The sequence below is a fragment of the Engraulis encrasicolus genome, chromosome 3 (genome assembly GCF_034702125.1).
Source record: "Engraulis encrasicolus isolate BLACKSEA-1 chromosome 3, IST_EnEncr_1.0, whole genome shotgun sequence".
Lineage (NCBI taxonomy): Eukaryota > Metazoa > Chordata > Actinopteri > Clupeiformes > Engraulidae > Engraulis > Engraulis encrasicolus.
Window position 1 is genome coordinate 21,299,667 of NC_085859.1, and position 58,014 is coordinate 21,357,680.

The following is a 58,014-nucleotide window of genomic DNA, read 5'->3' on the forward strand; positions in this document are numbered from 1 at the left end:
GAGATGGTGGCCCTCACGAGACACCTCAGCAAATTTATGAGACCAAAGGCGATTCTCCTCACGCTGCATGCACACCAACGGCGCGGACATCCACAGTACGTCCACAGAACGTGTCCGTTATCAGTACGAAACAGTTAGCATGCATGAAAACAAATCATGCCTTGCCAGGGGCGGTTCTACCATTGGGCAAGGTCGGGCAACTGCCCGGGGCCCCGAGCTTTCAGGGGCCCCTCCGTCCCATACATCAGTTCCACATGTAATGAGCATTCGGGCTCTCGGGGCCTCACATTATAGCGCGGGGCCCCTCCGGTCGATGTAGCGGTTCCTTCGCGAGTAGAAGTCTCTGTGCAGTTAGAAGACTCTCTCAAAGTTATTAGGTAATGTTGAAACACAATATCGGCATGTTGTATATATAGCCAGTGCCACACTTCAGCACGACGGTGGGACTTAAATTTGAACTCAACATTATGCCACAAGAAAATTAATAGTAGGCTAGGCCTACTTTTAGCAACTGTAGGTCACATGGGTGGTAGAATTATACAAATAAATGTTTCAAATATAAATGAAGACCATAAAAGAACGATATTTATGTGAATTTTCTTTGATTTATTTATGTACATTGCGGCCTTGCATTGTGGGATACATTATAGCCTACCGGTAGTAGCTGTCTGGCTGTTTGGAGAGAGCGCCAGTTGCATCGGCAATGTTCTACCGTTATTTCTAATGTCAGCCTGCCCTAGAGAGCTGATTCGGGGAGCTTGTCCTTTCATGATAATAAGCCACATTAAGTCATGGTTGTCAGTGAAAACTCAGTCGTTGCCTATGTTGTAGCATGCCTATGTTGTAGCATGCCTTCTTGACCTTGTTTATGGATGTAGGCAGAACATGATTTGTGCATCTTGATAAAAAGTCCGTGTTACAAATTGCCCTGCGTTACTTTGTGCTCCGCGCTCCTTTACTTCAGAGACAGAATTGTAAAATGACCAAGTCCCTTCAATCGCCAGTGCTAGCATGAACATAATGGATATTCAGAAGATATGTTGTACAGAAGCTACAAAGAAGGCACGGTAGGGGTTTATTCCTTTCAATCATTATGTCCGCCGCAGCACAATTTTGATACCGTATCATGACATACTTCACGCATTGTTGTCATTCGGTGTAACTATAGTCAAAAGTTGATAGCTCTAATGTCGGTTCGCTGCATTTATTTCTGGTTAGCATGACGGAAGTCTAGCTGTTATATCACGTCACGAAGCAAGCTGGGTCACTTCAGAGTTGTGAGCGATATAGTTATTAGTTAGAACTAGAGAGGGGACTTGTTAACTATTCAACAGATGTGTGCACGCGCAGTTGGCGCAAGGTGCCTGTTGTTTCTCGTTTGTTGCCTAATTTCGGTTTCTGAAACACAATAGTGTCTACTTCAGTCACCGTTTCCTCTGTATTGGGTGTTCACTGGCTCAAGAGTGCAGTGTGCGTTATGGTGCACCGTGGTGTGTCGACTCGTGACTGTGTTTTCATCGGTGTGTTGTGCTATGGACTATGTTTTAGTTGAAGGGGCGCATCACCATTTTTTTTTAAATTTTTATTTTGTAATCAACCCTCTACCGCGAATTGTCTCATTCTATCTTCTTTTCCCATTTATGGAACGAGTGTGGGTCTATCCTGGCTATTTCTCACGTGTTGCAGGCTGAATGCTCACATCAACAGCATAACTAGCCTAAATCATTTGTCACCTTAAGGAGAAATTAATCTCTGCTTTTATTACATGCAGAGTTGGCTATTGTAAAAGTCACTCAGGCAGGTGCAACTTATCCACATGTTGCTGCTAGAATTCTAAATAGCAAAAGAGATCACAACACTCCAGTATTTGGTCATTTCACTGGCTACCAGTGAGGGTTTTTTGTTTTGTTTTGAGAATTTAGTTTAAAGTAGTCCTGATAGTCTTAAAGTCACTAAATGCCTTGGACCCTAAATATAGGCTATTGTGGATGTGCTTGAGCAATATCATCCTTAGATGCCTTAGGTCTTCTCTGGTAGTGTCTAGGGTCAAATCAAGTGAAATGGCATAGTCATGCTGCCTGCTGGGGCCAGCTAGATGTCCAAATAAGACCTGCCCCAACAGTATGATTTCAAAAGAAATTAAAAACAGCTTTGTTTTCATCTGCCTTTGGTGATAGTTATCTACTATCTATAGCAATATATTTTTCTCTCTTCTCTTTCTCACACTGAATGACAGTTGCGTATGATAATGTGCTATATAAATAAATAATAAATCACCGACTGCTGAGGGCCAGAGACAAAGCCTTCAGAGCAGGAGACGTAGCTGGCCTAAAGACAGCAAGGGCTAACCTGTCCCAGGGCATCAGGAAAGCAAAAAAGGAATACTCAGACAAAATAACAACACACTTCAAAGACAGCAGAGATGCACAGAGCCTGTGGCAGGGCATACAGGCCATCACGGACTATAAGCCTGCACCACGAAGCTGTGACAACAACACCTCTCTGCTAAACGACCTGAACAGTTTCTTTGCCCGCTTTGAAGCACAAAATGACACTCACCCACAGAAAACTCCCCCTCCCCCCCATGATCAACCCCTTTACCTGTCCTCTGCCAGTGTTAAGAGGACACTGGCCACCATCAACCCACGCAAAGCAGCTGGCCCAGACAACATACCAGGCCGAGTGTTGAAGGATTGTGCAGAAGAGCTGAAGGATGTCTTCACAGACATCTTTAACATCTCTCTGGAGCAAGCAGTCATCCCATCACTTTTCAAAGCTGCTACCATCATACCTGTGCCGAAGAAATCATCACCATCATGCTTCAATGACTACCGTCCTGTAGCACTGACGCCCATAATCATGAAGTGCTTCGAACGGCTAGTCCTGTCACACATCAAAGCCACCCTACCCCCCACCCTAGACCCCTACCAGTTCGCATACCGAGCCAAGCGATCCACGGAGGATGCAATTTGCTCTGCCCTCCATCCAGCCCTCACCCACTTGGACAATAAAGACTCATATGTGAGAATGCTGTTCATTGACTTCAGTTCAGCATTCAATACCATAATACCACAACAACTCATCAGAAAACTGGACAAACTAGGTTTCAGCACCTCCCTCTGCAACTGGCTGCTGGACTTCCTGATGCAAAGACCACAAGCAGTACGGGTAGGGAACAACACCTCGAGCACCCTGACCCTGAGCACGGGGGCTCCGCAAGGTTGTGTTCTCAGCCCCCTGCTGTTCACGCTGCTGACACACGACTGCACAACGACCCACAGCACTAACCATCTAGTGAAGTTTGCGGATGATACAACACTGGTGGGCCTCATCACCAAGGGCGATGAGACTCACTACAGAGAAGAAGTAGACCTGCTGGCCAGATGGTGCAAAGACAACAACCTCCTGCTGAATGTCAACAAGACCAAGGAGATTGTTGTCAACTTCCAAAGGGTCCAAAAACAACTGCCACCACTGACCATCGACGGCGATGCTGTGGAGAGAGTGAGCAGCACCAAGTTCCTTGGAGTGCACATCAGCGACGACCTCTCTTGGACCACCAACACTACATCACTGGCGAAGAAGGCCCATCAGCGTCTCTACTTCCTGCGCAAACTAAAGAAGGCAAGTGCTACACCCTCCATCATGACAACATTCTACAGAGGAACCATAGAGAGCGTCGTGTCCAACTGCATCACAGTGTGGGGAGGAAGCTGCACGGAGAAAAACAGAAAGACACTCCAGCGTGTTGTGAACACAGCGAAGAAGATCATTGGAGTACCACTCCCCTCCCTGCAGGACATTTACACCACACGCCTCACCCGGAAAGCACTGATGATCATCAAAGACACAAGCCACCCTGCACACAAACTGTTCAGCCTCCTGCCCTCTGGAAAGAGGTACAGGCGCCTCCGTTCCCGTACCACCCGGCTGGCGAGCAGCACAATGCACCAAGCGATCAAGATGCTGAACACTCAACCCACTCTCCCTCCACTGTCAGCCTCTAGCCAGCAAGGCCACTGACAACCCCCCCCCTCCACTGTCAGCCTCTAGCCAGCAAGGCCCCTGACAACCCCCCCCCCCCATCCCCCACCACCATATCTGCGACTGAACATTCCACCTGCACTACTATACTTGTGACTGAACTTTCAACCTGCACTAACTCAAAACATGCACACACACACACACACACACACACACACACACACACACACACAAGCACACTGCACTTTCTGCACTAAACCCAAACATACACACACACACACACACACACACACACACACACACACACACACACACACGAACACACACACAAGACGCACACCGCACCTTCTACCTGCACTAAACACATACACACACACACACACACACACACACACACACACACACACACACACACACACACTGCTGCTGGTGTACTTGACAGACCTTTTTATATTTATTTTCTTCAAAATGCTACTATTACCATGTCAGAACGCTATAAAGGACTTTTTTTAGGAAAAGCACAAAAACACAACAAATACCTCTTAATGTATGTCCTCTACAAGTCTTCTGTTGTCCAGTCTTGCACTTTAAATGTCTGTATGAGCACTGTCTATGTCCATACTGTCTTAAGTCCATGTATAAGTACTGTCTATGTCTATACTGTCTATGTCCTTACCTTAATTAGTCTATGTCTGTATGGGAAAGCAAGAAATGTAATTTCAAATTCTTTGTATGACCAGTGCATGTAAAGAAATTGACAATAAAACCTACTTGACTTGACTTGACTTGAATATTGATTGAATGTGGGGCCCACCTAGATAATCTTGCTTATGGGTTCCGTTGTTACGCCACTGCCTGCATACATCATCGATGATTAACTAATCATTTAAAGGGGGCCTCAAAATTGTTTCTTGCCCAGGGCCTCAGATTTCCTAAAACCGCCCCTGTGCCTTGTACACAGGAATGCGCTGTAAGCGCGGCGCATGTCCGTCCTGACTGGACATGTCCGTGTTGCTCCTTGAAAATAGAACTCGAGTCTATTTTCCTGCGCGGACGTCCGCGTTCAATGCGCGGCTCCCATTGAAAATGAATGGCTGCTGCCCGCGGATAGAACGTGGACGTTGACTGTGCAGTGTGAAAGGCAGCCCGCGAAGCTCTTGGACTCCCACTGCTCATGAAGACATTAAGGAAACGTGCCGTCCCTGTGTGCATGTACCGTCAGTCTTCAGAACATCATCAAGCTGGATATACGCACCAGGGATTCACAGCTGCCCAAACAGAAGCTCTCAGTTGGACAGTTCTCCTTCAATGCCATGAACAAAGCCTGGGTGCAAAGGAAGGTATGGGTGGAGAAATGACATTCAAAATAATATGGACTGTGCCTTGTTAGTAACATGTAGTCAATCAAGGCATGCGGTGATGTCTGGGCTGGGCGTGATTTCGCAATATCCGACATGGAAGTTGAAACCAACTTCACCGTGACAGAACTTGGCTGCATCACTCACGGTCTGCCTACATCTGCAAAACCAAATAAATGCCAAATGCCAAATATTTCGCTACACTTTGCTTCTACCACGAACAAAGCTACACTCTAGACCTACAAGAAATAAACATTTTTGTCTGAAGGACGGCATTTTCAAACGGCTTTGATCTAATAATGTTTCACTGTTCAGATTTGTAGCTCACTTGTCAAAATACTTGCTCACGTTTGCACGTTGTGCACGGAGACACATAGTTCTACACACACAGCGGATGAGGAGGGCTTCGGTTGCTCTATTTATTTCGTATGAAATCTTCACACATCGTATGGTTCCGTCTTATTTCTTAATTAATAAGTGAGCTCCGTTGTTGTCAGGACGCCTTAGCTTCACACTTATCGAAGAGTGGTAAATAAATGCACAATTTACCAAGCTGAGCCCAGACTGGTGAACACTTAAAAGCACAAACATATTTCTAGCACTATAGAAGACGTACCTAAGCAGTAGTTCAGGTACTCAAAATCCGATCAAAAGGTCAAAACGTAAAAATGACAGCGGAGACCGGAGACAGTGACCAGTGGTTCATTTCGCTTGTTTGGAGTGGGACATCTCGCGCATCAATTCTATATCGCGCGCGACTACGTTATAACTTTGTAACAAGTTATGGAACCATTGCCGTGTTTCTGATACAGTGGCCACGAGAGGCAGAGGTAGACTTGCCAACAAAAGATCAATAGAATGTCGCTCAAAATTATAATGACAATGTCTGTATGGTCTCTGCCTACACCCCCCCCCCCCCCCCCCAAAAAAAAAAAAAAAACTCATCGGATCTACACGATTCACGTAAGTGTTTTGGGATCAAAACGGCGAATTTCGCCAAAAGGTGACAAGTTTGCAGGTATGCATACCTCACCCTCATAGGTCCCCTGCAATCCGAAGTCGATGCTATCTTTCTCTATCTCTATTCTATCTCTGCACTTGGATATCAGTGGTTGCAACACCCTGTAAGAATTGTGTTATTTCTAAACAAACGGTGCACTATCAAACTTCTCTGTGCCTGGATTTACATGTCAACAATCCCGCGACTCAACGGAATGAACATTTAAGTAATTTTGAGGCCCGCAAATGGGTGAAAAGTACAGGTCTATATAATAAGGATGCAGGGCTCCAGACTAACGTTTTGCACTGGTTGCACTGGTGCACCAGCACAAAATTTAGGTGCACCCAAATGTCTTCACCACCCCATACACACGCACCTCAGCTTTAAAGGAGAATTCCGGCCAGTTTGGATTAATATCCCATCTTGGGTGGACCGAGGGAAAGGGATGAAATAGTCCGGCAGCCAAAAGCCAAATATCAGCCGAACCCAGTTTCGTCTGATAAAGTTTTTTTCTTTGCAGTTTGTGGTTGCTTAAGGTGTACCTATTAAGATTCCAGACGATGCCCGGTGATATCCCTTGAGCATTTTCAGATATTGAGCCTTTTATGCTTGATGTGCTGCAGCCATAGATTACAACAGTGTTTGGCTCCCAATTCATGTTATGCTGACCAAATACCCTATACCATACTTATTTTGTGTTTGTTTACATGGTAGGATGTGTATAAGAACAGGTGGTGAGGTATGGACATCAGTGGGGGTGGGGTCATGCATGTTTGGGGGCGGGGCATTCACCCAAAAAGCCTGATTTTCCAAGTCGGAGACACAAAGGCCAACATTTCGCCAAACGTGGCTTTATATCTCATAGTGGGTTGTTTGGTTTTGCTGTTTGTAGTTGTCCAACACTTACCCATCAGGATAAGAGTGGGTGATGTGCCAATTTCAGATATTAACCCTTTCATGTTGATTTCGCTGCAGCCATAGCCCGCAAGCTTTTGACAGCTTCATAACTGCACTATGATTAACCATAGAGCATTCTGGGTGGTAGGCCTGCCACATCAAAGTGGAGAAAGTGTCCTCGTACCAAATACATTTTAGACAATTACATAACTAGCTGTTTGTCAAGCAGAAATATGTAACATTTAGGCGAATATTGGTGGTGTCAGCTCAGACATACCCAGAAAGGATTACTAATTCAACACAGAATTTCACCATTTCATACATTGCTATTTACTCTTCCTGTGCTGTTGTAACACAAAATAAAAATTGTAAGTAATAATTACATAATTTTTGGCTGATTATTTGTTTGCCTACAAAGTACATAATTTCAGTGGTGGTCGTATTAACATGGAAAGAGATAAAATTAAAAATGTAAATCCACAAAATGACATTGTAATTGACCTTTTACCAGCCCATGCCATATCAGGGTGTGACACTGCGGCATCCTATTTTGGTATTGGTAAAGGCTTTGTTATCAAGACCCTAAAAGCTGGATATCACTTGACATCAATTGGTAATGTGCTGGCACCATTCCAACAACTTTCCAGTAGGGCTGGTAAAATAATATTCGAAATTCGAATATTATTCGAATATGGAAAAAATATGTATATTCGAACGCAAAAATGAATATTCGAATAATTTACGAAATATATTGCGCAGGGCAGCGCGCGCATTGATTCTCCTAAGTGTCCATGGTGCGTCCCTTACTGGCCTGTGTGTAGCTGCTGCAGTCACATGTCACAACAAGGAAGCAAGGCGAGTTGCTTTGATAGAGAGTAGCTTCGTGCAGATTGTTTTGACATTTGAGTTCTTATTGCTGTTCGAACCACATTGTAAGAAGTTGTCGTCTCTCGTGAATGACTTACAACGTGGAGCTCTACACCCCCACTCCAAACTATGCACGGAATAAAAGTGAGCCGAGTGATAAAGTGGTATGGAAGCTGGCGAGGTGTGCGTTAGCACCATGAAGTCGCAATATAGCTTTTTTGTAGCTACAGATAAGCGACTGTTCTTTACATTTTTTTTGCACCGTCATACACAAATGCTGGCTTAAGATAAAGCGACAAGAGGCAGTCACGAATTGCTTGAATTGGGCACGAGATGCACGAGACCAAAGCAGGGGGCATCAAGGAATTTGTCAAAGCAGCAATGGAATCAAGCGAGGTACAGCCCAAATTTTAGTTGGAGAGGTTGGGTGACGCTAGTGTGTGTGGGTGTGGGTGTGGGTGAGTGAGAGAGAGGGAGCGTGCATCCGCGAAGGTGCCGTTGTGAAAGACTATCTGGGTCCCCCGTACCAACTCCAGGTGATAGAAACACAGCGTTTGGTCAAAACGAAAGTCTATCAATCCTGGTCTGAATGAATACGCCCTAAATTAAGAGTGACATTTAGGCTACTTACGACCAAACAACATTGCTTGTTGCTTCTAACATCTACAGTCGCCAGTTACGGACCAAGATAGTCTTTCACACCGTGTTTGCCTGATTCTCATTAACGTTCAAAGTGTTGCGCCACTAGGAGGGCGGGCACAGCCTGGCTAGTGCAGTGTGTCTACTTTCCCACTTCGAGTTTGTAACACTAATTGTATCTATTCGATCTCCAGCATAAAATAAACGGGTAGAACGATATGCAATAGCCTTTTCCCCATTGTTTAAAGTGTCTATTCCGTGCACAGTGCTCGTTTTTTGCGTGATTTTCTCCGCGGGAAAAAAAATCATTAATAATAATATTCGAATATATTCGATATTCGGACCATATTTTAAGACACATATTCGAATTTAATTTCTGGGGAATGTTACCAGCCCTACTTTCCAGTGAGGCCACTAACTTTGTGTCGGCATGTTATAGCATTCCAGACAGTATCAGCATGTCACATACAAGGTTGGTGGTATGGGGAAAAAGAATGGGAAAGGTCATTTATCTTCACCTAACCTGGCTGCTCTTCCACCAACAACAGAGGCATTTCTTGAGAATGTGAAAAGGGCTCATTTTCAAGCAATATTGTGGAGGACATTGGTTCACACTCCACCTGAACTATCTCCTGAAGCATTTGGATGGAAGAAAGACCCATGCAACAAAGCACTGATACCAATAAGTGTTCCAGAAAATGTCAAAGTGGCACCAGACTACATTTTACAGATGATCAGATGTGGTTGCAAGAGTAAAAGCCCCTGCAATTCTAAGAAATGTAGCTGTGCTGTAAACAGTGTGCCTTGCACCATTTTCTGTGCATGTTTTCGGCTGGGATGCTGCTAGGGTGGCCATCGGTCCGTTTTTACGACCTGTTTACGACGTTTGTGTGTCCCTCTCTTTGTCTTTCCTCTCCTCCTCGCCTTGTGCTTATGGCCTCGATATACGAGGCAACGTCATTGACACAAACTAGATTGACAGACGGTCGTGTTTCCGATATCTGCGTCCGCCATGTTACTCCAGATTGTACTACAGACCCCGCACAACAAATTAACTGTATTGCTGTACTGGCAACGCATAGTGCAAGCAAGTTTGTCCGCTGAATGCATTTACAACGAGGGCTCTCATAACTTTTCAACCAGGGCAAAGAAAGCGTCTTTCTGCACGGGCGCTCTCTGTATTTTGAGCTCGTGCTGTTGCTATGGTTATCCAAGCGTCTGCAGGAAAAAAAATGCTGACAGAAGCGGCTGCCTCTCGTTTTAAAACACAGCTGATCAACACACTCCTGACATTTACTTTCAGTAAAGTACTTCAAATAAATTGTAGGCTATGCACATCATGCATGCATGAAAAAGATGAAATAAATACAGACTACATCAACGGAGGGATTGTCTATCGTATAGCCTACTCTACTGTCTCTGATACAACGTTAAATTAGTTGTTCTGATGAGTCCTTTATCGGAGTGGGGATGTAGGTGTAATGAAATGCGAAAATCCTTCCCAAAACATCTTGTTTTAGAACTAAAACTGTTTTTGGTAGCCGAGTTAGTCGAGGTAAGATGGCAGCGCAGCTTCCTCATTCCAGCCTGCTGTTTAGAATGACACGAAGTCTGGGAGTGACACGAAGGCGGGGAGTCAGCCAGTTGAAGCCACGGGTACTGCGCAAGGACGCTAGTGTAGCATAGTGGCTTTTAGTTGAATTAATTAAGTTGGAAATACTAATTTTAGTTGTTAATCCCGACTACGCCACCAGGGGGACACCCTGGAAAATGAGTTAAGCTCAATGATACTATTAAGGCAACACAGGTTCGGTCACTCTACAGGACAAAGACGTGAGATACAAAAATACAATTTATTTTCTGTACACAGTTATTCAACATTTAAAACTGTACATTACATATTCATGGTCCATGAGCCTTGGACAGATCACCTTGCCAGGAGTAGCTAGGTGCAATGGGCATACAATTCGTGCACTTTCCAAATGGGAACAAAAACAAAATATTAAAACAGCATGCACATTAAGCACGTCCAAAATGACCACACAATTTGATATAACACGGATCTTAACATTAAATAAAAGCAAGTCATGCAAATGTAAGGGTTCTTCACACACAGCATGCAATCAAATGAAACAAACAAAGGAGATGCAGTTCATGTACACGACCCGCACACTGGCCTAAAAGAGGGAAGGTGTAGCGCACCGGCTTATTGACCGTCCATACAATTAGCACTACAAGATGTCTCGCGCAGTAGGCTGACTGCGCGTCGTTGGGGAAAACCAGCGACCGTCACCGTCGCTGGCTTGGATGCACGGAGAATGACGCGCACCGGAACAACACAGGTGGACAAGACAGCAACCTGGCAGGGGCGCAGCCTATCCAAACAGCCACCTCACCTGTGAAGGTGAGCAAATACCTATTAGGATCTTAACACGGAAACACAGCGACACACAACGTACAGGGACAGAAAACTCTACTATGCACCTACCAGGCGAATGGAATAGAATAGGGCAAAGAGGAGAGTTGCAATCACAATCAACCACGGTCGTCCTTTGGTTACCCAGACCGCTCACACACGCCGTTGCAGGACGGCAGTCAACGATGAGCACGCAACTACAAGAGAACGTAGATTAGCACCAGTATGCCTACACACTGAGCCAACAATCAGGTTACACAATAGAAGCGTTAACTCACCAGTCCAAACATTCATACTTTCATAACGCACTTCAACTCCTCGCGCATCGCGCCACCAAACCAAACAGGCACCCCGGAAGACAGCAATTACGCACCCATGGGACTGGTGACGTTAAATAGGAAGTGGCACAGCCAGATCCACCAATACGAGACGACTCAGGGGAATAATTTGACGAGACCATGAGGGTACACCTGCTACATTATACCCCAGCCTTTTGCGTCGTCGCCCCGACGACGAGCTTGTCTTTCCAACCACCGGGTATCCTATGCCAACACACACCCGCGCACACACACGCACACAGGCGCGCGCAATCACACATTCATTCCGATCAAATGGGCCAACACAAACACACACACGCACACGCACGCGCACACACAATGCAAAATGACACAGTCGGGTCTCAAGCCTGACTGAGGTGCACCCCATGCACCGGACCCACGCGCAGAGGACGGCCCCGTGCCCCTTGTTCGAGCTACCGGAGAAGGTTGGGTAGTTGGTACCCGCCGGCCGTCACACTCCCGAGCAAAGTGACCGGGTTCCCGGCACCTCCAACATACCAAGTCGCTCCTTGGCCTTGGTAGGGGCGACTGCAGCGTGTCAACAAGCTGTGACAGCCGGTCAATCTGCGCCTGTCGCTGCTTTAACATATCCAACAGCTCGCCCCACTCCCCGCGTTCTTCCTCCATTACGCGGCTTGACAACAAAATAAAACGTGGTCAAGCGAACCTACATGCGCTGTCTCAAAAACAAAACAAACAAAACAAAAAGCAAAACGGGGTTTGTTTAGTCAGGCTGCTGTCTTGTCCACACCACAACCACAGTACAGAAACACAGGTCACCATTAACTCACGTCTTTTCCATGAAAGAATGTACTCCTGCCGTCTACGTCAATTGTAGCATAGTGGCTTTTAGTTGAATTAATTAAGTTGGAAATACTAATTTTAGTTGTTAATCCCGACTACGCCACCAGGGGGACACCCTGGAAAATGAGTTAAGCTCAATGATACTATTAAGGCAACACAGGTTCGGTCACTCTACAGGACAAAGACGTGAGATACAAAAATACAATTTATTTTCTGTACACAGTTATTCAACATTTAAAACTGTACATTACATATTCATGGTCCATGAGCCTTGGACAGATCACCTTGCCAGGAGTAGCTAGGTGCAATGGGCATACAATTCGTGCACTTTCCAAATGGGAACAAAAACAAAATATTAAAACAGCATGCACATTAAGCACGTCCAAAATGACCACACAATTTGATATAACACGGATCTTAACATTAAATAAAAGCAAGTCATGCAAATGTAAGGGTTCTTCACACACAGCATGCAATCAAATGAAACAAACAAAGGAGATGCAGTTCATGTACACGACCCGCACACTGGCCTAAAAGAGGGAAGGTGTAGCGCACCGGCTTATTGACCGTCCATACAATTAGCACTACAAGATGTCTCGCGCAGTAGGCTGACTGCGCGTCGTTGGGGAAAACCAGCGACCGTCACCGTCGCTGGCTTGGATGCACGGAGAATGACGCGCACCGGAACAACACAGGTGGACAAGACAGCAACCTGGCAGGGGCGCAGCCTATCCAAACAGCCACCTCACCTGTGAAGGTGAGCAAATACCTATTAGGATCTTAACACGGAAACACAGCGACACACAACGTACAGGGACAGAAAACTCTACTATGCACCTACCAGGCGAATGGAATAGAATAGGGCAAAGAGGAGAGTTGCAATCACAATCAACCACGGTCGTCCTTTGGTTACCCAGACCGCTCACACACGCCGTTGCAGGACGGCAGTCAACGATGAGCACGCAACTACAAGAGAACGTAGATTAGCACCAGTATGCCTACACACTGAGCCAACAATCAGGTTACACAATAGAAGCGTTAACTCACCAGTCCAAACATTCATACTTTCATAACGCACTTCAACTCCTCGCGCATCGCGCCACCAAACCAAACAGGCACCCCGGAAGACAGCAATTACGCACCCATGGGACTGGTGACGTTAAATAGGAAGTGGCACAGCCAGATCCACCAATACGAGACGGCTCAGGGGAATAATTTGACGAGACCATTAGGGTACACCTGCTACATAGGTTAGATAGTTAAGGGGCGGGGTTGTCCGGCCGAAGTCCGGACAGGTGGTCACCCTAGATGCTGCCGAACCAATGTTGTGTGAGCTTTACTGTGTGTGTGTGTGTGTGTGTGTGTGTGTGTGTGTGTGTGTGTGTGTGTGTGTGTGTGTGTGTGTGTGTGCGTGCGTGTGCGTGTGCGTGTGCGTGTAGTGTATATAATGTAGGCATAGGTGTTTTAGGTGTTAAGGACTCTGTATGTTGTATAGGTGTAGACAGGTCTTTCTGTTCGAATTTAAATGCATGTACATGTCTTATTTGATGGCTTTATGGACTTTTAAGTGATCATTTAATACCAGTCAGGATACACTGGATTGACTTAATTTTTTGACTCAACAGTATATATAATGTATAGCTGTTTTCCTATGTTTAGATCTCTCTCTCTCTCTCTCTCTCTCTCTCTCTCTCTCTCTCTCTCTCTCTCTCTCTCTCTGAGCGTGCTGTACTGTATGTTGCAGTGTATATAGGTCTTTCTGTGTAAATTTAAATGCATGTACAGATCTTATTTGATGGCTTTATGGATTTAAGTGATCATTCAATACCAGTCTGGATACACTGGATGTATGTCATTTCTTTACTCATCTTTTGGAACAGCCAACGACTGCTCACCAGTTACCCCCACACTCTGTTGTTCTTTTTTTTTGGGGGGGTGTTCTTTTATGTTGGCTATTTGTGGTAGGCTACCTACCGGCGATGTTGTCATGTATGTTGTCATGATGTGATGTTATGCAGGATCTCATAATGCACAATCCGTTCCATACTTTACAGTCTTATTCTAAGCAATGTTGTGAATGTTTTTACTGAGGCATTTGTTGATATGTCATTCATGACCTGATTTATATGACTATATGCATAAAAATAGGCCGAAATCGCATTTCTTAAGGTTATTAGCAGTATTTTCTCTGTACCTGGATAATAAAAGGAGATAGCCACAATTAACCACAGTAAATATTCTTGTATGTACGATATTAACAAAATAAAAAAGGACTTTTGAAGCTGGCATTTTCAGGTGGTCAGATTCATTGCATCAAAATATATGCAAATTAGTGCATATTTAATTAGATAATAGCCTAATTAGCATATTTAAACATAAAATATAGAAAACTTGTAATACATTTTTTTCTCCAATTCATACGAGTAATCATCTGATAAAGTTTCATATTGATATCTGCAAGTTAAAAAAAATACCCTATTCACCTACAGTGTCTCGCCTTATTTGTGGGATTGCTGTTGTGAAAGGGTTAATTATTACCCCATATTGGGTTTGTTTCAATAAGGGCAGTGTTAAGGCAGTCCAATGTGAATGTTTTTCAGGTAATATAAGCAATTTGGTACATTTTGTAACATTATTCACAGTAATATTAGGTGTCTTTAGTTTTTTGTCATAATTTGCATTTATGGGACAATAAAGGCTCAAAATCTGGAAATGCTCAAGGGATATCACCGGGCATCGTCTGAAATCTTGAAGACTTGCCTAAAATCTATCTGATAAAGCAAAAAAAAAAACTTTATCAAAGAAATCTGGGTTCAACCCCACGGCTCCCGGACTAAAAGGCAAAACCGCGAGAAATGTTCATGCCTGCTGCGCAAAGTTGTTCAATTGCGCTGTTTTCGGTTAAAACCTGACCCTTCGGGCACGTATTTGACCTGTTTTAAAGCTCCTAGTGTGCATTAAAACCCTTTTGAACGCTTTGGCCGTGGTGTGTGGGTCCATACAAGTCGATCTAGTGGTTCACATTTCCATTTGGTAGCATAGGTACGATACAACAGGAGTTTTCAAAAGTGGCGCACCTACCTCTTTCAGCTTCCGCCTTCCAACTACGTCCGCAAAATGGTTTGCCAAAGTGATACTTCATAGTAATCCATTTTATTTTTGTCCACCAAAGACGAGCCACAAGAAACATATTCACATGTTTTCATGTCCTGAGTTGTTATTGTCGCGCAGATTCACTTCTCTGTCACTGAACGCAGTTTAGTGACGTCACGGTGTCACATGACTCCTGGAAGGAATAATTATTTATCTGTAACAAATATTCTGGTTCGAAAAAGATAACCATGGCCACCAAACTCTTCAATTGAACTACCCCAACGGAGGATCCATCTCAAAATATCAAAACAGTATATTACGACAGCGCCTCTCTTTCTCGCTTATGTATAATAACTGGATGAGCGAATGGCGTTCCTTCCTTGCCGACTGATAGGCAGTATGTAGCCTGCCCTAGTCGCTATCAAAAAACTCTCACAGAAGTCCCGACAGACTAGCGCGTCACCTGTTTGGCCAGCTCTGCAAGCGGCTGAAACGGGCTATTATCCGCGCACCCGTCTGCGTTTTTGTGTGGCTATGTTTAATATCCGCTCAAGCCATTTCGTTTTCCCCCGTGATTGTGACTCGCTCATGTTTAAAATATCCTCAAGTCATTTCGCTGTTTTTACCGTGATTGTATCTCTCTCATCCGTTGCAAAACTGGTTGAGAACACAAAACTCGCTGGCACATGTGAACTCGGATAGTTGAGCGAAGTCGAACATTCTATTCTGAAACGTCGGGCTGCCTGTGAACAAGGAAGGGGGACACAGCTACCGCTAGTTCAGCGGAGTTGAAGGAATGACAGCATCGACATGTTTTATTGCGTGATGATGGGCCACTACTGTAGAATGACTATTCATTTTATGTCCATTAAAACGGTTGTTTGGTAATTGATTTTGTTCTACTGATGGCTGGTCGCACCGGTGCGCCTAAAAATATTTTTTAGGCGCACCATTGAAAAAAATGGGCGCATATGCGACCAAATTGGTCGCACTCTGGAGCCCTGGGCTGGATTCGATGCCCGGATTAACCACGGCAAACATCCTATGTTAGCATCGGCTAACTAGCACTTGACTTCGGATTGCAGGGGACCTATGAGGGTGAGGTATGTGGCAAAAGTTATCGTTCAGCATCACTAGTTAACACTACGTAACCCATTTCACACCGGATTACCCCTTTAAGTTGAGGGATGCCAGTGCAGGTGTCAGGTACCCAACCCTGTCTAAGCTTGTCAGGGCTCTTCTGTCAATTTTTACAGGACACTTGTTGAAAGGGTCCTTCAATTTAATGAATGACTGTAGCAGGCCTACTTTGACAATTTGGGCTGAAGCCCACACCCGACTACGCCAGCCCTGAGGGCTATTCCCCCCAGAGCAAAAGTTAAGTTAACTTGGAGAATAGTGAAGATACACTTTAAGTAAGGCACACTGGTTCACAGATACTCAGAGGCAAGAGAAGTATGCTTCCCCGACAAAATGGATATTTATTTCACACAAAGGTCCACAGTACATCACAACCCCACAACACAGTTGACCCCTTTTCCCCCCCACACACACACATGCATACACACCCACACACACTCCCAGTACACGGGCAACACTGCCCCAATGCTCACAGGCCCTAGGGCCTGATCCACGACCGTGGAGAGAGATAACGAGAACTAAGCGGTAGGGGGGAGTAGCGGAGCAGGCCCCGCCCCAAACGGTACACGTTGGCGAAAGAAAAGACAGAAACTCAAAACACACTCAAAAAGAAGAAAATAAGTCACACCATAGAAATAAATCAAAGAAGAAATTAAAAAAATTTAATCACACAATTAATACGCTACGATCGAAAAATCCAACTCAAATCACCCATGTGCTCACAGCAAAGGAAAGTGCAGAATTCCACCACCTGGGACGCCAACAGCACACGCTGGGATGAGGGGTCGGTCTCCTGTCCCAAAAGAGAGAGAGAGAAGAGCGAGAGAGAAGAGGAGAGAGAGAGAGGACAGTGGTACAATTATTCACAGGGAGTAATGCACACAAACTCCTGCCACTAGTATTGTGGCAATGCTTAAATGTTAATACTGTCCGATAGAAAAAGGAGAGAGAAGAACAGAGAGAGAAAGGACAGTGATTAGGGATGGTACAAACCGCACCGAAAACCGAAACCGTACAATTCACACACCATACCGAACCGTGAAATGCAGGCTGTGGCAAACCGCAATTCATGTGCCCAGAAAAATATGTAAAACTAGGAGTATCTTATCCACTCTCTCTGATTAACACATTAGCATACAAGACCAATCAGAGGGTGACACAATTAAAATAACACCATGTTCACAGTATAAGCCTATACAAACCATATGTAGGATATTTAGTGATAAGTCTGATTCTATTAGCCAATTGAAAGAGGTCATTTGGAACGCTCAGACAGCGCACATCAGCTGACGACAGCTGATTCAACTTGCGCATCATCACTTTATAATTGCAGTTATATAAACATGGTTTAATATTCCCATGCACCATCTATCATGAACCAAAAAAAAAGAGAACCGTATAGAACCGAAAACCGTGACCTTGATACCGTGATATGAACCGAACCGTGAACTTTGTGAACCGTTCCACCCCTAACAGTGATACACTCATTCACCATAAGTAATGCACACAAACTCCTGCCACTAGTATTGTGGCAATGCTTAAATGTTAATACTGCCCGATAGGAAGAGAAAGAGAGAGGGGTGAGAGAGAGAAGAAGAGACAGTGATACAATTATTCACAGTAAGTAATGCGCACAAACTCCTGCCACTAGTATTGTGGCAATGCTTAAAGGTAAATACTAAATGTGAGGGGACAATGCAGACTGGACCCCACCAAGTACCATGCGATAGCCCAACCCACAAAGGGGAACAAATAGTACACTCCAAATCACGCTCCCTTATGTTATAATAAGATTGGCAGAAGGCACGTCCTGGGAGACGGACTTATCAGTGTTTTCGAGTATTTGATATACACATGGACCACAGAAATAAACAACATGGACAAGAGGCACTCAGACACGCAGTCACAGGTGTGCGTTCCCTTATCAAAGGTAGCGAGAGCCCGCCGGGTTGACGAATCCCGAGCGTGAGCCGGATCGAAACAAAACAGCAGCCACCGAAGCCGTGGGAGGTCGAGGGACAGAATCTCCAAGTAGCCGCAGATCTGTTAAGTTAATAACAAAACCACACTAAGTTATCAGGTTCACTAATGCCCCATGCTAGCAGCAAGGCGAGGAAGGGATACATACCGTTAGGCTGGAGATGGTTCTACAAGGCCACTATCCATTGTGAGCTCCGAACACAAACGCGCCACATTCCGCTGCTGTTCCAAAACCAAAGGAGAGGAATTAGACAAGGGCTACACCATGCAATCTAAGCAACCCACCGAGTCCTACGGTAACTTACCTAGCATCCAGAGACAATGCCACAAAGCTAGCCACCCCACGAGTCAGCTGGCAGCTTCCCACAGGGCAACGCAACCCCTCTGGCAACCGAGGCACCAACGCACCGTTTGGATACACTGCAGAGCAAGCGAATTACGCAGTCAGAAAAAGGTCATCAAAGCAGCCAAAACTACCAGACAGGCACAACGCACTCACCACGCGATAGCCTTCGGCCTTCCACGCCAAATCCCACGACGAAACCAGGACTGTTCTCCCCGAATGAAACCAGGCATGTGCCAACCTCCAGGCCAAGCCCCTTAAATACCGCCCATAATAATCAGTGTGCACCTATTTCCCAGCTCTGGTATCCATGCAATTGCGCATCCCGTCACATGACATTCGGGAGTCTGACAGGTGCTCAATGAATGTGGAGACGTATGAGGGCCTGGCAGTGATCAAGTCAACACTGAAGGCAAGGGAATGGACTCCTTCCACCATGAGCATCGACCAGTCGTTGAGGCGACCTTGCCTATCTTCCTTTCAGAGCTATCAGCAACATTTGAAGAAGAAAAAAGATGCTTCACATGCCCTACAGCAGCAAAGGCTGAGTGTGGCAGCAAGGGTGCTGTCCTCAAAGGAGGCAAGCAAACTTGCTCAACTCGGAAAAAGAGAAGACCAACACAACTGACATCTGCGCCGGCTCTCACCACACAAGCCACCACCTCTCGTAAAGCGTGCTCTTCTGTTCCCCAGGCCCTGAAAAGGAAAAGAGCTCAACCAGCTCACATCGCACAAGCCACCACCCAAGCATCTTCTCCTCAAAACACCCCCTCTATTCAAGCCATCACCTCTCAAGCCACCACCTCTAACCCCACACAAGCCACGCCACCTGCCATCACCCTCTCAGGTTAAGCATCCTCTCCTCAAAACACGCTTTCTGCTCAAGCCACCACCTCTAACCCTACACAAGCAACGCCACCTGCACCAAGATTTTTCTCTCTGTTTTATCAGACAAAGCCATCTTCAAACACCTTGAAAAAGAAAAGAAAAGTTCCAAGGACAAGGAATCTTCAAAGAAGAAATAGTAGCCAAATGGGAGAAATGGTAATTTGTTTAAGGTGCACCGTGCAATATTTTTTTTGTAGTTTCCAGCATTCATGCTGCCCATTCACAAATGTTACCCTTTTCATTTAATACTTACCACCACCACCAAATTCTAAGTATTCATTATGACTGGAAAAATTGCAATTTTCATGCATGAAAGGGGTCCGCTTCTCCGTGGTCCGCCATTTTGAATGTTCAGAAATAGACTTTCTTAGCTGCAAAACTTATTGAACTTTGGTCATACTAGTAAAAATTGGTTTATTATTTATTATAAAGTCATACAAAGATCCAATTGCGCAATAGGCAGCACAGTCTCAATGAGCAGCGTGGTTGCAGTACCCATTCTGGCCACATCCTACACAGTGCATCTTTAACCACTACTTTATTTTTCTTGTCCTACTGTTGAAACCATATTGTGTAATATTTGTTACACAATAGTTACAACAATAGTATTTTGGAGTAGTATTGCCCCCTACTGACCTGTCTTGGTCATGGCTGCTGCATATGCAGCTTTGAGTTCATTCAAGTTAGTAAAGCATGCACCAGGTTTTCAGGAATACATTCTGGTGTTGAATTGGGTTCAATTCCCACCTCAATTTCTAACTATACTGCAACAGCACAAGACTAGAATGTATTTCTACATACAGTGAGTCCAATATGTATTTGATCCCTTGCTGATTTTGCCGGTTTGCCCACTAATAAAGACATGATCAGTCTATAAATTTATGATAATATGTATTCAAACATGGAGAGACAGAATATCAAAAAGAAATTCCAGAACATAACTTAAATGAATATATTTTAATTTATTTGCATTTAATTTAGGCAAATAAGTATTTGACCCCTCTAGCTAAAGAAGATAAAGTGCTTTGTGGCAAAGCCCTAGTTGTCTAGCACTGAGGTCAGATGCTTCTTTTAGTTGATGACAATGTTTGTCCATATAGTAGAAAATATTTTTGCCCATTTTTCTTTGCACATTATCTCTAAAACATTAATAGTTTGTGGCTGTAGCTTGGCAAATGGGAGGTTCAGTTCTCTCCATAGAATTACTATAGGGTTAATATTTGGAGACTGTCTTGGCCACTTCACGACTTTAATATGCTTCTTATTGAGCCACTCCTTCGTTACTTTGACTGTATGTTGTGTATTATTGTCATGTTGGGAGATCCAAAAAATGGCCCACCCTTCAGTGTAGTGGTGGAGGGAAGGACGTTTGCACTCAGGCTTGCACATTACATGTCTCCCTTCATCCATTCGTTGACGATGTGAAGTTGTCCTGTGCCTTGGCCAGACAAACACCCTCAAACCATAATGATACCACTTTCATGCATGATGGTGAGGAGGGTGTTTTTGGGATTATAGACAGCAGTACTCTTTCTCGAAACACATTGAATTGTGGTAATGCCAAACAGCTTGATTTTGGTTTCATCTGACTACAGCACCTCCTTATCATATCCTAAACCAGTCTGATGTCCGTTGGCAAACCTCAAGTGGGACTGCACAGGTTCCTTCTGATGTGGAGGTACCATGTGTGCACTACAGGATTTTAAACCTCTGTGGCATTAAGTGCTACCAGTAGTTTTCTCAGTGAATTTGGTCCCAGTAGCTTTGGTATCATTGCCTAGTTCATCCCATACAGGTCTAGGGTGATTTCTTTCAGTTCTCATGATTATCAAATCCCTCCAAAAGGTCAAATCTTGTATAGAACCCCAGACAGGCTGATGGATAGTCATTTTGTATTCCTCACATTTCGGAAGAAATGCATCAACAGCTGGGTCATTAATACACAGTCTCTTTCTTGTGGCTTTGCAGCCCATTTAATCTTTGTTCAGGTCTAAAATCATGTCCCTGGTATCATTTGACCACTCTTTGGTCTTTCCCATGCTGGTGAGGTTGGAGTGTGACTGATTCACTCATACTATGGACTGATTCTGCTGATTCAATGTGTTTTTTATGCATGTTAGTATGTACAGGTGTCTTTAATTCAGATGACAAGTTGATCGGAAGTGCCCATCTGGTCTGTGGGCCCGGAACTGTGATCAGTTGGCAGGGGATCAAATACTTATTTTGCTCGATGAAATGGAAATAAATTAATATATATTCTCTTCAGTTAATTTCTGGATTTTCTTTTTGATATTCTGTCCCTCCATATTAGAATACATATTATCATAACATTTATTGACTGATCACGTCTTTGTTAGTAGGCAAACCAACAAAATCAGCAAGGGATCAAATACATATTGGACTCACTGTAGAACCGAACGTGGAGAGTTTGTTTCAGTCGATCTTAAGTGCTGTACGAAGATGGAAATGATCTGTGTTTTCATGAATAACACTATAGACATTAGGCAAAAATGAAAATAAAGTTCAGGCTCAGGATTTTTTTTCACTATCACACCCTGAAGAGCGCAAAAGCCCCAGGGACAGTGGTGGGCTACAATACATATTTTTTAAGGATTAAAAACTGTTGGCCTGCAACAAAAACATGTCGAAAACATCACACTTGATCAAATAAATGTTTTTTTTTTAATTATTATTTTTTTTTTTACAAATGTTAACTTATAACACAACATTTTTAATTGACGTTGTGAGCGGACTGGAGTGGAGGGAAATCCTCGCTCCAGCCTTTGAATTCATAAACGCTCGTTGCTCTAACCATATTTCTCCCGCTATGCTCCCCCGCTCGTTCTTCATTCCGCTCACATGCTCTGATTTGGAGTCTTCTTTTTCATTTCTTCGGCGAGAACTAGTCTCACAGCCTCAAGGCTTTCTGCATTCTCCCGCTCAGGATTTTCAAGTAAGAAGTTAACCTCACATCCAGGCCTCCTCAACCCTCTTGGAACTGGGCTGGCTATTGGGCTTCCTTTGCCAGAGCCCTATCGCACAAGATGCGTCGTGTGTCCACAAAATTAAAATAATCTATAACGGTAGTGGTGCCATCAAGATAAAGCCCCGTTTATCGTGGTTGGGCCACACTTCCGCGGTCAATGCATTTGAATGGGCTGTCCGACTCGTGGTTGATTTACGATTGATGGACCTGTCAAGCTTCCAGGAAAATGTGAGGAAGAAGTGGAGTGTAGAGAAGCAAACATTGCATTGGAAATGGGGCATGCTAAAATGTATCCCTTCACTAATAATCTTTCCCTAATCAGACAGTTTTATGTCGGAATTGGGCCATCAATCGTAGATCTACCACGCGTTAGACTGCCCATTCAAATGCATTGGCCGTGGAAGTGTGGCCCAATCACGAAAAATGGGGCTTTATCGTGACGGCACGATGACAGTTATAGATTATTGATCGGCGATTTGTGGCCATTTGACGATATAGCGTGTGATACAGTTGTTTGCCACTGATATTGGCCACTTCAGCACATCCTGCCTTGTGTAGTTTCGTCCGAAAATTGCCCATTCTGAAGTACAGGCTGTTTTTCCAGCCAGAGCAGCCATCAGTACATCCTGGTTCAGTCAGGCAGGGATGTTTCGCTATCAGGGCCTGGGCAACTGAGCGAAGGCGGTCGGATATGTGTCAAATTTGTAGATTTCTTCAGCCAGGACTTGGAGAATGTTGCGTTTCATGTCCCAAGGACTAGTGGTGTGCATTGGCACTGCCCTCACGATTAGATTCGATTCAATTCTCCGATGCATTGTAATGCATTATTTCTACTGAAAGCAAAGCAAATGTTTCATCAGTCATGATGAGGCAATACAAGTAGCAGAGATACTGAGCAACATGTTTTCTGTATCAGTCTTGCAGTTTTCAATGCATTGAAGTGCTTTTATTTAATTTAACATTCCTTTGCTCCTGAAATATCCACGGAAGTAATTGAAACTTAAAAAAAATGCCGCATCGATTCTGGAACTTGCCGCATTGAATTGAATTGTCCATGCCCCGCATTGCATTGCATTGCCGAATCGATTATTGTTGACAGCACTACCAAGGACACCTGAATGTTTTCTCGTCCTTCAGATCAGGGCTTTGAACCGGTTCAAGGAACGAAAACGAAAACCAGAAACTTTTTGTATTTTACAGGGAACAGAAACGAAACCGGAACCGTTATTATTTTTTATGTTCTGGAACGGAAACACTTATTTAAAAATAATGGTAACCGGTTAATACCGGTTAATACCGTTCCTCAAACAAAAAAAAAGTAATTATTTTCCTGTGACATTCTCTGACTGAATGGAGAGAGAGCTGTGGATTACAAAGTCTCCACACCACATCTTAAATAAGAGAAACCACTGTCATACAAAAGGGCAGAGTTTCCATTGTATCAATGTAAGATATTGCAGAGAAGCGTGTGTAAAGCGCACCGAGAATGTTCAACATTATTGGGCATCCATGGCTGCTTCAAGTATGCACAAACTCACAATGTCCATCATAGCGCTCCCCGTATGGGCGTAATTTTAGGTGTGGATGGTTTTCCAAGCCAAACCTACACCTTTTACACGCATTTTCATCATTGAGGTTTATTCTCCGCTTAGGTCGTCCCTGAACGACAAAATTCTGGAGGATATTCTTTTCATCCGCTTGAATAAACAGTTTGGAAGTAGGCTGACTCATTTGCACTTCCGTCTTTCTTGGTTAATTACCGTCAGTTAGGCCTATGGGGAGTAATCAGGTGACAGGAACGAAATTAACCGTTCCGGGAACAATATTTTTTTGTTCTAACCGGTTCGGGAACGTCAATTTATTGGTGGAACTCATAACCGGAAACGTTATAATTCCGTTTCTGTTCGGAACGGAACGTTTGGAAAAAAAGAACGGTTCAAAGCCCTGCTTCAGATAAGCCAGGTTAGGGGTCTTACACACCAGGGCGGTAAAAGCGTCGCGGAACGGCAGCATTTTTTACCGGCATCGGTGAAAATACATTGAAACATCTGTCCTTACACACCAACCGGCGGTAGTCGAGCGTCAGCGGCGTGGGAGCCGGCTCTGCACCGCGCTGCATTTGGAAAATAGAACTCGAGCGTATTTCTGTCAGAACCATTTCAGTCAAGAAACACAAGAGAAGAATATAAATGAAATTTCTTTTATTGAAATTATGAATTACATTTGGCGGTATAGCTCTGTTCGGAGGAACCCCCCTATTTCCATGAGCAGCATGGAAAAGCATTTAGTCAGGGGGCAGCAGCAGTTTAGGGAATTCTCACCCCAGCAGGACAGGGCGAGAGATAACCCCCCATGAACAGAGCCAAGCGACGTGACAAGAGAACATGTCACATCATACACGACAAGGTGGAGCAGGGGAGGTGGTGGGTAGCAAAAACCGAGCAGCATACAGTTGAGAGGAAGTGGATAGAATTTAAAAGGCGTGCCGAAGCCGTGTGGCCAATCGCTAGGGAAGAAAGATTATCAGCTGAGGGAATGCACCTGGATCAATTAGGAATTAATTAGATGAAGGGGAGGGCGGCAAGCTTCTTGACTACCATGGCCTGGCCAGAACTGACGTTAGTAGGCCTACTTTAATTTTTCACGCAGGCGACCGGCGGTGTCTCATTCAAATGAATGGCAAAGTAGCATGCTAGCTTTTGCTGTGGGGAGGGTTTTGAACAGGACTAGCCGCGCACGCCGACGCTGTCAGTATGCAAGGCAGAGAAAAGCACGCCGGCCAAAACTAAGCAGAAGACCTCGTTCGTCCAGCGACCGTTCCGTTCCGCCTTGGTATGTTTTGGCCCTTAGCCTGTCTCCGCCTAAACTCCACATCAACTGAAAAAACTGGAATACTGAAAAACTCCGGCCAGTCCTGTGCTCTGGATGATGATGATGATGATGATGATGATGATGATGGTGGTGGTGATATAATCACTGTGTCAGCAGAACTGATGGAAGCATCTGATGGGCAGCGGGTAGGGTGACCAGCTGTCCGGACTTCGGCCGGACAACCCCGCCCCTTAACTTTCTAACCTAGCGTCCTCGCGCGCACCCATTGCTTCGACTTGCCGAATCCCCGCCTCCGTGGAGAAAATTGTGAAGTTGGCATTCTAAACTGTAGGCAGAAATCAGGGAACAGCGCTGCCATCTTACCTCAGACAACTCAGCTGCCAACAACAGTTTTACTTGTAAAACAATATTTTTTGGGGGAAGGATTTTCGCATTGCATTACCTCACTCCGATAAAGGAGTCATCACCACTAACTTAATATTGTATCAGACGGCAGGTTACGATAGACAAATCCTTCCGTTGTTGTCTGCAGGCTATTTCATATTATTATTATTTTTTAAATGTATTTTGGGTAGTCGTGCATTCGTAGCCTAGGCCTAATAGCCAACCATTAATTTGATTTACTTTCTTCAAAGTTGGTCAGAAGTATTATCAGCGGTGTTTTAAGGGAGGCAAACCGCTTTTGTCAACCTTTTTTTCATGCAGACGCTGGATAACCAACAACACGAGCTCAAAATACAGACAGCGCCCGTGCAGAAAGACGTTTCTTTGCCCTGTTTGTAAAGTTGTGAGAACCCTCGTATCGTTGTAAAGGCATTTAGCGGACAAACTTAATTGCACTAGGCCAATGCGTTGCCAACAGTGCAGGAAAAAATAGGAAACAGACAGTAGGCAATAATATAGTTGCCTTATTTAAGGTATTTAAGGTGACCTAGTCAAGGTCGTAAACGACCTTTTGTTAGCTGCGGATTCAGGCCATTTCAGTATCCTCCTGCTACTTGATTTAACAGCTGCTTTTGACACAGTCTGCCACAACGTCCTTCTCACAAGGCTGGAAACCCTATTGGGCATCACTGGTACTGCACTCTCCTGGTTCAGGTCCTATCTAACTGGAAGAGAGCAGTTTGTCTCTATTGGTGATTTCCGGTCTCCAAATTCAGTCCTCACACATGGTGTTCCTCAAGGCTCAGTTCTAGGCCCCCTACTCTTCATCATTTATATTCTTCCCCTTGGTAACATACTCCGAAAACATGGTCTAAATTTTCATTGTTATGCAGATGACACCCAAATTTACATTCACACCAAACCCTCCCATCCACTCCCCCTCGCTAACTTAACAACCTGCCTAAATGAAATTAGTAATTGGATGACCCAAAATTTTCTTAAACTTAATCAAAACAAAACCGAAGCCATCATCATCGCCACTCCATCATTACTTAAAAAGATAAACCTTTCTCAGTTCTCTATCCCTGACTATTTCACCTCCACTTCCTCTGAAGTAAGAAATCTGGGCGTCATCATCGACTCTTCGCTCTCCTTTGAATCCCATATCAAACACCTCACCAAAACTGCATTTTTCCACCTTAAAACCATCTCCAGACTCCGCCCTTCTCTTACCCCTACCTCTGCTGAGACCCTCATCCACGCTTTCGTAACCTCCAGATTAGATTATTGCAATGCCCTACTCACTGGTCTCCCTACTAAATTGATAAACCGTCTACAATACATTCAGAACTCAGCAGCTAGATTACTCACACACACCAGACCCTGGCATCACATTACCCCTATCCTCTATCAATTACACTGGCTTCCTATCCATTCACGTATCCATTTCAAAATTCTCCTCCTTGTATACAAGGCCCAGCACAACCTTGCACCCTCCTACATCACAAGTCTCCTCACCCCATACAATCCCACCCGCACACTACGCTCCACTGACTCACTCCTCCTTACAGTTCCCTCCACACACCTGCGCACCATGGGCGACAGGGCATTTAGTGTTGTTGGCCCCAAACTTTGGAACTCACTCCCACTGTCTCTTCGTCAGTGTTCCACACTATCTACTTTTAAATCTAAGCTGAAGACACACCTTTTCATTTCTGCTTTTCCACTTCAGTGACAGGCACTTCCACTTTATTTTAATCATCAGTTTATTTTTAATTTTACATACTATTTTTTTTTATTTTTTTTCCCTCATTTTATTTTATTTTCAAATGCATTCTACTTCTTTTTCTTACTTGAAAACATTTATCTTTATTGTACTTTTATTTCTATTTTATTTTTGCATTTTAATTACTCTCCTATTGTTAATTCACTGAAGCTTTGTTTTACTTTCCCTACTGTTATGTATTTGTTTTGATTGTAAAGTGTCCTTGGGTATCTTGAAAGGCGCTCAAAAATAAAATTTATTATTATATTATATTATTTAACTTTCATACAGTCAGTTAATGAACTTCATATATGGCTATTGCATGGAGATTTCCCCGACACAAGGTGACAGCAATACAGTTAATTCGCTGGGCGAGAGGTTATATCTGGAGTAACATGGCGGCCGCAGATATCGGAAACGCGACCGACTATCAAGGTCTAGTTTGCGTCGATGACGTTGCCTCGCAGCTCGAGGCCATAAGCAAAAGGCTAGGAGGAAAGGAAAGACAAAGAGAGGGACACACGGATGTCGTGAACAGGTCGTAAAAACGGACCGATGGCTACCCTAGCAGCGAGTAAGCTCTGTAGCCCATGAAGTATGCATCTGAATCACTTTAACATGTCTTTAGCAGGTCATCCATATTGTTAAAGGGGCATTCCACCGGTGGAGACATGAATATGTTACTGAAAGTGGGTCATATTTATAGTAGAATAGTAGCATACATTTCTAATTTGGTGCCTTCTTGGCCAAGAAAAGGCAGAAAATGACTTTTTAGTGCTTGTGGATTTGTGACACCAATCCCCATGATGCACTGCAATGCTCAAGTTCCACAGGCCACACCCAGTTATTTGGGACTCTATGCTGCCCTACAATCTTAGAACGCAGTAACTCTGAAAACGGCAAACTGAGAAAAAAGGCTTCAAAGTTTTCCATATGGCGCGACAACTGTTATGTCGGTAAATTGGTGGTGACACTTCCTGGTAACGCTTGTTTAGGATAGAAATTTAATGCACACAACCCCCCCCCCCCCCCCCCCCCCCCCCCCCCCCCCCCCCCCCCCCCCCCCCCCCCCGCGCGGCCCTCCCCCCCCCCCCCCCCCCCCTCCATCCCCCCCCCCCCCCCCCCCCCCACCCCCCCCCCCAAAAACAACAACATTTATGTGTCTTTTTGCCACAAAAAACAGAGTTACTGCGTTCTTGGCTGGTATTACTGCCACAAAATGGAGTTACTGCAGGAGTTACTGCGTTCTTAGCTTGTATTACTGTCTACTCCCAAACCAGTCCCATTGGAACGTGCAGCAGTAACTCGCCGACTTACTGCGTTTTTGTTTAACCTTTTTTGGGTCATTTTTGCACTTTTATTAGTTTTCTCCAAAACGGGACGGTGTTGGACCACCATTTTTGGACACAAGACAAATGAGGTAGTTTAGAACCGATTTCGGATATAATTTTTTTTCTCGACCATTTTGAGTTACTGCGTTCTAGTATTGCACGGCAGTATGCATTATACCCCTAGCCTGGCGAGAAGCCAGACTTTAATCCGAAACGTCTGACTCGTCAGGCTATCATACCCTCCCTCAGCTTGCAGGCAGTGTTGCCAGAATGGGCTGTTTCCCGCCCAATTGGGCTGCTTAAGGTGCCGGTATGCTTGCTGCAAGATACGCGAGCGCGTGCACGATTCGTTCATGAACGCGTTAACATGCGTATTTAATGTCGATTTCGCGCGCGTTGGACACGGCAGCCAAAAGCGTGCGCCAGGTGCAATATCTTCAAACTCGCTGGGGCGATCTAAGATAGACCGCGCAGTTCCACGCGTGTGCTTGATATGAAAACGACAATGGCAGCAACTTTTAAGAGCGTCTCGAGTTTGTCCGCAATTTCAAACATTTGTGATCATACTTGCAAGCAAGCATGTGCTGTCGGTTGCTCGCGGTGACGCGCGTAATTTACAACTCGCAGCAAGCATACCGGTACCTTTAGGATGGTCGTGTGTGGCTAAACATGGCATTTAGCAGAAAAACCCGCCCAATTTTAGCCATGGAAATCAATAGAATTGGGCGGGATTTTGAGCTTCTAGGCTGGTTTTGAGCATTTTTTGGGCTGGAAATCATCAGCCTCATCTGGCAACCCTGCTTGCAGGTGCATCACAGTGGGACAGACATCACTGGAAAGGAGAAGCTGGAGCACACAGCAGCTTAGTTTTCAAGACTTTATTTTGTGCACACACGCGACCAACGTTTCTGTTGACGCGCTTGACGCATGTTCCATGACGCGCTTACCGACGTTGGCACATGCTTGTAAAATCCGAGACTCTCTCCGGCACTTGTAGAGACATCGTATGGTCTTGAGGTAGAGACACAGGTTACCACTCGGTGAAACAAGATTCGATTCTTGGTCAAATTTGTGATGATTTGGCTTCAGTTCCATGTAATAATTCAGTTAATTAGTACTCACTTTAGGCTTTTCATTTTGTGTTTTCGGACCAAAGTCGTCATTCAGATAGGACAGTTTTAAAATGACATAACAGAGCAAACCCATCCTGCGAGGATTGAATCCCAGGTGTTCAATGTTTAGCTTTACCATGGCGCGCCAACCACAAAGGCCACTCTGTTTCGTGCACTTTCATACATAAAAGATAAAATAAGTCACTTGCAACAGGTCTGTTTCCACATTAACCATCAGCAACTAAAGACTTCCTGTGATTCAATGCAGTTTCGAACCGGGGACATCACGAATGGAAGTCAGGCGCGCAACCACTACTCTAACCATCAAGCAGGCAGAACACGGAATAGTACTGCTTTTGCAATCAACGGCATACACTACTAACGTGCGAAGATGGAGCATCTGACAACATTGTGGTTTGTTTCTCTTTTTTTTACTGTTGTAAGAGGGTTGTGCGACCATACATATGGATGATATCACTCTGAGTATGCTGCATTTGAGCATGAAATGCATTTCAGCATGTAGAAAATGAAGCACGTTCTACTACACACACATGAATCACATGAGCTATGAACACCAATCACGGCATTTTCCTCACATCATGGAGGAGGTCTTCTGCCCAGCAGTTGGTTTTTGGTACTGCGTGGCTGCTTGACAAAACTTTTGTTCCCGCGATGGTTCAACGCCATGTGTCACGACTGCCAAGCAGAGGTCACTCCCTTCAACTGCGTCGTGAACGGCAATTCTAACCAGGATGCTTCACGCGGACACAGTGAGCATGCTCGCTGCCTAGCAAATTTTCAACCTGGTCGAAAAAACGCCATCATGAACGCGCTTAATGAGATGAGACCAATTTAGCCAAACCAAGTGGGATCACCTGTGAATGTCAAGTCTTGAAATGTGTGTCTCACTCTTGCTATCATTTGACTCTGAAGAAGGTGTAGCAACACCGAAGCGTTGGTCGGGTCGGGTGTGTGCACAAAATAAAGTCTTGAAAACTAAGCTGCAGTGCTCCAGCTTCTACTTTCCAGCTAGGCCAGTGACGTACTGGCAGTGTTGCCAGATGAGGCTGATGATTTCCAGCCCAAAAAATGCTCAAAACCCGCCTGGAAGCACTAAATCCCGCCCAATTCTATTGATGTCGATGGGAAAGATTGGGCGAGTTTTCCTGTAAAATGCCATTTTTACCCGCAGACGGCCATCCCAAGCAGCCCAATTGGGTGGGAAACAGCCCAATCTGGCAACACTGCTTACTGGAGACTCAATGGGTCTTTCTCAAATGCAAGGCCAGTGTCCTTCCAAGTGTATCAGCCTAATTAGTCACGCCCAGTGATTGGATACTTTTTGGTGAACTCTACAGAATATCCAATCACTGGGTATGACTAATATAGGGTATCCAATCACTGGGCATGACTAATTAGGCTGATACACTTGGAAGGACACTGGCCTAGGTTTTGAGAAAGACCCAATGCCAGTGATTTCAAAAGCACTGGGACACTGATCTGTGATAGGTCTGTTAGAGCATTAGGTCCAACCCCCTATGGGCGGGGTTGAAAAGGTGGGAAAAAGGCTTGTAGTCTCAACAGAAATCCACCTCTCTTACACTTCCTCCGTCAATGATGCAAAATGACGATTTTTACATCATTGACGGAGGAAGTGTTAAGAGATGAATGCGGATTTCTCCTATCTCAGGGGGAATTGAGAGATTTTTGCAAGACCATTCAAAAGTATGACTGGGTGTCTAGCAATGGAAAGCCTAATGCAAAATGGGTGGAGTGTCCCTTAAATCATGTGAAAATGTCTATCTACACACTATACAAGGACAATAGTTGAAGTGTGTTGCTAACTATGTTCAAAAAAAGATATTATTTGATTTTTAACCATTTAATTGATTTTATCGACTCATACACTGTAAAACCTTATAAGTTGAGTTTACTTACAAAAACCCAGAAAAGTGGTTGCCCTAGAAAAACTAAGTAATTATTAATGATTAAACTTACAATCTTTTGTGACCTCAACTGTTGTGTATACTCATTATATGTAAAAGTTTAAGTTAAATGTACTTAAGTCCAAATTGATTAAACCTACCATCTTCCACAGTAGTAACTGTTATCTATAGTTATTGTATGCAAAATTCCCAGTTTAATGTACTAAATTCCCAGTCGATCAAACTTACCATCATTCGTAAGATTAACTGTTATGAATAATTATTTTATTTAAAATTTGCAGTTAAATGTACTAAATTTTAAGTTGATCAAACTGAAAGTCTTCTGTAATATCAAATGTTTCGTATAGTTATTTCACATGAAATATGAAGTTACATTCACAAAATTGTAACCAATTAGCTAGATAAGTAGAAGAACAACAGAATATTCAAATATCAAAACATTTTTTATTGTAATATTTTGAGCAAAATAAAAGACAAGCTTGGCAATCTGGTTTTTCAGTGAATTTTGGTTAAGGGAAAAAAAACACAAAACAAATACAACAACAAAAAAAGAATCCACTTTTGTTCATTGGAGTGGACACTGCTCATTTCACTGAAATATGTATATACACACACACAAAACTGTGGCAATAATAACGTTCAGCACACAATGCAAAGAACTTAACTGGCTGAAACCATTTTTACTCTGCAAACAGGTAACTTTAAGTTTTGTTCAAAACGAGATATGTACAGGTGCTGCCCATATAATAAGAATATCATGTAAAAGTTGTTTTATTTCCACAATTTTATCAAGAATGTTAAATGTTCATTCATTATAGATACATGAGCTTCATCTGAAACTATTCCAACAGTTTTGTACTTTCTAAGCTACATTTTAATGTTCAAGTTTTGGTTAGGAATGTCTTTTCAATGCAAATGCATCATGGCAGTAATTATGGCAAATAGATTTCAATGCAAATGAATCATGTCAGTAATTATGGCAAAGAGATTCCTTACCATAACTTGAACATTGAAATATTTGAGGTTTTGAGTTGAGTTGAGTTCATATTTGAGTATTTTTGGGCTGGAAGACCAACATGTGCAAAAATTAAATAATGAATTGTGGGAATAGTTTCAGATGTGGCTCGTGTCTCTATAATGAATGAACATTTAAAAAAAGGTGTTTAAAGAGCTCCACTGCGCTGTGATGCTGCATGTTTGTAGCGCATTGAATTGACATTGAACTAGTGATTGATTGGATGGCACACGTTTCTCACCCCTGGCCTGTTTTCATGTCTGTGTGGTTGTGGAGATGAGACAGTCTAAAGTGTGGGTGTCACACCCTGTTTTCAAAAGCGTGAATTTGAAAGAATTTAAAAGGAGATTTGGACATCTCTAATTTTAGTTTTAATGAAGATACAGGCCTACAAGTATGGTTGGAGTTGCGTGAGGGACACCTTGCCATCCATAGAAGCTGTGTGTGTGTGTGTGTGTGTGTGTGTGTGTGTGTGTGTGTGTGTGTGTGTGTGTGTGTGTGTGTGTGTGTGTGCTACTGGCACTCTCCTTGGTTGTGTGGAGAGTCAGGGCAGGGCTCAATATCTCCCTCAGTCAACGTGTCCTTATGGGAGAAGGTGGCAACCAGAGTGACACTAAGGGAAGTGGGGGAAAAAAAAGTTTTGTTAGGTGGGCTGTCAGATTCTTGTAACACATTTGAAACACATACCATGCAAAACACAATAATACACAACATTAACATAAATGGATCTGATTAAAATAATATTTGACAAACATTTTGTACAGATTTATCATATTTTACTGACCTCTAGCAGCTCTAGACAGCTTCCATCCAGCAGCAAAGAGTCCCTGGCCATCTTCTCAGCTGCAAAGGAGAGGTTAACACACAACATAACCATAACTATGCAGTTCTGACTAACAGAGTGTGATTCAGACTGTTAGATCTTTGAAACACACATACATTTTGTGTAGATTTAACATCTGCTCACCTTTAGAAGCTGTTGGTCTTTCTCTGCATTTTCCAACATGGTCCTGCAAGGGGGCTTAATGTACTGCAACTAGACCGCTTCCATCCAGCAGCAAGGAATCCTGGCCATCCTCTGTGAAAAACAGAATAATCACAACAAACATGACTGCATCTCTGATTAACACTGTGAGATACACAGATTGTTTTAAGTTGAACTAAAATTGTGCATACCCACAGTTAATACTAATTTAAATTTCATAAACAGATTCCCATCATAATTCACTTTGCCTTCATATGAAGGGTCTATTTGCCAAACGGTGTAAACAACAATTTTTGACTTTTGCATTTTATTATTGGAAACGATTGTTCAGACGTCATTTCACCTATGTGCAAATTATTGGCACACCAAATTTCAAGTCTTATTACACTATGTATTAATGGTGCATGTGGGCCAACTGTAATACACATTTCAAATGATCTCGCAGGCCGAATAAAAGGACTCTGACAGTTTTGACCCCTGGGCCTTAGTTTGATATCCCTGGCGTAAATGTATGAACGTTTGCTCACTTTTAAAAAACGTTGGTCTTTCTCAGCACTTTCCGACACAGTCCTACAAGGGGGATCAATGTAACTAGACAGCGTCCGTCCAGCAGCAATCCTGGCCATCTTCTCGGCTGAAAAACAAAATAAAACACATAACATGCAGCTCTGATTAACACTGTGAGATACACATATTGTTTTATCTTTGACAGGTTCACTTTGTGTAGATTTGTAAGATTTTACTCACCTCTACCAACTCTATCTGGCTACCATCTATCAGCAAGGAGTCCTGGCCATGTTCTTTGCTGAGAAAGAGAGAATAACACACAACATTAACACTATGGGGCTCAGGATAAGATATGAAACTTTAAAAAAAGATTTTTGACATTTAAAAATGCATAACTTACATTTTGTGGAAATTCCTTCAATTCAAGTTTGCTCACCTTCAGAAACCGACTATTTCCAACTTACTTTCAGACATGGGGGTCGCGTTCAGTAACAAGACAGCTCCACCCTGGCTATCCTCTCAACTGCAAAGAAAAATATAACACAACATAAACATTAGACTATTCATCTCTGATAAACAGTGTGAAACAGACTGACATTTAAAACACACACATACAAATGTTAAACTTAAACCCACCCAGTAGCCTACCTCACTTCTAACTTTTGATTTATCTCAGAGATGTACACACAATAATGGGAGCGTACCTATGTTCCCCGGGTCTTATGTTCCCCTGTCTTTGTACGGGAATGGGGAACATAGGACCCTACTTCTAAAAAAGGGTTCTATGTTCCCCGCATTATGTTCCCCTGTCATTGTATGGGAATGGGGAACATAGGATAGGACCCTATTTCTAAAAAGGGGTTCTATGTTCCCCGCATTATATGTTTCCGAGTTTTCAAATTGTGCCCTTCCCAAAACCATCCCTAAACCTGTCAAAAATGCAATGTTTCTGAGTTGTAAATTTGTGCCCTGACCAAAACAATCCCTAAACCTAACCTGTCAGAGGTGCAACAACAACCTGCGCTTTGCCATGCGGCAGCAGTCTACTTGGAAGCAGCGGTAGAGGGGAACATAGGACCCGGGGAACATAGGACCCGGGGAACATAGGGATGACTCCCGCAATGTTCCTGATTTGCAAAGAACATGCTTACCATAAGAACAAAAGCTTAAACAGCACACACACACACACAAGTTCAAAACATGCTTCCTTGACAACCCTCTTTTCCATGTAGGCCTGTCACGATAACAATTTTTGCCAGACGATAACGATAACAAGAAATTATTGCGATAATCGATAATATTGTCTCTCTCGCCATTTTTAAACAATATAATGTGCAATAAAAAGCACTGCTATGCAAGGTGCGGCCTCCTTCTTGAAACATTGAATGTAACATTTGGGCCAACAGACTCAGAGGTTTAAATAATTAAGATTGACGCCTGCTCCAAGAAGAAATGTGTCAAACAATATAATGATGTAAAATTGCAATAAAAATGTGACTACACCCCTTCACATTTTTAAAGCATCACGGCGGGGGATATATATATGTTTTTAAATACATCCTCATGGAGCACAATAGGCTCTAAATGGGCTTTTTTGTATTTATTATTAAGGTAAGTTATATAGTCTTTCTTTAATATTTTCTGTTATTTATCTTTCTCTTTTTCTAAGCACACTGAATGGCTTATAGGCCTATCCATGGTGTGATGTAAAATAACCTACTGGTGGGGTATTGTTAATTCACAAATTATTACTTAGACAGCTTATTTCAAACAAATGCACGTTGTTACTAGCTAATTGTCAGTCAAAACCCAAATCAGCCCTGTTAAAGGCATTTCAACATCAGCAAAAAGCAAAAGAGCATGAACAGATGCACAAGTTCCAGCTCTCTCTCTCTCTCTCTCTCTCTCTCTCTCTCTCTCTCTCTCTCTCCCTCTGATACTCTCGACTGGAACAAGTTGCAATTCTGTGCACTTTAAAGTCCTTTATGAACGCCCATACATTGATTCTTATGAGTTATGAGTCGCCATGCCTCTGTTTCCCCTGTAGCGCGCTCAACCGTCGCATTCTCCTGGTGTGACAGATTTAAATCCTAAAATCTTATCTTCATGATTTGCTTGCGGACTGCCTACTCATATTGTTAGGTTTAAATAAACAAGAAATATAGCGAAAATCACAAAAAGAACAGACAACGAACGTCGGGGTAGGAGGCGCATTGAAATGATAGTGGAAACTCAGCGAGGTTTAAAATAACAGCCTCAGAGCAAGTTTGTCGCGACAGCACCACTATTTCATGTTTGCACAAACACGTCTTCGTCGTGGATATTGGGTTGCTGCGCATGTTTCAAAATGAACATTTGCATCATTCATTGCATTTACATCATTCCCCTCTCTGAGGAACGTTGCAGATGCGCTGACTGAGACTGGAAGAATATTGCGCTCCTAGTCTCTAGCGCTGATTCTTTGTCGAGGCTTATAAGCGACGCGCGGGAACACCAGCGTTCTATTTCAAAGACGCAAGTAGCCAGATCAATGCACTTTTTTCCAACCAGAACTGCACTGAAACTTAAAATAACACCACCATTTAAGCGTCATTGCGCTGCGTTGGCCTATAACGCGCCATCAGTAGTCTTACGGCTACGGTAGAGAGAGGGAGAGAGGGAAAACAAAACATCACGCAAATAACTTATCGTTACCTATCGGGGCCAGAAAAGTGATCGTTCTTGTAAAAAGTTATCGTCCGATTTATTGACTTATCGTATATCGTGACAGGCTTATTTCCATGAACATGAAAAGGGCAACATGGGTGTATCATTAATGTACAGTATATCCAAACAACGCTAGCTTCATCAAAGTAACATTTGTTGCTAGCACGTTAGCATGTATGCTAACGACATTTTAAAGCAGAGAAAAGTATACAGCTAGTTCTTTCCTCTGGTGTTAGATGCCATACAGTGTGATATTAACTGGAAAGGTTATGGCTAAACTTACATCAAAACGAATTCATAATGAAACAGAGTTCGTTTGTACAATAAACCAAGCACCCAATGAAGCAGACAACTTGCAAACAAACCATGATTCTTGTTGTTAACCCGTTAGCATAACGCTAACCGTTAGCATAATGCTAACGGCATTAGTAAACCAGACTGCTGGTGTTAACTTCAGATGCCACTGATGTAACTCGAACAGGACATGTTATACACTTAAAAACGTAGTTACATTTATAAAAGAGTCCATTTCTAACAAGAAACTAAGCTCCAAATGAACTGAACATAGTTGTGAAGTGGCAGTGGGACCTATCATAACTGTATATAGTATGTAGTAAGTCATTTCAAATCACTAAAGCAACCATAAACAATACAACGGTTTTGCTATCACTTGAAATTGAAATTATGAAAGAAATGACATGGGACTAAAACAATAAACTTACCTTACATAGGTCTTTAATTTCACCGACTTCTTGAACATTGTCTGCAGCGTGGCCCATATTGTCAGTTGAAATTGGAAACGATCTGAAACACACTGCAGGAATGCATTCTACTGTGCCTACATCTGGGTAGACCCCAGTTGGTGCAGCCTGAAGAAAAAGAGGCGGGGTCATAACCAAAACTTGTGAATTTAATCCATTCAACTAAAACATACTCATCTGAACAACTATTTCCTCAAATAAGTTGTCAATACTCAGCATTCTTCAGAAATGCCATCTAACTTCTATTTTTTAGTGCACTTTAATTAGTCTTGGTAAGTACATTTGATGTCTGGGTTTACAGTGTATGATTTAACCCCTGTGTTGTGTTCATAAGCTGCATACACCTGTGGTGTTCGGGTCATTTTTGACCCGTGATAACAAAACTCAGCCATAAAATATCTAAAAACACTAGTTATCATCAAATTTTGTTTTTCATCTCATGGTTAACTTGGTATGTATTCATATCCATGGAGATATTACTTTATGTATTCATCTTTTTGACTTAACAGGTCTTTTATCTTACATTATGCAAATCGTTTTTGATGACCAAAACTATCAAAATCTGCATACATTCACTATTAATACCTCCTAAAGTGATACAATTAGTGATTATGTTGTCCATGTATTACAGCTGATATGAGAGTACAACAACCCCCAAATTTATTTTATTAGTTTTTCTCTAATATCAAAAAATATCATCAATAGTGGCATTTGTAAGGTTCGGGTCCAAACCCACCAAAGAGATTTATAGCAGGATAAAGACCAAATGGCAACTAAATTAGTTTTTCAGTGCATAAAATCAATGTTTAAATATGTTGACTTGGTGTTTTTCAATATTTTTTTGATCTTAGTGTGGTAAATATACAAAATAACAATTCTGTCCGAGTCACAGCTATTCCACCAATCTAATGCAAATATATTGGAAATGAGCACCTCAATGAACATGAAAAAAGTCACACTATTCATCTGAATCCCCTATGCCATGAACATGGACCATTATGTCATTGCCACATCAACTTTATGGAAAGTATAAGACCAGTTCTACATGTTTGGGTGCCATTATGAGTTTTTGATACGTTTTTTGGAAAAAATAATGTGCAAAAATGTATTTTGCAAACAAATGTGCAAAAAATCTCATTATATAATGCAGAAATGGATTCCCTGACCATGAAAACATATGAGTAGACACCAGAAATACATCTGTACTCCTTTCACAACAGGAGATATGACGTATTGTAGTGTATGGGACTGTCCGGCGGCCATATTGGATTTGTAATGTGAAAAAGCTGGCAATTTTTTTTTCAGGCAAGAAATATATTTTCCTCACCATAAAACACCAAACTGAAGACAAAGGGCAACCAACGGCTTTTCAGAAATGCTTACAACAACCAAAAATCTATGCCGGGTCAATTTTGACCCAAACACCACAGATGTAACTTTTTTTTTTTTAGACCTTTAAAATGTACTAAAATGATTAAACATTTTTTTTTATTTTGTGTTGAAATGATTGTGACTGAGGATTAGATGAAGCCTCATTCCAAGAAAATAAAGGAAAGTGTGTTTTTTTCACACTAAAACTTGAAAACGGGTCAAAAATGACCCGAACACAACATAAGGGTTAAGTAGATATTTAGCCTGACATTTCAAATCTGGTCTTTGATTAATGTGCTACTTCATATTCATACAGTTTTAGTCAATTTTTTGACAGGGGTGGGCGTGTTCTCCATTGACTTACATTGCCTGAAGGTACCTACACTACCTACGGAAGTTGGGAAGCTCCATCTGCCATTTCCCAGTGCTGTCGCAAATTGCTGTGTCCTCTCTAGTGTTATTTTCTACCTCTATGATTTGGATCAAATGTATCAAATAACATATTTACATCTATGGGAACAGAGAAAACTGATGAGTCGAAATGCCGTAATGTTGCATGACAGGTGTACCAGCATGCGGGACAAACTCAAAGCACAAGGGCACAAGTTAGACAATAATCGGGCCTTAAAATGATAGCCATCGTGACTTCTGTCATCTGTCAACAACATGTGTCATCCATATGCAGCACCATCAGACAACCAAAACAAAGCCAGCAGCAGGATTACTGTACACATACTCTTCACATTCTTCTTCATACATACCACTACATACAATATACATACGGTGTCATGTTTGTTTCCCAGGCCAAATGTTATGCAGGACTGAAAACAGGTTTACCTAGTAGACATATACTGATGGGAAAGTCCAAAGTCATTTCCTTTGTGCCTGTGAATCAGAGGAGTCCAGACTGACAGCAGGATCCACACATGTACGTATGTAAAGTATTTGTCTTTCTAATGAATAATTCAGCCTTATAATGTTGCTTGTCACCATTAATTAAACCAACTTATAATAGGGCTGGGTAATATGACGATATATATCGTTATCGTGATATAAAAGTGTATATCGTGACCTCTCCTATATCGTTATATCGTGATAGTAATTTTATCAATTTTATACAATTGAATATCATTTAATTACATTTCATGTTGTCACAATACACACTATAAGTTAATGCAACTGTAAAAATAAGAATAAAAAGATCCATTTTAAAGAAAGGTTGTTTTGCGACATGAAAGAATAAAGAGCGAATAAAGAGAATAACTGACAACATATGTAATTGTGCTATATCGTGATATATATCGTTATCGTGATATAAAGTAATCCATATCGTGATATTGTTTTTTTTTTCAATATCGCCCAGCCTTAGCGTATAATGCTGCTTGTCACCATTAATTAAACCAAGTTTAGGAACTGAATTGAAGGAGATTATCGGCAAAAGGGAAAATATAAAGAGCGCTCTTAAGTCTTTTCTCCAGGTAGAAGGGGTGCATCTGGTTATAAATTTTAAGGCTTCATAGAATGACTGACTGAATCCAAAGTACTCTCCTTTGAGTCAAAGTAAGGAGAGTAATTTGGATTCAGTCAGTCATTCTATGAAGGAGATTATTGTCATGGTATGAGTTGGGTTTCCTTTGGATAAATACAATTTGCTGCTGGATTTTGATACAGTATACCTTTTTACTCATTGAAGATAAGGGCATTCAAGGATGTTGGTGCCTTTTCTGATTGCGCTTAATCTACTGGGAGCATTAAGTCTGGTAGGAAGTTTGTAACTTTTAAACTATCTAAATTATTATAAACCATAATAGTGTTTTAAATTAAGTCCTTTGTGAACTTTACTGTGTGTCTGTAAATATGCAACATCATATTGTCCAGTGACGCAGTGTTTTTTTTTCTATCTCTCTCTCTCTCTCTCTCACACACACACACACACACACACACACACACACACACACACACACACACACACACACACACACACACACACACGCGCACACACAGCCAAAACCTGAAGTCATAGGTGAGTTGTTTAAATCCTACCAAGGACCAAATCCATGCATTCAAAACAAATAGAAGCAGAAATAGATTACTGGTAATAATACAATTTGAGTAGCACTTTACGTTAGTGTGCACTTACTAGCCACTAATAGTATAATGGCTTGTAAGTTGTAAGCCATGTATTAAGCACCATCAATCAACAGCAGCATTAATCAACAATTTATCAGGCATGTACTCACACATTTCTTGTTTATAATTAAGCTTAGGATTAATTAGAATTAGGCCTTCATTCTTTACACCAGGCCTGGATTTGAAAAGTGCCTGATACATGGTACATGGTTGATTTTGCTTAATGGGTTACAAGTCATTTACATACAGTAGGGCCTACATGTATTAAGGGCTAACAATTGGCTAACAAGTGAACACTAAAATAAAGTGTTTTCAAGGTGTTATACTGTGTATGAGCGATGACTGTTCGGGTTACTGATGTGCCAGTTTACATGAAAATAACAGCTTTTATAGAATGCTATCCAAATGTGTGTAACTAGAGACATTCCAATGAGACAAAACACTCGGAAACGTCCATAGAAATGAACAGGGACGATTCGTAATGCCGATATCACGAGTGCTTGCACATCCAATCATCTTGCAACCAAATGCAGCTCATGCACAGTTGATAAACAAAAAAGAAATAGCTGCCTGTAATACCGTAGCTGTCCCGCGCCATCACCAACATGGCCACCAAGTAGAGGGACTTGGGCTTTGGTGTAACCTGGATATCAGCAACAATGTTCTGGAAAATTCTTAGATTTTTCCTTACACTAGTCATATGCTTGTTTTATAACTAAAATGACAACATCATGAATCCATTGAAATGGAATGTCTTTCATCCCAAGAACTTGAAGATGAAACTCGCAGCATTCCCAAAATCAACGAGGGTAAGTCCTATGCCAGATTGCAAATCAAATGTAACAACATAAGCACAAGTTGGTAGCCTATAAATGAGCCACAAACATGATTTTTTCATTAATATTCCTGTCATTAATATTCTTTAATATCTTTTAGCCGCAGGATTACACCTGTTTGATGGAGACATAATGAAAGTCAGTAACCCATTCTTGCCTGTTTTTCATCATTATTTATTGCTAAAAATGACTCAGACCATACACCATAAATAAAAATATCTTGCCAACGTGCCTTGTCTTGCCTTACCTAAATAACTTTTAGCACAGTACCAGAAGCTCTACATTGGATGAGAACAAGAGATGGAGCAGTCCTGTTCCTTATCTGCTGGAAAGCAGTCTTGGTAAGTAGGATCACATGACTAACCACCACTACGCTGCCCTACAAAGGCAAAGTGCAGTAACTACATGTTTAATTAAATTGAGTTAGTACTGAAAATGGTCTTCATTACACCTCCTTTATCTTGTGACAAAACCTTATGGTCCAAATGTGTCCTGTTTTAGAGACACATTTCACTATGTCAAATTTGCAGTACCTAAAACCAACACTTCAAAGGCCTTTTGAAAGGCCTCAGTTTTGATGTTGGTGTAGTTACTGCTCTTTGCCTTTGTAGGGCAGTACGGCCTTTCATATTTTTGACCATTTTGACTTTCAAATAACTATAACCTCCAACATCTGAAGACATAATGAAGTAACAAAAAGAATTAGGCCTGGTATCTGATAGTTGGATGTTGAAATTCCATCCACATCTTATCCATGGCTGTAATACTCTTGAGCAAGGTGTACACATTCCTGCACCTGAATAGCTGCACAGGTAGGCCAGTCTAAATAAAAGCATCAACGAAGTGTGATAAGATTGACAGTTCAAACGTACCCTGACGTTCCTAATACACAACGCAAGAATGGACAGAGATAATTGCCAAGAGATTGGCATGAGATAATTGTCACTGTAAGATCGTCTCCTCTGTTGCACCACTACGTATATCTTTGTTATCTGTCAAAGGACATTTGTGAGCTTCTTGTGGAGCTGGCTGTATTTTCTTATTCATCCAACTTCCAGACGACCCAACCGGGCTGCGTGCACAGCTGAAATTACCCAAGCTTCCGAGTAGCCGAGGTTGTTGAAGAAGTTTTGCCATTAATTTGCTTTATCTGTTCTGGTCGTGACATTGACATATTTGATTAAGCTAATCAAATATTTAATTATTGGATTATGTAATTATTTGAGTGGGAGGTCTCAGTGTGTAACTGTTCCTCTTCCTCACTAGAGGTAAAAATGGGTGTCCCCCAAGGGTCAATTTTAGGGCCCATTTTATTTTCTTTATACAGAAATAACTTAGGGGCGGGGCTAAGTAACCCAAAAGTTCACCTTTATGCAGATGACACTATATTGTATACCTTTGCCTCATCTGTGAAAGAGGCGGTGAGCAATTTACACTCTGCTTTTAACAAGGTGCAAGACTCCCTGGTAGAACTGAAGTTGATACTAAATGCTAAAAAAACCCTAAATTCATGATTTTCACACGTTCACGCACACCATGTAATGATAGCATTTTCACAACAAATGGAACACAGTTAGAAAATGTATCCTCCTATAAATACCTAGGAATATGGTTGGTCTTTTAGTACACATATTGACTGCCTCTTAAAAAAAACTTAGACCCAAATTGGGTTTTTATTTTAGGCAAAGAAAGTGTTTTCCTTACAAACCAAGAAAGTGGTTGGTTGAGAGCACCTTCCTATCAGTATTAGATTAAGGTGATATCATATATATGCATTCCTAACAATTGTTGTTGAAAAAACTAGATGTTTTATATCATTCTGCTTTGTAGCTAATAGAACAAACCACTGTTTGCTGTATGAAATGGTACTATGGTCCTCCCTCTCTATTAGAAGGAAGTTTCATATGCTGATTTTCACTTTTAAAGCACTAATAGGTAAAGTACCACTATATATTTCAAACCTGTTGTCTTACCATATTAGCAGTCACTGCACAAGGTCCACAAATAAGATACTTTCAATTAAACCCTCGAGAAGAACTGAGCTAGGCAAGACTGCATTTTCTTACTATGCTCCATACATTTGGAATGACCTGCAAAACACGTTGCACCTACAGTCACTACCCTCTGTAAAAACTTTAAAAAATATTTTAAAATCAGCACTTACAGAGCGGTGTACTTGTTTTTAAATACTCATAAGTCGGTTTCCTTTTACTCTTTTATTACTGTTCAGTGTGTATTTAGGATGTGTCCTATGTGAGTCTTGTCATGTTATGTTATGTCCATGAGATTTTTTTTATTTTTTTTTTATTTTGTAGTTCATTTATGTCTAATGTCTTGGTAGTTTTGTCCTGTGTCTTTGTGTTTTTTTCTGAAATGTAAAACTTGCTGCCTCTTGGCCAGGACTCCCTGGAGGAAGAGTCACTGTGATTCAATGGGACCCTCCTGGTTAAACAAAGGTTAAATAAATAATAATAAAAAAAATAACGGCTCTGGCTTGTCAGCCTGGGGCATTCGGAGATATGAACATCCCAATTGTTTTTTACCCAACTGCATCACAGCTCACTACCATATTAGGTTGACTTTAATCATTTCATTCGCTCTGGTCACCCATGTCGCTTCGCTCGCGGCAAATTCGCTTTGGTCGCTTCATTCGCCAACCCTCCATTGAGAAATGATGACAGTAGCATAGGTTGCTTTTGGTGTACACGCAACATCGGATTCAGAGATGTAATGTAGTCAACGTTTAAACATAGTGGAGAAGGGAAAAACAAAGCGAAAAGCAACAGTAGCATGTTGTTAAAAGGGTGATTCCGCCAAAAGAGTGCCATTTGTGTCCCCAGCAAATAAAATGTATAAAATCAATGAATAAAGTGAAATAAATTACATTCCATTATAAAGCAAACTTTTCTACACATGATCCATTGAAAAGTTTGTAAATATATTATTTTTAAATATGATAAAAATGTATCCAAAACCCTATTTTATAGTCTTTCTCGTGTGTCCCCAGAGTGAAGTGCAACACTTTACCACAAAGTATTGATAAAGAAATCCTTCCGAAACCTGTTTTTTTTTTCTTTATATGTGACTATATAATCCATATATACTTTTAATTGTATTTTTAAAAGAATAAATTAATTCTATTTTGGTTAAAAATCACATTTTAGTCGTGTCCCCAGGTTTTGACTCAGTGCTGTTACCCATGTATATCCCGCCCCCTAAAAATTTGGGACCCTCCCACTAGTGACATTTTCACCCGGAAGTGACATCATTTAGATCTCCTGAATCCAATGGGAAGACCAAAACTAAGTTCTCTCGTGTAGTTTTTTTCATATTTGATGATGTTGCAGTTGAATCAGGCGGGGGGCAATCTAAAAACTCTTTCATGTTACCTTAATTATCTTTAGATAGTGTTTGATGACAACAAAAGTAAAATGTTCACTTAAATGTGAAGAATGTGCTCTGTGCAAAAAAAGTATTAGCATGGATGCCATGTGGTCAGATTTCACACAATTGCTAATTTCTTGCTAATTCCTCATTGCTGTTACCCTAATTGCTGTTACTCAAATAACAATGTGTTATGGTAAAAACTGTTATAAATTAAATTAATTATCCTGAGATTGCCCAGTGCTCTTTTTGAATGCTTAAATGTGTACATTAACAGTTTCTATGTTGAAATTGAATGAAATTTGAAGTTTATTTTTAAGGTTTTTCAACCAGCAAATGGCACTCTTTTGGCGGAATCACCCAAAAATGTCAGACAATTGTTTTCTCCAATTCTCCAAAAACGTGCAAAGATTTTTGATGAACTCACACCTTTGGAGAGCTAAGGGTACAGCCATTGGCCTATTACCAAAGGAATGTTTGTGGAGCCATTCATCTGGCGAGAGCTAATATCATGCTGCTACACCACAAACACTTTTGGTGCTGATTTTTGTTGATCCCATTTAAAAATGTAAAGTAACCATGCAACCATGAATATTTTACACAGTAGAGGAATTCAATCTGACTCAAAATAAAATCTCGAGGTTGGTAGCCTATAACATCATTCTTGTTGTTATAGGGTTACAACCCACAACTCCCTGGATTTAAAGATTAACCACCCTACCGTAAGCTACACGGCAGACAGAAGTTAGTGTGTTATAGTTAATGCTTTAGTGCTTTACTTTGTATCAAACCATGTATTAAAGGATTCAACTAAAATGTAGCTTTTAGTTAATGACACTGTAGGGGTAATCCCACATTTATTGGACGTGAGGAATATTCTTCCTCACGCAAGGGCACCAAAATATGTAGGTAAACTACATTTATGGCTACGGGGACTATTCTTCCTCACACACGGGCACCAAAATATGTAGGGTCAACTACAATTAATGGGTACGACGTTAAATGTAAGGGAAGTACAGTAATGTAATTATAATTACATTAATAAGTATACAATTCTTATACAGTTCCAAATATGTAATGTGTTATTACTATATGTGAGGAATAAGAGTATAAGAAATGATGCATGAAGAGTGTGTTAAACTCTTCACGCTGGGTATCAATAATGTGTAGGTGTGTACTTATGGAATCGTCAATTGTCTAATTAATGATTGCATAAAACACGGTTCATGACCGTCTCATAAAATCATGACCATTATTGACTAATAATCTGAAGGTTTTGTGTGAATTCTTTTCTGGTTGACTTCGTAGAAATTGTTCAAATAAGACAAACACGGTTCACCACAATGTACATTTATTGTAAAAGCATCATCCGGTCATAACACTGATACAGTCAATGTGACTTGCAGGGCATAAGAACTTAGGTAAAATATACAATATATACACGGGGTATGAGAGGATGCGCTATGCATGTGTGTGTGTGTGTGTGTGTGTGTGTACGCTATGCGAGAGAGAGAGAGAGAGAGAGAAGGGGGGAGGCGCGCGCTCGATGGGCCGCGCACCTCTGTCACCGCTTGTGCGGAGCGGTGGGAGGAGAGTGAGAGATGTAGCCTATGTTCTATGAACTATGGTTCAAATGATTCTGCGCAGCTCGGCGCAGGGGCGAAATATGAGACATGAGGAGGGGCGTTAAGCTTTCGGCTGATGAAGCGGGAACTTATCTTCAAGATAGAATTCAAGCTAATCAGAGAATACTGTCCTTTGTCTTAAGGCTTTACAGTATGTGTGGGGGAAGGGAAAAGGAGCGCTTGGCGCGCTTTTCCGACAATAGCTTACGTCCTCAACTCGATAACTCTATGGGTTAAGACACGGGTACGTGTATCTCTGTGAGTGGATAATTTACACGTGGGTGCAAGTATGGCCTATGGCAATATTGCAACTAATGTAAACTAAGAATAGCGTGTGGCTATCTGTGGTGATGAGAGGGGAGAAAGAGAGAAAGGAAAGAAAGAACAGATAGAACAAAATAACCCAAAATAAAATATATCACACTCTACAAGTGTGGATATTTAAACACAACTCCTCAAAGCTATGTAACAGTTCTAACTGAATATCTTTGCCCAAACTCAGTGCTTACTCGTTATCCTTGGTAGGGAGAGAGAGAAATCCTTTGATCTCTCAGGCGAGGTGGGTGTGCGCGTCGCTGTGCGCGCGAGTTTCCTTTGTTCTCCAAGCTCGCAGGTTCTGTCTGTGGGGCCAAGCGATACCACGCGGTTCCGGCGCGAGGCTGTGATATGTCCAAAAAAGTCTTGCTTCGTTGAACGGGAAAAGGAAGGTGGTATTTCGTTGTGTAGTCCGATTGTCCTTGCGGTGCTGTCCTGCGAAGGTCCAGTGGGAAAGGGGTGCACGCAGGTCCGCTCCACGCGTAGTAACTGTACCGGCTGTCCACTCTCTTGGGGAACAGACAATCAGGCTCAGCCGAGTCTCCGTGGACTCTAGGCGAGGTCCTGTTCGGTACCAGTAAAAAGATTAACAATTGTCCGTACAAAAGTTATCCTATAGCGCGTGAGTTCCTCGTGGGTCCTGACTCACTGCTCTCCTAGCAGTGTCCGCAAAAGTCAAATGCAATACAAACGAAAACCGGTTGAAGGAAGAAATATATATCGACCGTAGTGTTAACCTGGCCAAGATAACTTACAGTTTCAATAATTTCTAAAATAGACGTCCCTCTAAGGAGACGGGTCTCGACACGTCTCACATCTCGATGGAGGAAGTCGGGCTTCGGGTAAGAGACGACAGAGCATACCTGTACCTGGCTTTATACATACGGGGCGGGGCTGAGCCGTATGTAATTTGATCAGGTACAGTATAGAAAATGGTGTCCTTATTTTACAAAATGGTGGCCATTCGTAAAATGAAGGGAAATGAATTAAACTTTGGTGTAATAGTCCCTACAACACGATAGAGCATGCAACAAAGTACTTAAGTAAGATATAATCTGGGAACCATCTGTTCATTTTCTCATAAGGACGGGTTGATCTAAACTATTTATGTGTAACATTCTGTTTAAAGTTTGATGAAAAGCTGGTTTCACTTTTGGTTTGGTGTCAATGTGGTAGATCCATAAACAAACAACAGCTTCCTTTGACCTTGTCATATGTCTTACGCTTCCTCCTGTTCTGCGCTTCAGTTGAACTCAAAGGTTTCAGCGTCCACATCTATGCAGTACTTCAGATCGGAACAAGCGCACAAGACAATATGAGAATCCCCATGCTAGCTATTAATACACAAGTTGATGTCACATGGTCTTTATTATTACAGGACAGTGTGAGAGTAGACAGATTGGGAGAGAGAGACGGGGCAGGAGCGGGAAATGACCCCAGCCGGACTCGAACCAGGGTCCTCATGGGCAATGTAAGCCCAAATGTGGGGTGCTTAGTGCGCAGCGCTGCACCACAGCACCCCCTCACTGTGATGCTTCTTATTTGTGTTTTTGAGTTGAGTCCAGATAACATTCTCTTGTGTGTGAACTCTATGCTATTACTCTTGTCTGCTGCTGCCTCCACTTTCACAGATTTGCATGCCAAAGCCATAATATTGAGGGCATTTGAGCAGTTCAGGCTGAAAACATGCATCGACTTCACTCCACGACTGACAGAAAATCCCTACCTCGGTATCAAAAAAGATGAAGGGTAAGGTTGATATATCTCAAAGAAGCATAGTTGTATACACTACAGTATATATGCATAGCACAACATGTGCAAGTGCAATTGGCCAATAAAACTGATTCTGATCTGTGGATCTTGTCTTGCAGATGCTGGTCTTATATTGGGAAGGACTTCAGTTCTAATCAGCCTCTTTCTATTGGAGATGGCTGTGCACATGTTTATATTGTGGAGCATGAGCTTCTCCATGCCTTGGGTTTCTACCATGAGCAATCGAGATACGACAGAGACGATCATGTCACAATCGTCTGGGACAACATCGAAGAAGGTCTGAAAATATGTTAGCCTGGCTATCACAGCAACTCTCCTCAGAGCTTGGTCTTAGCTAAATCTGGCAAACTCAACCTAAATGCTAAATGCTGAAATTGGGCTTAACATACAGTCAGTCAAATGCCTCTGTATACAACTGAATAAATCTACAACCAACAAGGACCCCGTTTCTCGACAGCATCTTTGCTAATCAGTTAATAACTAATGATGGGAAATTGCATCGCAAGCAACCAATTAGGTTTCTGACTTTGATAGCATCGCGCTGTCGAGAAAAGCAACCTAGTATGTATTGTGGTTTAAAATGAACCTACAGAGACCTGAGCGCTGCAGCTGTTTCACTGATGAAGTCATGAATAGATGGATGTATTGCTCTAGGAATAGCGAAAACTGTATGTCACCATCACTCATTGCCCTTCACTGTGGGCCATTGTGTCCTTTTCCAACTTGACAATGACCCTAAACACACTCAGTGAAGTATGACACTTGACTTGAACTCATTTGGACATAAATGGGCAGTTTTAAGGAGACAAACTGGGCATCAGTGTGGGTTTACTCACTTTTGCATTACCGTAAGTTCGCATTTAAAAAAAATATATATATATGTCAAGTTATGTAATTAATTTGCACTTTGCACTTTTTTATCACAGATGTTCATCAAACTTACCTGATGCACATGTTATAAATAACATGTATTCAATATTTATTTAATATTTATTAAAATAGGCCTACTGTTCAAAATGTCACTTTTCAAAAGTACTTGGGCTTTACCGTAATGCAACATGTGTCAATGAAGTATGGGTCCTAACTCGTGGAGTCTTTAGATTTCACAAATTAAGATTGTTATCTTGAGTAACCTCTTGATAAATCATGTTTCAAAAATACTGCATCTCAGAAATACTGAAATGCAATAGTACATGACTTATTTTAGGTTACATCAGAACGCTAAAATGCTTTGTTGAATACAAAAAATGTAAGAGAATGTTGATCTCAGTCTTACTCTTTCTTTTCTCAAGGGTATGAACACAATTTTGTCAGTGCGGAGGAGTCTAGCCTCCTCAATACTTCATATGACTACACATCTGTCATGCATTATGGTGAAGACGCCTTCACTAATGGAAATCGGTCCACCATCCTCACGAAGAACCCAAAGTTTCAAAATGTGATCGGCCAAAGCTTAGAAATGAGCAACACGGATACACTGGAACTTAACAGGCTTTACAGCTGCAGTAAGAACTCTGGATGACACAAATAATTATAACATAACAATCACATCTTATCAACTATGCTTGCTTAAACTCAGATTTTTTTTTCAAACATAGATGAATCAGTGTCCTTTGTTGAGCACTGCAGCTTTGATGATAAAGACATGTGTGAGATGATGGTCTGCTCCAGAGGTCCATCCGGATGGAAGAGAGTGAATCAAACTGATGGAGGTCCCAATTCAGACCACACACACCTGGGCACTGACAAGCAGGGTAGAAAGACATGTATAATCTTATTGTGTACACCGGATTTATTATAATATACTTAGATTATGAAGGCAATAGTTAAAACCCAGCCTAAACTTGCCTAACACTATATGTATGCAAATTTGACGTACGGCATGTAAGACTCTAATGGTGGAATCATGTTTTTGGGAAGCCACGCCAAGCCACGCAAAGCCACGGATGGCGTTCATCCAAAGTTTACAGTTGTAGAATAAACCAGTGGTGTAGTCTACGTAGAACGCGGGTATACCCACTTCTAAATTTCAGGGATTTCAGTATACCCACTTAAAATTGATTGATCCATTGTTTTGAATAGCACAAATATATACAGTATACCCACTTAAAAAAAATGCTCAAATATACAGTATACCCACCGTAAAAAAGTAGACTACACCACTGGGATAAACCCCACATAATTCTCTAAAATCACAAAATCCACAAAGTACATCCACACAAGCGGCCAAGTAAAGTCATGGTCCATGCAAGTATCCACAACAGGCCAGGCTGTAAACACTTGTTCCAAGCTGGCTAGGTCCAATGCCAGCATCAAAGGCCTAGCATACGAGACCAGCACCTCATCAAGTTTTCACCTGTTTCACTGGTGTCTCTCTAATAGCGCGTTTAGGCCAACTGAGAACCGTGCTGGAGCCTGTTCCCGCACCTAATCGCGAACCGGCCGTCGTGTTCACGCCACAGATATTTGCGTTCGCGAACCGCAAAATACTAGGTTTTTCTCTGCGAACCGTGACGACAGCGTGGCCGTCAGCAGGTTCATCCGGGTAACAAAGTCACGTGCGGAAAAAGTTCAGAGCCCGGTATGAACACGGGCGGTTCGCAGACAAGCACTTTAGTGCCGAACGTAACTGCTGCAGGGACAGGCACCGGCCCCATTCTGGTCGGCCTGAAAGCCCTATAAGTTGCTCTCTCTGAGCCTTTGACCTATGTCCCTGTAGTTCCAGGGTACTCAAAAGTTAGGAGGCTCCCCCATGTGGTGTGGACGTGCTTGTGTGCTGCCTAATCTAAGTGCAATCCTCACATAGATATTGGTACTTGAAACCTGTTACGAAATGCACCCTGTTATAAATTGGCTGCTATGAGGATGGAAAGGACAAAGTCGTAATGCATTATGCACTGTGTAATGTGGTGTAGTTAGTATTATGGTAGTAAAATATTTCCAAAGCCTATTACAGCAATCCAAGTGGTGGAACGTTGCTTGTGAATTATGGGGCTACGATTAAGTCATAAAAATGTAGAATATATCATCCAATCTACTAATCTATGTTGATTAGGTCAAGGCCTCTTCATGCACTTCAGCACAGTGACAGGAGAAGAAGGGGATTCCTCCAGGCTCATAACCAGGGTGGTGACTCCCAGTAGACCATGCCAAATCCAGTGTCTTCAGTTCTACTACTACTACAAAGGCAATGAGACGGACCAGCTCAACATCTGGATCAGAGAATTTGACAGCAAATACGATGAAGAAGGAACTCGCAAACTCGTGGGTCAAATCACAGGTAATGTCCAGAATAATCTTTGGACAAAATAGTTTCAGGTCATTTTTTTGTAATGGAGTAGGCGCATTTATTCATTAAAACATTAGGATCACTAATAAATGCTGTAGTGTGCCCACAAAGCTGATGTCACTGCTCTTCCTATCTAGCTTCCCCAGCTGATTACTGGCAGCTCCATCATGTTCCCCTGAATGCCACAAAGACCTTCCAGGTGGAGTTTGAGGGCCGCAAGGGAGCAGGAGCTTCAAATGGGGGCTTCTCTGTGGACAATATATAAACCTCTCAGAAACCGAATGTCCCCATAACACATGGCAGATACGTAACTTTGAAGAGCTACTGAACACCAGTGCTAGTGGCAGCTCCATGACCAGTCCCATTTATTACACTATTGATGGTTATGGCTATCAAATTCTATTGCAATTGCGAGTAACCTATTTTAACCTGTATGTGCGCCTGGTGTCTGGGGACTACCATGACCAGTTAGAGTGGCCGTTGGCATGGAGACAGTTTACATTCCTGGTGGTGGACCAGAATCCAAACATTCAGCACAGTATGTCGAAACAGAGCAGTATAACTACAGATCCAGCATTGAGAACGTGTGAGTATTCAGGTTCCTTCACACCAAGAGCTTTAACAACATTATTTTTCTTTTAATATCTGAGCCTGATTACATTGTTTTTCCTCATTTGTGCAAGTTACAGTCAGGGGCGTTGCAAGGGGTGAGCCAACCAGGCAATTGCATGTCTATTGACATGCTATTACCAGGCTATTGCAATACTTAAACAGCGTTTTTTATCAGCATCTACATGGATTTCTCATGCCGATTTTCGCCAATGATTTTTCACAGGGCGGGTCCATAGTTAGGGACTCTGAAGAAGGCTCTGGTGCACCGAAACGTCAGTCACTTTGTGCACCAAAAGAACAGATCTCTAAAATAGTTGCCGAGTGCTCCAGCCATCCCTGGGTCTAGTCACTGTGAAGTAGCCCAGTTTGTCCTGAATGTGTAGCCTATATGTTGTAGCCTCTGACATGCTGTGACGAATGTTGTAAATCTTCATTGATTTTTTCCCTTTGTCGTCATTGTATTACAATACTGTGGAAATGTGGTTGTGGTATTATGAACATTAAATTTCCTTTGGCACAAGGACACTACAACCTGGATGTGTATCAAAAGCGTGACAGGCTGAAACCTAAGAAAAAAAGCCTCCATGAGTGCGTTTTAATATGCGACCTTGCCTCCTCCACTTACGCTTGTCTCCTCGTCCAGCCTCCTGGCCCCTCCTCCGTGGAGAAAACGATAAAGTTTCCCAGCTGTCAGCCTAGCCACAACAACTTTTGAGGGACTGTTTTTCTTTCACCATCCCAATTGCAAATGAGAAAAAGACTCTACAATTGAGCTTTTGCAAGATATTGAAATATAATGCTGTTGTCAGTGATGTCATCATGACGAGAAGCAAGTGGAGGGGGCAAGTGGAGGAGGCAAGGTCGCATATTGCAACGCACTCCAAATCTCGATTTTGATGGCTACCCACCTTGGTTTAGCTTTGGCTAGCTCGGCAATATAGGCACCAAGAGACACACGGTTTTCACCCACATGGTTATAGTCTCACCTTTCAAATGAGCTACCACCTTACAACCCTAATGTTTCAGTGGCCCTATCATCTAATATGCTGTGATTCTACAAAAAAAAAAACATTTAAAAAAATGTTTAGAATGCCAACATTCCAAAAACAGCACTGGCAATCAATGTGTTAAAAGCACATGTCCAGTCAGTGTACAGTGAATTTGAAATTAAATGGAATGTACCAATATACCTGGAAACCTGTTTATGCATAGATTGATATATACATCTGAATTATTTGCTGCATAATTTAATTTAGCAGATTTTTACATCTGCAAATATTCACTAGGAAATGTTACGGAAGTGTTAGTACATGAGGGCCCTGTTCTTAAAGTTTACCTGAATTACTTTTTCTCCTTTTTCTTACTAATTCAGCCGACGGACATCTCTATTGGGACAATCCACGTGAGAATGGTTATCAAATTAATGAAAATGGTGAGATTTTTTATGTCAGCAATGGTTATGGATACTCAGCATTCATGACTTTGGATGAGCTTCAGCAGAGGGACTTTCTGAAAGGAGGTGATGTGTTCATCTCTTTCTTCACACAAGGTTGGTGGTTTTTCGTACAATAACTAAAATGTAATATTTAGCAATAATTACGTTATAATGTTTTGTACTGACCTCTTTTCACCACAAACTTAAGCTACATGATCAATCCTCAGCAGTCTTGCTGCTCTCACTCACAGATACTAGGCCTCTGTCCACAAGCCACTCTCTGCCATGTCCGGCCGTTCCACAGCTGAACTTCACATCAGTTCCTGAGGACAGCGATTATGCATGTTCAAGGTACACACTCCAAAACTCATTTCCTCATCTTGCTTGTGCTGTGTGGTATGACTACTGTAATCCTACGTTCAGACTGAAAGAGACCGATGTGAACAGGTCTGTTGATGTCATTGAGGAAACTTCACCATTCATTTGCTTTATTCACTTATGACGCGATGTTGGGATGTTTAGTGGGGAAATCAAAGTTATAGTACCTAAATTTAACTGATTCTCTAACTTCTCGAATTTGTTCTGGTCACCTTCACCCCTTACAAATTTCATTTGCTCAACCAATTTGCAGACTCTCCATATAGAAATAATATTTCCATAGCTCTGATCGCTTCTGTTCTGTAGGTGAAGAAAGAATTAATCATCTCACTAGACAATACCTAGATAAAGGTACTGAGCCTGGCTTGCCTGCGGGGCACATTTGAGCTGACTGTACTTAGGGCCCACAATTAGCTGCTCTGCCCCCTGGATATGGTGTATACTGTAGGTATGGGTTGCGTTGGATTTTATTGACTGCTGAAAGGTATCCAATCAGATTACAGAACACATGCTCCAAAGTAAGTTGTAATGCAATGTTGTGCGTGAACGCGTTCAAAAGAACGCGTTCATTGAACACGCTCATTTTTTCGTGAACGTTGAACTGAACGCAACACATTTTTTAATATTAGTTCACATTATTACGTGTCATGAACGGCAGACATCACTGTAAATGAACGTTGGAATTTGTTTTCCATTGAAAGCTGAGTGACATCTGTTTTCTCTTTTGAAACGCAACGAGAGAAAGTTCCCCCTTCTCTCTCTCGCTGGTGCCGCTTGTATCATCAGTAAGCCCGTACGACTTTGTTGCGAGCGTCGATGTTGCAAAAGGCACGTGAGCGAGAACTTGTTGTCACGATGTGGGTGTTATCAAATACAGCGCATCTAAAGTCGGCCACAAATATGAACGAGACGATGAGCTCGCACCAGTTTGCTCTACTAACACACCACGTGTGAGGAGTGGGGGGACAGGCAATGAGGAGGAGCTGAAGTGGGGACCTGCGCAAACTTGTGTAGAGGTGTGAGACAAGACCCATATACACACGTGAGTGAGTTGTTGACCAACCAGTTCATGGGCGCGTGACCTCGGAGGCAGTCCGCCGACGAGCGTTGAAGGGGATAAGCAACTGCAGAGGTTGCAAGATCTGACTGCAGCCGCATTCATCCTGCGATAGTTTTACACCATGTGATATGTCTCCTCGTCAACGCAACGTCGACGAAATTTCGAAGTTTGACAGGAAATCTAACCGTCATGCAGCATTTTCATCCAGGGTGCATTGCTGTCTGCATGTGCATGTCTGCGTTGATGTCATGTCGAATGTACTTAGTGAGAATTTCTATTGACATCTGTGTGCGCAATGCATTGTGGGCAACGTAGTGTCCGGCTGAGAATAGTCGAATAACATAGGCTTAGCTATTGCTGCTTACGCATGACGTTACCCATGATGAATTGCGGCGGAGAGAGAGCGAGAGAGCGAGAGGCAGACAGACCAAGTGCTGCATTTAAAAAGTGGTTCGTGGAAGGGATGGCACGGAGACAGACACCGATTAGGCTATCCTTATGAACATTTAAACCACCTGCGCAACAAAAACAGTAAGGACATCCACAACGTCCTGTTCGAATTTGAAACGGCACAGTGAGTTAAAACATCCATCCAGTGTGAATGCATTTGCACGCCCTCGAGGGTCATAAGGGAGGAAAGGGAGAGAAGACCCCTACCAAGCCCAAACGTAGCAAAGATGACACTGCCAGCAGCCTCCAAGAGGTCCGTTATGGTCACTCTCACAGGTGCAGGTAGATCAACTGATTATCGACTACTACATTGTGGAAGATGTAGGCTAGGCCCACAAACTCAACCAAAAAAATCACTGTATCACACATGTGTTATAAGTGTGTTACATAAGATACACAGTTTCCTTAAAAATATATAGGCATATTTGTGCATTTGACTTTTGCCTTCATTAGGTCTACCTTCATTCAAGGGTTTTGCTCATGTAAATTAATTCATACACAAACAGGCTATATCATATAACATTTCATATTATTTATTTATTTATTTATTTATTGAAATGCTAGTAGACTTCATTGCACTGGGCTAGAGCTGGTCTACCTTGTCTGTACTGCATGCTGCAAGTTTCATCACCTGGTATGAAACCCACAATTGCAGCGTCATGCAAATGTCTATTCAGTTTCAAAGAATATATGATTTCTAACTCATGGTGTGAAAAAAGTAGGCCTATTTATTTGAATATTTCAAGAAAAAAAGAACTGAACTGAACTTTGAACTAGTTCACAATTAAAATTGTGAACTTTGAACGTGAACTGTTCACTTTGAGCATCTATGAACTGAACTTGAACTAGTTCAGAAAATCTGTGAACTGGCACAACACTGTTGTAATGTATTGTGTTAACTTTTGTAAGTAACACATTCTGAATCCTTGAACTATTCTTTGCACTGCACTGTCAGATTTATCTTATCCCTTTATTCGTTTTAATTTGTAGATGTATCAGACTTTCCCAGTTAGAAATGTACCCCTTTACATTTCCATAAAATCTTTTATTGCATCTTCATATTTAAGCAATGCGCCACGAGAGGCTGTGGGTATGTGTTCAGTTTATAACGGGTAAGGCCGGCTTCACACCAAGGCGGTGAAGCGGCGCGGGACGGAAGCGATTTTACCGGCGGATGCATGGAAATAAATCTGTCCTTCCAATCCACACCAACCGTTGGTAGGGAGGTGGCGGGAGGTGGCGGGAGGTGGCAGGAGCCGGCTCCGCGCCGTGCTCTATT

At 42.3% G+C, this 58,014-nt stretch overlaps 1 protein-coding gene, 3 long non-coding RNA genes and 1 pseudogene across 4 annotated transcripts in view; 2 read left to right on the plus strand and 3 right to left on the minus strand.

Moving 5' to 3' along the window:
- LOC134444070 (uncharacterized) overlaps positions 1-19,711 on the plus strand; it is a 20,616-nt gene extending 905 nt beyond the window's left edge. The window contains exons 3-7 of the mRNA XM_063193543.1: positions 1-69; positions 5,214-5,339; positions 16,577-16,685; positions 19,192-19,439; positions 19,553-19,711. The exon at positions 1-69 is cut by the window's left edge and continues 74 nt beyond it. Coding sequence (XP_063049613.1) covers positions 1-69; positions 5,214-5,339; positions 16,577-16,685; positions 19,192-19,439; positions 19,553-19,711 — 711 coding nt within the window. The remainder of the gene's footprint in view (positions 70-5,213; positions 5,340-16,576; positions 16,686-19,191; positions 19,440-19,552) is intronic.
- Positions 10,560-11,551, minus strand: LOC134445848 (uncharacterized). The gene is made up of 3 exons (XR_010034362.1): positions 11,440-11,551; positions 11,234-11,358; positions 10,560-11,141 (listed from the first exon to the last, which is right to left on the minus strand). It is a non-coding gene; the product is annotated as an uncharacterized LOC134445848 (long non-coding RNA).
- On the minus strand, positions 12,340-13,514 carry LOC134445847 (uncharacterized). Its single transcript, XR_010034361.1, has 3 exons — positions 13,351-13,514; positions 13,145-13,269; positions 12,340-13,052 (listed from the first exon to the last, which is right to left on the minus strand). It is a non-coding gene; the product is annotated as an uncharacterized LOC134445847 (long non-coding RNA).
- Positions 19,712-33,650: 13,939 nt separating the features above from the next.
- On the minus strand, positions 33,651-34,107 carry LOC134445283 (uncharacterized). The gene is made up of 3 exons (XR_010034216.1): positions 34,086-34,107; positions 33,903-33,961; positions 33,651-33,731 (listed from the first exon to the last, which is right to left on the minus strand). It is a non-coding gene; the product is annotated as an uncharacterized LOC134445283 (long non-coding RNA).
- An 8,247-nt stretch (positions 34,108-42,354) lies between these two features.
- Positions 42,355-56,611, plus strand: LOC134444083 (meprin A subunit beta-like; annotated as a pseudogene).
- Positions 56,612-58,014: the final 1,403 nt, after the last annotated feature.